General features: G+C 32.5%; 1 protein-coding gene, 1 long non-coding RNA gene and 2 other non-coding genes across 4 annotated transcripts; 2 read left to right on the top strand and 2 right to left on the bottom strand.

Annotated features, from left to right (window-relative positions):
- Positions 1-507: 507 nt before the first annotated feature.
- LOC124532405 (peptidoglycan recognition protein-like) lies at positions 508-7,146 on the bottom strand. Its single transcript, XM_047107307.1, has 4 exons — positions 7,004-7,146; positions 5,694-5,898; positions 1,627-1,742; positions 508-954 (listed from the first exon to the last, which is right to left on the bottom strand). The coding sequence occupies exons 1-4, from the start codon at positions 7,062-7,064 to the stop codon at positions 761-763; spliced, it is 576 nt and encodes a 191-aa protein (XP_046963263.1). The 5' UTR covers positions 7,065-7,146; the 3' UTR covers positions 508-760.
- Positions 7,147-32,139: 24,993 nt separating this feature from the next.
- On the bottom strand, positions 32,140-32,212 carry Trnar-ucu. The gene has a single exon. It is a non-coding gene; the product is annotated as a tRNA-Arg (tRNA).
- Positions 32,213-37,594: 5,382 nt separating this feature from the next.
- On the top strand, positions 37,595-37,667 carry Trnar-ucu. Its single transcript has one exon. It is a non-coding gene; the product is annotated as a tRNA-Arg (tRNA).
- Positions 37,668-47,929: 10,262 nt separating this feature from the next.
- Positions 47,930-49,478, top strand: LOC124532378. The gene is made up of 2 exons (XR_006966640.1): positions 47,930-48,593; positions 49,361-49,478. It is a non-coding gene; the product is annotated as an uncharacterized LOC124532378 (long non-coding RNA).
- The last annotated feature ends 11,470 nt before the right edge of the window (positions 49,479-60,948 follow it).

Raw genomic sequence — 60,948 nt, 5'->3', positions numbered from 1 at the left:
CGCAGAAGTATTCTCGATTTTGTTTTAGGAGGACGAACTTTTTATTGAATTCGGATTGTTGGTTAGAGCAAGGGCTGCTCACGATACTGGACAGTATTGGGACATGCATCTATTCATGCTATGGGACATGTATTATCTTATATATAATTCTAAAATAAGACTAAGTTACCCTTTATAAGACTAACTATCTACCACTGAAAGTCCCATCAAAATCGGTCCAGCTGTTCCAGAGATTAGCCTAAACAAACGGGCAGACAAACAAAGATTGTAAAAAAATTTTGGTCAATATACGGTACTTAAATAATATAGTTGCATATGCATTTAGTAACAAGGGGTATTTTAATGTTAAAAACAGACGTTCTAATTTAAATTAAATGTTATGTTTATAGATAAAATAAAAACAAAACAAAATTAATATGTATTGTATATTAAAATTATTTTTGTATAAAAACAACAATAAATAGTAAATCAACTAAAATTAGTTATAAATTTTCAATAAGTTAGGTCTTAAAAATATATTTGGTACAGCCATTTATGAAATAAAGACACAACTATGAAATATTTCAAATATGTTTTACATGATCAATACTTCCAAATTTTAAGACAAAAATACTTCTTTTCTTAATACTTTCTATTAACAATGCAATCATAGTAAAGTCGAACAAGATTAGCCTTAAAAAAACCTTACAATTTATTTAGAAACATTTTTATTTATGACAAATGTCAAAGGAAGTAAAAAGTTTGGACTGTCCTCTCCATATTAAACTTGGCTAGCGTCCTTCACCCAATGAGGCCAGCTCTGTATTAGATTCTGTAACGCGGCACCAGGGCTTAGAGTGAATGCTACCTGCTGGTGACCAACAAGAGAGTAGTTCATCCCTAAATGATTCTTATAAACTGCACAGTTTAGAAAATCTTGAGCCGCTTGTAAGGCTTGCGGTGTTGGTAACTTATCTGTGAAAAAAACATCAAAATTAAAATGTGATTTTCAGGTTTACTGTCATGGAGACGTCACGGCAAGTGCAAACAATCCCTGCCTCACGGTAGCATGCTTAAGCGATCCCGTGGCGTCCATCGAAAGACGGAGAGGATACCGCTGGTTTTTTACTGGGTAAACCCGGCCTACTTGGGCGCACTCGGCGTCCAGGGCTCCGGGGAGTCCCACACACTCCCCCACTTTCCATCACGTGGGGGAAGCGCGTAATGCGTTTTTCCAGCGAGAACAAAAAGTGCAAACAATCCCGAGAGGAACAGACGAAGTAGAGTACCAAATTGGCCATTTCCCATAGGCACTAAATTATCACCACGGCCAGTAGATATTGATTGATGCTACATAATATATCCATCAATATGCTACCAAACTTGGTAGCAAAGATGGTATGGTTGTCTGTAGTTACACTGGCTCACCCTTTAAACCAGAATACAAAATATGCTATTTGATGATACAATATCTGAGGAGTGGATGGTATCTAACCAGACGTTCTGAGCAAGGTCCTACCACCAAGTAAAGCACTGAAAATGTTTTGCTAGGTTTTAGTGGTCGACACCGCAGTCACACATATCACCTTATATGAACCCGATAATGGTATAAGTGTATGTAATTAAGGTATTAGTTTAGATTCATACCTCTAAAATCGCCCATGAAAGACAAGCCAATGGATCTCTCATTGTATCCCCGTGTGTGCGCTCCGACTCGCCACCCTGCACCCTCGTAAACTTTACCGTTACCACCAATCAGAAACCTGGAAATAAAATATCATTTTTATGACCCTTTAAACAAAACCCTTGATAAAAATTGTCAAATTGTTTTACATACGATATTATACTTAAGCGGTTTTGATTTGTTGTCGGTGATAGAATAAGTATACAACAACAAAAATAGCAACGGTTTGTAAATTTCCCACTGCTGGGCTAAGGCTTTCTTTGAGGAGAATGTTCGGAACATATTCCACTACGCTGTTCCAATGCAGGTTGGTGAATTGGTTAATGTGTAGAATAACTATGCCGGGTCTTAATTCAATTAAGAAATTAACAGTCTATTGTAATCACATCAGCACATAATTTTTATAACTTTATGCCTATTTTAGAAAGGATTCGATATAAATAAATATAATTTGTCCTCAGTAACGATCAAGCTGAAGGTAATGTTTGTCACGATAGAAATTGGATCGGAAAATAATCGGGAACTATCGTTTACCATTACAAGTTAGAAGAATTTGCCCACAATTTGGAACATTCAGACGAAAAGCCTGATAAGCGCTTATAAGCAGATATAGTTTTTCTAAACATTCATCAGTAAAACACATAAACTTCTTAGCTTCACTAATAAGATCATTATTAAAGAGCTTTGACTCCAGATAGATAGACAAACAAGTTTAGGAAACATTTTCTATATGAAGAAGGTAACTTGGGTATATTTGTGTGGTGTCTTATGTGCCTGAGATGTTTGAATATGCTACATTGTAAATGTATTGCATTTTAATCCTCTAAATAAAGGCGCCTGGCATTTCAATACCACTTGAAATATTTTGGTAATTAAACATCCCTTTGTACTCAAATATCTTCTAAAGCCAAGAAATTTTCAATCTCATGCATTTATGTATATATGATGAAGTATAGTAATCAAAGTTAAATATTAATACTTGGTTAGTCGTTTGTGCAAAATTTTACCAATTATTTGATAATTTCTAACCAAACATTGAACAGATTAGTTTTCGGCAAAACCCAAATTAAACCCATTACCGATAAAAACCTGCAAGATGATACTTGTTTCGACTAAAGGTTTAATATTATAGGTCACAATACATTTTGAGTTTTAGTTTTGAACAAATGACCTGCAGCTTTTTTTTTCTTATATGACGATAAAAATATTCCGCAATTAGCGAACAAGCCAAAACATATCAATTATATTCATAAATGAAAAATAATAAATTTATAAAATTACAAACACATTATGAATTAAAAAACATGTGTAAAGTGCAATTTGTAAGCTGTTGTAATATTCCATTGGCATCCAATTTAAATATTCAATAAAAAAAAACTAGTCTCACAGCAAAATAACACATACAATTAATAAACACAAATTTAAGATTCCACAGATTATATTTGGTAAGATTAAAAGTGCAGTACCGTTTCAATTATCTGACTTTGATATAATAATAATTAAGATATTTATTCCAAATTGGAAATCTGTACTTCTGTACGTAGCTTAACGTTTGATATAATTCTGTATTACGACTCAAAAGTGCTTGTAATTTACTTGAATAAAGTAGGTTTATTTGATCTTCATTTTTGGTCAGGCACAAATATACGGACTAGCTTTATTTATGGTTGGTGTTTTTAAGCGTAGCTGTAAACCTCAAGCTCACGAAAATTCAGTGATTTGGTCTTGCTAATATGCTTACAGAAACATGCTCGGATATTTAGTAATCAACCGGTCTCTGAGGGGTTCGCGTTTGGCACGGGTTGAATCTCTAATGGCTCAGTGGTTGGAAGTCGTATTTTACTTGCGGAAGATTGCCGAAGCAAGCACCACTGAATTTTCAAGTGCTGAATTTTTGTTTATTTCGTGCTCAATGAAGGAAAACATGGAAGGATAAACAAAACTAGGCATGTCTCTCATATCGAATGTCGTCGAAAAATCAGATATAATTGATTTTATTATGACGAGTAACCGTTTTCACCGCATCTGACAAAAAACCGACCAAGAGCGTGTCGGACACGCACATGAAAAGGTTACGTGGCAATCGGTGCAGAAACGGCAGAGAACGAGATAGGACAGACAGACGGACAGACATGACAAAACTATAAGGGTTCCGTAGTCTACTAGGAAACCTTAGTCTACTAAAAACGTAGTCTACTAAAAACTATGAATATAGTTTTTATACGTCAAAGCATGATGTGAAATATTCGCCCTATCTCTCTTTAACTTTACAGTAACCCATCCGTGTGAAAGAGATGAAGCGATGTTAAACCGATTTCGATATCGCATCCGTTTCTTCCTTTCTCACACCGTAGAATGTTAAGTTAAACAAAGACTTTACAAGGTATCCTAACACATGTCGGCTGGCTTGTTTACACTACTTTAACATCCATAACGACACGTTAATACAATTATATTTAAACGTGATCAATCACTGTCAAAATCATCGGCGTGATCAATTCCCTTCCGTAATTACTAAATGGATTATTATAGCAGCCTTACTAATAATATAAATTAGAAAGTGACTTTGTTTAGCTGACCTTATCAAACGATCTCCATAAAATTTTGCATAAACGTTATAACAGCTTATCTATACATATAATATGATTGGAGTGTTTGTTTGTATTAAAATAGCCCTTTTTTACTCAATGCATATGTATGTATACACGGTACATATACCAAAATAACATTTCTTACAATTTTTGTATGTCTTTCTGTTTGTTCCGAATAATTTCTGGAACGGCTAGACCGATTTTGACGGGACTTTCACTGGCATATAACTGATATAATGAGGAGCAACTTAGGCTACAGTATTAGCGTGAACACAGGTAGTAATCTATTAAAAAGGTAATAGTTCACAATGATAACAAAAATCAATATCTAGGTATCAATTAGTTCAATTTAACTGTTTTGCTTATACGTGAAAATCTTAACAATCCTTTTTGTTTTGAACAAATGCGAAAGCAACTCTGTCTATCCGTCTTTAAAATTTTCGCAGGGAAACCACAAAACCGAATTTGATGAAATTAGATACGAAACTATCTTGGAACCAGAAGGACATAAGTTAGTTTTTTTTCGACCGACTCTGAATCACAAGTAAAACGGTAACTAGAAATGGTAACTAATTTTGTATATGTATAATATTTTAATTTGAACTTTACTGTTAACAATCAAACCTTTTCGCCCCTTAAAAGCGAGCATGCCGCCGGCGACAACTACTTTAAAATAATTGTTTACGTATAATTATTTCGAAGCGCTTGTGACATCACAATGTTCGTACAACTGATTCACATTTTGTAATACACTAACGACAAGCCCCGGCTTCGCACGTCTAAACTGTCAGTGTATCTTTATTATGTTTTGCATGTATTATAACATATAAACCTTCCTCTTGATTAAATTTATCTATAAAAAAACCGCATCAAAATCTGTTGTGTAATTTTAAAGATCTAAGTACACATAGAGACAGACAGCGGAGACATTTTTTTAGACTTTGTAATGATAATGATCATGATAATATATTAAAATTATCATAATGACATTATGACCACAAATATTCATCAATTATTTTGTAAATTTTAGTTTTCAACAAATTATATTAAAAGGAACATATCATATTTTTACTCAGCTTCCCAATTGGCTGATAATAATTCGAAATTCAAATCATACTGAGCCGAGATGGCCCAGTGGTTAGAACGCATGAATCTTATCCGGATGATTTCCGGTTCAAACCCGGGCAAGCACCACTATATATATGTACTTAATTTGTATTATAATTCATTTCGCGCTTGGCAGTGAAAGAAAACATCGTGATCAAACCTGCGTGTGTCAAATTTCATCGAAATTCAGCCACGTTGCCACATTTCATCAACTGACATTGGAACAGCGTGGTGGAATATGTTCCAAACCCTCTCCTTAATGGGAGAGGAGGCCTTCACCCAGCAATGACAAATTTACAGGCTGTTACTTTTTATTTACAAATCATACTTACGATTGACCAATATCGTCGTAATTCAAGAATTCCATCAGGTAATTTCTGATTCCATTGGCTATCCTCTCACAGTCTTCGTCAGTGTAGCATTCTTGGCTGACCGTGTGTTGTATTATGACTAGATTTACAGGTTTTGGGAGGTCTATTTTCCGATTTGATTCGGAACCGCTCCACTGCGCTATGGGGACAACATTGCATTCAGGAACTGAAAACAAAGTTTAATTTAACTTATTTATCAAATAGTTTTCTCATTGAAAATTCATCGGTCTAGTCCGGTTTAGAACTCGCTAACTAATTATCGGACTCAAGTCTTTTAGCAGCCATTTTGCGATACTTATTTCGTTCAAATATATAGCTCAGTTAGTCCAGGTTCTACTATGGAAAAAGTTCATTTATTTACTAAAAGAATAGCAATATTTTTTTTCAATTGATCCATTTTTTTTTCTTTTAATATACTATTTTGAGGTTGGATTAAGATTAAATGCAATGTAAATAGCGATCGCTTTAAAAATAAAAATTAATTTAAAAAAAAACTGAAGCAATCAAGTATAATACTTTTCTTTTATTTCAGAAAATATAAGGAAACCAAAATTAAGTGATAATCTTCAGATCGTTGATACGAATGTTTTGTCAGATATACTTAATTAATTTATATGTCCGAATCAAATTGACTTAAGCTAGAGAAATATATTTCAATATCGTGATTGAGCTCAGTGCATATTAAAATCTATCGACATAAAGTAGTAAGATGAAACGTGAAAGTACATTCTATTCATTCTTAATACCTTAATTAGTATCTTTGTTAAGTTTGCTTTCATAAGACGGATTAAATACTGTTAAAATTTGATCACACTGGATTGTTTAAGCGTTCTGAAATGGTAATTGTCGAAACGTCAAAACAAACACAATCGAGGATTATAATTTTGTTATATAATGAAATGCTTGTTTCTATTAGGAACAATTCGCTACTAGTGATCCCAATGTAAGTAACTAAAGTACTTGTGTTGTGGAAAATCAGAAGTAACGACAGTACAAACACCCAAACCCAGAAAACATAGAAAAGTAATGAAATTTTTCGATATCGACTTTTCCGGGAATCGAATTTGTGACCTCAGAGTGGCGTACCACAGGTCAGCAACAATAAGCATTGACCCACTAAAATTATACTTAGAAAAACAAGGGTCGCAAAGGTCAATGAAATGTTTACAATTTTTAGGGCGCATATGTCTAACAAAAATTTCTTAAACCGTGATGACCACTCACCATCAGAGTTTGACCGTCCGCCTATATATATTACAAAATAAACTTACCCGTAGCGGCTTTTGTTGAAGATATCACAAATAATAAAAACATTAAATTAAGTACTGCCATTTTCGAATTATTAAGCACTATTGTCTCTAATCCAAACACACACGCTTACTTGGAGTGTTGTAATAAAAATGATAAACAGAATATGATAACGCTCGTATTTGTACAGGGTTAGTGGGATTCGGTGCGGCCCCTATCACTCCTAGCTTAGTTACGAGAGCATATTTCCAATGACGATGATCGCCCAACCAAACGATTGTGACGTCACAAAAGCTTATACAACCAGTTGAAACCTGTTGTATTCGTAACGTCATATCTGCAAAGACGACCACGAAAACGAAATCCAAAATCACCTCGCGTATCACAATTCACTTGTTTATTTTTCACATTCAAATTTTTATCTTAATTCGAAAATGTACGTATAAAACCAATGCAGTATTGTTAGGTTACTACAATACAAGTTACGGCCATAACAAGCACTAGTTGTAAAATAAAAACTGCAATTGTAATTGTAACGGTATAACATACCTACATACATACATTTAACGTTTCATAGTTATAACATTTAAGTGTTAACAATTAAGTGTTAATGGCAACAATACATATGTATGTCGTGGCGCGAAAGACCGACAGTCGATTATGTATTGTAATTATATAGGGCTGTCACAAATATTTATTTAACTAAATTGTAAACTATATTAGACAAGGAGAAGCAAAATATGACCAGAACTTTAAGATTTCTAGCGATTTCTACCAGAAAAACTGCCAATAAGTGGGTATTTATTTAAAACATGTTTTGTATATAATTTTTTTTAAATATGAGACAACATCACATACATTACTTTGATCCCAATGTAAGTAGCTATAGCACTTGTGTTATGGAAATCAGAAGTAACGACGGTACCACAAATACCCAGACCCAAGACAACATAGAAAACTAATAATAATCTACATTGACTCGGCCGGGTATCGAACCCGGGACCTCGGAGTGGCGTACCCATGAAAACCGGTGTACACTCCACTCGACCACGGAGGTCGTCAAATTTTTATTTATTTATTTTTTATTATTTATTTGAATGGCACATCAACAGTACATACATTAAACACTTAAAACTAAACATATAAAATTGACACTTATCTGATGTATGTACTATTTACACGACGTACACAGCACTGCTGAAGATTACTGTCTAGCTGCTTATTTTTAAACTTATTTTTTAACTTTATGTTTAAATTTTTAAACATATCTACCTACCTACCTTTCTACATTTAACATTATTGTCTTGAGTAAATTAAATATAATATTATTATATATTTCATTACAAAATACATATAGTTGGAAATTGGAAATTAGGAGAAATTCTAATACTCCTGCTGGGACACACTTCAATTTAAAGTATTGACATATAGTAACAAATACAATGAAATTTTTTTTGCCGTCTTTATTCTAACATTAGTTATTTCACGCACACTAAAATATGTTGTATTTATGATTCACACATACTAATGCACGCCTAAAAATTTTCCGCGAAGAGGCGAGCTGTTAGTGAATACATACATAACAGGATCGCTTAAATTTAGCATGACATTTACTTGATAATTATTAATATATTTTTTAAATTAAAGTCAACTACAATTATGGTTTCAGACTTATTTATTAAAAATATATTGATTCTGATTTCAGTGGATATTTTCGATATTCAAAAATCTTTCATAAAGGGATCTCGCTATTTGTGCTGTTTCATTGAAAGTATCCTGACCGATATAAGCTAGCTACGAACATACAACAACAGCCTGTAAATTCCCACTGCTGGGCTAGAGGCGTCCTCTCCCTTTAAGGAGAAGGTTTAAAACATATTCCACCACGCTGTTCCAATACGGGTTGTTGGAATACACATGTGGCAGAATTTCTATGAAATTTGTCACATGCAGGTTTCCTCACGATGTTTTCCTTCACCGCTGAGCACGAGATGAATTATAAAGACATATTAAGCACATGAAACAGCGGTGCTTGCCTGGGTTTGAACCCGCAATCATCGGTTAAGATGCACGCGTTCTAACCACTGGGCCGTCTCGACACATAATATCTCGTTAAATTTACATTGAAGAATCTATATAGCTTACTTTAGCGTGATAGTTCTGCATATTTCGTAGCATTAATTTATAAATAAATCAAATACATATTATCTGTGGTTTGCGTAAACATTATGAATTGTATTATTAAACCTATTTGTACTAGAAGCTTCATTGTTAACGTACACCGCCAGTGATAATAACTTCAGCGTCAAGGTTTTCTATTAGTACTAGTTAATGCCCGCGGCTTCACTCGTGTTTTTAGTGGTATAGATGATAAAAAAGCGTGGAATTAATACCTGTTGACTTTCAAGCAGGATATATTCATTTAAATAATTGTATTTAACTAACATGATTTTGTATTTTTTAAATGTTAAAAAAGAGTAACTTCTGAATTTCTTGCCGGTTCTTCTCGGTAGAATCTACTTTCCGAACCGGTGGTAGCTTCACTTAATTGTAAAGTGACGATTCAAAAGTGCTTGTAAAAGCTTACTTGAATAAAGTTTATTTTGATTTGATTTGATTTGTGTGAGACAAAAATCTTAGCCTATGTCCTTCTTTGAAGTTCATGTTTGTTTCACAACAAATTTCATCAAATTCGGTTCATTGTTTGGTCGTGAAAGATCGACAGACAGACAGGGTTACTTTCACATTTATAATATTAAATATAGATTTATACTGTTGAATAGTTTCATTGACAGGGTGCTACTTTAAAAATATCAAACAGCCATTAATAATGCAACGGAGCTTTGAACCCTCTCTCGGGAATTTACACCTTTCTCGAAATAATAAATCTGATATATAGAGCTGGGGTATAAAATAACACTCTGTATAATAATACGATAAAGATGCTCTACATCAAGGTAAGTCTAAAATCGATTATGGGAGTGACATTTGGGTAAGATTTACACGATTTTGATACCAAAAAACGTTCTAGAAGATACTTAACATTGAGTTCATTTGCTTTGTACAATAAATATGTGTTAGTTGTTTTGGATTATGCAATACATCAGAGTGTCAGTCCGTTAATGTTCTTATACTGGTCAAATGAATCCACCCCAATATCGGAGAATTTAATTTTATTCCACTATGTATACATATTAAGCACAAGTTTATTCTCAACGGATTTCCTTTGGACGTTTTCAAATCAACACAAAAACTTTTTACTTGGTACGGCTTTGTACAAGCCCGCCAAAATAGACTTATTTATTATATATTCTACTTCCAAGCAGTATAAGTAAGCCAGTATAAATAAAGATAAGGGATAAAACAAATTAATTCTTAATGCGCCACGTTAATAATATGAGTCATGATTAATATTTCCAAGCACTTATCATTAAATTGTTAATGTGTCATACAGTTTGGTGGATGAGAATACACCATATGACATGTAAAAAAATTAACGCCAAAAACCAACATTTTTAAAAAGGAATTAAACACATAACAACAACAGCCTGTAATTCCCACTGCTGGGCTAAAGACCTTCTCTCCCTTTGAGGAGAAGGTTTGGAACATATTCCACCACGCTGTTCCAATGCGGGTTGGTGGAATACACATGTGGCAGAATTTCTATGCAATTTGTCACATGTAGGTTTCCTCACGATGTTTTCCTTCACCGCTGAGCACGAGATGAATTATAAAGACAAATTAAGCACATGAATCAGCGGTGCTTGCCTGGGTTTGAACCCACAATCATCGGTTAAGATGCACGCGTTCTAACCACTGGGCCATCTCGACTCAAAAAATATAGGTCGAACTTCAAGAGTAACTACTGAGTTTCTTGCCGGTTCTTCTCGGTAGAAATAGCTATTTTCCGAACCGGTGGTAACTTAACTTAATTGTTAAATGACGATTCAAAAGTGCTTGTGAAGGCCCACTTCAATAAAGTTTGTTTTAATTTAGATTTTGATTTTGATTAAACAAAATAGGCACCCTAAGTTAAATTTGTTCAGTAAAACAAAAGTGACGCCTTTTATGATACACTACAAGTATATATGTATTCTTCTAACTTAGACTTTGTCAACACATAATAACGATCACAGGACCTTGGAACTTGGAACCTTTTAACTAAAAATCCGTTCGTGACGCCATCTTGAATATTACGATCTTATTATTTTATTTTCATTACAAAGTTCCACGAGCGACAATCTGGCGCTGCTTTTACATCACGCTTTTTCAATTTGCTTATAGATCATATAGTATTAAACTAGCTTTTCTCCGTGACTACATGTGCTTCCATTTTCTTATCTCTTACACCTCGAGACTGTATTCAAATTACGATCAGGAGAGTCGTGATGCGATGAAAAACAGATCGAGTAACTTTCGCATTTATAACTTCAGGCTGATAAGAAGCGTCTGATCTGAAGGATCTAAGTCAGTCTATCCAGTAAAAGATGCTAATAACATGAAGGAATTAAGTACTTGAGACGTAGCTGTACGTATAAGACATTTTAGTTAATGATATGTTACGGAAAGTAAGTCGTCTGATCTTTTGGGGGGGGGGGGGTGATCAAAATAAATGTTTCGTCTGGCTGTGAGTCTGGGCGACGTGAGCTCGTCATTGCAAACATACATATATGTATGCGCAGTGTCATATCTACCTATTGCGTGGTTAAATATTAATTATATATATTAATTACTTCACTTAGAACGATCATTGTGATTGAATTAATTTGCAAGGACATTATCACCATCATATTTTTCTGATCATCTAAAAAAACCTTTATAAATATTTTTAAATAAAATTAATATTCTTTAAAACTTTAATGTGGAAATGTAATATTCAACATAATCTCATTCCAAACGTCGTTGACTTATTAATAACTACTATCGATTCAAAAAAAAACCTAGAATTGAAAGGAAACAGCGGAAGAAAGTCAATTATGAATAAAAATATCTCGGAGGCGACAATTTCAATGCAATCATGATATAACCTATAAAGGTTATAAAGTAAACATAACTCGACAATTTTATTAAATTTATCAACAGGATGGACGCTTTCTGTGATTCTATTATAATACTTTTGTTAATAGAGTTGTGATGATATGATTTGGCTCAAGATTTTTCTTTTATTCCAAAATATTTGACGACCTCCATCGTCAAGTAGTGTGTACACCAATATTCATACGCCACTCCGATTTCGGACTCGATGAAGTAAAAGTTCATTACTTTTCTTTGTTGTCTTAGGTGTGGGTTATGTGGTACTGTCGTCACTTCTGATTTTCCACAACACAAATGCTTTAGTTACTTACGTTGGGATCAGTCGCTCTGATGAACCATGAACATCACAATGTTGTCCAATATATTTTTGTCAAAATTTACCTAATACGTAGTCTGTTCCTGTGGTTTCTGATTTGTTAAAATTGTCTAAACTATGTTAAATGGGTATTACATTGAGTGTGATGGCAGCATGTAGATCTTCAGTGATGGAAGAGTTCAAGTTAAGTAGTTCAAATATATCTTTATTTGATATTACGTATATAGAAAATTTGGTAAAACTAGTTAGGCTCGTGCAAACTTAGTTCTACAGATTCGCTTGTAATGCTTTTATGAAGGTAGACGAACTAATAAGTATTAATTATGTATTAGTTGCTTATATTCAATTAAGAATTTGCGTTAATGGTAAGGTGATTATAATGAAATTCTGAATTGAAGAATTGCTCCTTAAAAATATTTATAATTTTGTCCAGGTTTTACACCGCATATAATGTTAAATACTTTGTATTACTTTCTCAGAATATTTAACCAGTTTATTTTATTATTGTAATCTCAATAACATATTATTTCAATTCCATTTTTATTTACAAAATCATTTATCGAGTACCTTATTTTTCTTTCTTTATTTTAAATTGAAATCTAATGAAAATGTTTCCATTTCAGAGGTTATGTTACCAAGCAGATTTAAACTAACTTTCTTTTCAGTATCAGAGTCCTCTTCAGGATAGAAAACCGATTTCACAGAAACCGATTCATTTCTGTTATAATGCGGGTTGGTGGAAAGCACATGTGGCAGAATTTCGATGAAATTAGACACATGCAGGTTTCCTCACGATGTTTTTCTTCACCGCCGAACACGAGATGAATTATAAACAAAAATTAAGCACATATATACTATTTTTAGTATATTGTTTGATATATTTATATTATTTCGTCTTGTAATGTAAAATAATGCATTTTGTTTCAAGATAAATCCTATACAATAACAATTAGGAATAAATGATAAAATACAGACCGAAAACATTCTTATCTAAATCCAAAAATACATTAAGCCGCGTTATTATATGTGCAATTTCCACAAATACAGTATCAAATCAATTATAAGAATCAAAATAACATACAAATTCAATTGAAATCGATTTATTTCTAATCTAGCCTACATAAAGACTAAAGCAGATTGATAAACAATTCTAGATAAAAACAATATTGCATCGATTTCTACAATAAGTAAAATCTAAATTATTATAAATGCAATAGTGTATTGTATGTTTGTCCATCGATTCCCCAGCATCAAAGGAAATACTCCATGCACGTTAAAGTAAAGAAAAGCATGTAAAATCCTTACGACTTGACTAAGGTTCCTCCTGAGGTTTCCTTCACCGCCGAGCATGAGATGAATTAGGAACACAAATTTACCTTGAAAGGGTTTGAATCCGCAATCATCGACTAATATACATACGTTCTAGCCACTGGACCCCGGCGCAACTGCAGCTCAGCTGTTTGTTTTTTTAATATGAGACAAAGAATAGCTCAGCGTAGAAGCGTCAATGTATGTATCGTGTTTTTATCAAATCATGGCAGTACGGATTCTTAATAAATATAGCACAAAAATCGAATGTCTTGAATAAAATTTATGGTATCTTTTACTTAAAGCGACAAAGGCAACAAATAATGCACTAGAAGTGATAATTAAACCAGTTTAATATATAGCTGTAGCTATCACAGGTCTGGCTGCAGTTTCCACAGGAACAAATTCTCAAGTAGCTCAATAAGACTCGTCTACATCTTGACATATATTTCTTATCTTTTACATTATCTAAATCGACAACATTATCAGCTAAATAATCTTTCACATAAATCAATTCTTTTATTTCATATTAAATGGTACTTCTTCGTAGTAATTCCCCTTTGCATCGGAAATTTATTTTCCTTTACGTAACCGTTAAACAACAGGATAGTCATGAGTAATACAAAATTACCCTTTGCCATGTTTTGTTATGCAAATATTAAACGTTACGTATTCCGACGAATTTTATAACATTCTAAGCAATAACTTTATTTTATCTGGAAAAGTGCATGGATTAATGAATGCTTGGAATTAAACAGAATTAGACTAGTAGCTAGTTCATATAAACAAGAGTATTTACTGAGATTCTTCAGACATGCGTCTGTTCTTAGCACGGCTAAGCTTGACGAATATAAGTCGTAGAATTCAAATAATATATGATCTGATTTCATTGATACCAACTGATTAATTTGGATTAAGTTATGCACCAAATATTTGTTTCGCGTTTAATGTACTATTGTTATTGGATTTTAATGGATTGGGTTTTAAAAAAGGCCATGCTAAATTTTATAAAAATTCATAAAAAGGACTAAAGCCGCCGGCTTTACATCCGAGCAGAATTTTCGTGTGTTCATTTTTTTAAGATAACGTCGTGAGGATATCTTTGCAAACGAGCAGGAGGCTCACCTGATGGAAAGTGACTACCACCACCCATTGGGGCTTGAAAGTGCGTTGCCAGCCTTTAAGGAAGGAGTACGCTCTTTTCTTTAAGGGTCCCATGTCGTATCGGTTCGGAAAAACCACCGGCGAAAGCTGGCTCCACAAAGTGATTGTGCGATGCAGAAAATGTCTTAAAAATATCGCGGTTTTGGATTTTCGGATATCTACGTTGTGCGGGTGTAACTTAGAATGTTCACGAGAAAAGGTGATATTCAACCGCCGGAATTAATCCAAATAATTCCTCGGAACCTGCTCCGTGAAAATTTGGGTAGAAGATGCATACGACTATGAGTGATTGTAGCCACTTACCATCAGGTGCTTGCCCGTTCGATTTTATATATCATAAAAAAAATCTTGAGACGCGGATATCAGTCGGAATAAACTCCAAATTGTAATTCTAAGCTATTGAGGTATTTGAATAAAAATAATATATTTTGTATTTGAATTTAATTCAAAATTAACGGTTCGAAACAACAAAACCATAACGAAACACTTTAAAATGGCATTCTTTTTTGGATAATGTCTTGAATAAGTATAAAACTGCTTATAAAGCCTTTGTTAGCAGCATTGGAATGTTTACAAGCCTAACTTTTAAACTAAAATTTTTAACCAAAATTTTCTATGCTTAGAGCTTTTACGAGGGTTTTTTTTAATTTGCTCTTTTCGTAATAAATATATTACGTTGTATTTTTATCATCTTCATATCACCTAATTTTGTATCTCATTATAATGTATAAAAAAATAAATATGACATAAATATGAAATAACTATCACATATTAATAACTCATGTGTCTTATATTAATATATAATAATTAACCATATGTTAATCTAAACTACTAACTTTTGAATACGCCTAAATCACGCATAATAGCAAAATACATTTAAGGCGTTATTGTAATTAATTTATATCAGGTAAATTTATTTATTAATTATATGTATCACTAGTAATCGCCCGCGGTTCCGCTCGTTTTAGGGTGTTGGTTTTCATGTTATAGGCAAAAAAGTAGCCTATGTCCTTTCATGGAGTTCAAGTTTGTTTCATACCAAATTACATTAGTCGGTTCAACGGTTCGGTCGTGAAAGAGCGATAGACAGACAGACTGAGTTACTCTCACATTTATAACATTAATATAGAACATTAAGCTCATCAACGATTTTTTTAATCGATATATAAATTTCTGCTCTTTCGATACAATCAAAATCAAAATATACTTTATTCAAGTAGACTTTTACAAGCACTTTTGAATCATTTACAACTATTTTAAGTGAAGCTACCACCGGTTCGAAAAGTAGGGTCTACCGAAAAGAACCGGCAAGAAACTAGTTACTTTTTTCACCATTTTAAATACAGTCATGAATCTATCAGATTAAGGAATTACAATCTTATAGCATTCGGACTTGAAATTTTGAAGTTTACAACTTTCAACAATCCTGTGAAAGACACATATTTTAATATGAAAGCTTCATTTTAATCTTATTAAGGTGAAAGTAGAGAAGTGCGATATTATTAAATAGTATATTCGTCCGGGCAAGTTCTACGGAATTTTAGTTAATAATTCATATCATCCTCGGTTTGACAAAATTAATACACATTTAACCTCCTTTCATTGAATTACTATGGTGGAATAATGTGTAAACTTTCCTCGATAACGTAGACGACTTAAGCTCATTTGTGGGATATTTACAGACTCTTCCACACACTGTTGCTGGAGTTAAAAATAAAGTTATGAATGCGCTATCACGATAACTTTTATTTATTTAAGTGTATACCTAAACGCGAGGCCTATAAATAGATCACAAAACATCTATATTGCGCTGTTATAACTCTTTGCTATTTTTCAGTATTAAAATATAAATTCAATAGATCTTTTTGTGGTAATAACTATGCATTTTTTTAACAAATATCACGATGTTTGTTTTAATATTGTGAAGCGTAACAGTTTCTAGAGAAATCTTTTGTGTTCTAACGATCATGCATTTTGAAGAAGGTTGGAAGTGACAGTCGATATTATGATTATGTCTTATGTGAACTCTCTCGAAGTATTAGGATCACATTAGGAGTGACTATATTGTATCAAAGAAAAATATTATTGGACATAATCATTTAAAAAACGAGATGTCCCATGGAAAGTCCACTTAGAACTAAGTCGCTTTCTATGTTTTTGAGCAGTTTGAAGAAATTGATAACTCTTTATAATAATTAAAAAACAATAAATAGCATTAATAACTCCGTGCATTTGAAACAAAACCAAATATTAGTTTCAGCAATATTATATACAAACATCAGTTATTGCCATTTTACTCTTTTATAAGCCGCCTAAAAGAAACTCGTTCCAAAAACAAAAAAATATTTGAGAACTGTGATGAGAAAAATAGTTGAAATATAGAGTCCGGCAGCAATAATAATCTTGTTATTTGCGGGACTGCTTTTATCCCGCGGGATCTAGAGCATGAGCTTTAAATGTATTCCCTGTCGTATCCTCATAGTTCACAACTTGCCACATTTGCCCAATTGTCACATACACTTATAAATTTGGACCATTTATAAGGCTATTTTTTTTATAGCTCAGACCATCTGGAGGTAAATAGTTAACTGCCCATTTATTTCAAACATTTCTTATATAGCCCATGCACCACTAACTTTGGTTATAAGATATCAATGGGTCATCTCAACAATACTTGGTGGTAGAGCTTTGTGCAAGCCCGCCTGGGTAGGTACCACCCACTCATCAGTTATTCTACCGCTAAACAACAGTACGCAGTATTGATGTGTTCCGGTGAGAAGGTGATTGAGCTAGTGTAAACAGGCACAAGGGACAGAGCATCTTAGGTCCCAATGTTGGTAGCGCATTGACGATGTAAGGAATAGTTAATGTTTCTTACAGCGTCATTGTCTATGGGTGGTGGTGTCCACTTACCATCAGGTGGCCCATATGCTCGTCCGCCAACATATTCCATAAAAAAAAACGAATTAACGCGGTTCGGAAAGAATATCTGATGACTGGTTGTTGGAGTTCTACCATCTAAGTAAAGAAATTTAGCATCTTTATGCTTATTTTGGGAAATATCAATATCAGAACACGATTGTCAAATATCATTGAAAGCTATGCGACTTTGACTGTATAATTATTAATTATATATTTCAAAACTTTATACAATATTAAAATATGCAGCTAAAAACAAAACCAGACTTAAGCTAATTTCAAATTCACATTATATAGTTAGCAGAAATAGTAAACTACGTTACAAATACCAAGAAAAAAATACCATTGTCCAAAAACAACACTATTGTAATATAACATATAAGAGTATTATAGCGTATGAACGTAATTCAGCATTTGAGAATTCGTGACTGAGTTACGTAAAGTAATAAGTGAGATTCTTTTGTTGACTGGCTTAATGATTTAGTTGCTAAGATAGTTAGATGGCTGGAATTATGAATTAAATAATTAATAACTTGGTCCTGCCTTTGAACTCTTTCCTGACTGACCATTTGAGTTTCAGATGTGTTCCAGTCCTTTACATTTAAAAATATATACTTTACGATTTCTTTCTTCTCATTCCAAAAACTTTCTGTTTACTTTAAGGCGATTTCCTACCTTTATGTGCCTCTGTCGCGTGTTCGCGATTGCAAAAAATCTATACTTAAATCCCCGGCACTACGTGTAGTATAAATTACGCAGCTAGACAAATACATAATAACTTTTTAATATTACAAGAATAAATTATAAATTTAAAACGTTTGATTGTTTGTGATTTGATTTTATCGATGGCATAGCATTTAAATATTTGATCTATAAAAATAATACCAAGAGAGGGATAAGGATTCACCGACGTTTCAACCATTTAACACACCTCTTTTTTCAACCGACTTCAAAAAGGAGGAGGTTATCAATTCGACTGTATTTTTTTTTTCTTTTTTTTTTTTTTTTTTTAATGTTTGTTACCTCATAACTTTTTACTGGGTGTACCGATTTTGATAATTTTTTTTTGTTTGAAAGGTAGTGCTTCCCGTGGGGTCCCATTTTTTTTTATTTTTTTCCGATGATGGTATCCGTATGAAAACGACATAAGTCTTAAATTTGCATTATGTATATGCGCGACAACAGGTGAATAACTCAAAATCACGTTAACCAATTTTGATGATTCTTTTTTTATTATAAAGGATATACTTTAAGGGTAGTTTGGTGAAAGTTTGGTAAGGTTTTGAGCACAGGATCTATGACAAATTAAGGGAACGGGAGGGAACGGAACAATTCTGAGGAGCACGTTAGCAATACTCGGTCGAATCTTTTATTTATGGGTTACTTGGATATTTGAATCACCTTCCGGAACATGTAATTGTCATAATCGAATATTATAATCAACTAGCGACCCGCCCCGACTTCTCACGGATGCAATACTGATACTAAATATACTAAAGAATTTGTTTATTTACGAAATCACATTGCAAACTTCTAAAATTGTCAGTGTTTCTTTATTATATTGTTCATTTATTATGTACACAAACCTTCCTCTTGAATTACACTATCTATTAAAAAAAACCTCATCAACATCCGTTGCGTAGTTTTAAAGATATAGGGACAGAGAAAGCGACTTTGTTTTATACTATGTATTGACGGAACTCCTAAACGGCTTACAGTTAGGGTGCGATTTGGGGCAGAATTTCTTTCTGTCTTTAATCAAATTTTGTGTATATGATGTGATGTCATATGATGTACGACATAGCATACGAATAGCTCTTTTGCAAAGTTTTTTTACTGAGGTCGATTACAGCTTATTCGAGGGTGGTACCTCGTGTCACGGTAGCATGCGTAAGCGATCCCGTGGCGCCCGCCGAAAGACGGAGAGGGTACCGCTGGTTTTTTAGTGGGTAAACCCGGTGGTCCTGGGTGCACTCGGCGTCCAGGAAACTGGGGAGTCCCACACACCCCCCACTTCCATCTCGTGGGGGAAGCGCGTAAAGCGTTTTTCCAGTGAAAAAAAAAAGGGTGGTACCTCGAAGTTTATGCCGAATGACATATTAAAGCCGCATTTTCGAAAGTCTATTTTGCTTTATTCGAAAGTTTCTTTTGAAATTGTCTCTGAAGTAGTTTCTGATTCATATAAACGGCACGCTTAATCTATCCATATTAAGAAAAAAATGTTAGTCTACATCAGCTTCACTTAACATAAAAAAATAAATAAAATTTTAACAAAAAGAAAAACTGACTTCAAACAAAACAGTATTTTAAAACAAATTAAAATGCACTAAAAAGTAATAAAAATAATTGCATATTTAACACATTTTTGAGAGTCCTCCTAGGTAAAATGAAATGAAAAATATTAGACTACTTAAAAGTCGATTTACGATTATATAATGTAGTTATAATTATTGCTATATTTGGAGTCGGTGTCAGCCAACCCTATACTATACCTATAAAAAACAATACCAGAATACTTTAAGAAATGTTTCTTACAAATTACCTTTTATACGATATTATACTGGGTCAATCAAGAGGCTCGTATCGCTTCTTTCTTTTGATTGTTGAAGCGTGTGCCTGTGTCTGACACCCGCCCCAAATATAACAATAACTATAACTACGTTATATAATCGTAAAACGACTTTTAAGTAGTCTAATATTTTTCATTTCATTTTACCTAGGAGGACTCTCAAAACTGTGTTAAATATGCAATTATTTTTATTACTTTTTAATGCATTTTAATTTGTTTTAAAATACTGTTTTGTTTGAAGTCGGTTTTTCTTTTTGTTAAAATTTTATTTATTGAGTCTTAAAATCACGCGAACGGAGTCGCTTGCACCAGCTAGTATAAAATAAAATCATATAAGTATAGTTTAACTTTTGATAGTATAAAAGTAATCTTACATTAAATTAATTATATTAATTTGAATGGTGTAATGTAACAAATCATGAAAATGAAATTTACTGAATAAAATTTGTACTGTTCTCGTGATGGAAGCTTGAATGCACTTCATTAAAATCAAACCAAGACTGGTTTAACGAGTTTAAATTAAAGCTACAAGCAGAGCGATAAACTCCGCACGTTTTAGTAATTAAATTAAACAATAGATGGATAATTTTCAAACATGTATTTTATATTTAATCCGTTGACACAAATTTGTCATTCTGGGCTCTCAATATCCATTTATTTAAACATACTTGTCAATCTGGGTTTTCCATCCATTTATATATTACACGCAAACACTCCTTCAATCCCAACAGTGTGTGATTTTAAAGTAAATATTTGAATAGTCGAGGTGAGAACTACCGCTGGTAAGTAAAAGAAAACACTCAGGCTTAGTTACAAGCGAAAAAATATTTTTTTATGATCTAGGTAAGTCGATGAACATATGTGCCAACCGAGCGTTACTATTTCTTGAATTGCCAATGTGATTGGGAACTAAGATGGTATGCCCTTTGTACTGTTAATTATACTGGCTTGCTTACAACTGGAACAATAATACTGAATGAGTACTGGATTTGGCAGTAGAATATCCGATGAATGCGAGTTATATCTAGACGGGCTGGGATATAAGGAAGAGTAAATATTGCAAAGCCAATGACAATAGACGGTGAAGTTAGGTTAGGTTAGTTATTAATGATAATAATTTTAAAAGGTTAATAATATAATGAGATCTCACAGTGAGAAAACTGTAGGTATCAATTTATTCGTAATTTTTTTTACAAGTAGCAAATATTTTATCTTAAAACTTAACACGAAGTGTCAAAGCCACGTAGGCTAGTTAGGCTTGTACGTACTGCCGAAGGCGCGAACTAGCTATGGACAAAAAAAAAGATCTTGGAAAACGAGCAATTTTGTAACAATAAACCCCTAATAATTGAGAATTGTAATTCAATTGAAATCCAAATAAGCAATATATATTGTATATATTTTCTTTTAATGATATAATCATATTAGTATTTATTCAAAAAAATCAAAATCAAAATAAACTTTATTCAAGTGGGCTTTTACAGGCACTTTTGAATCGTCATTTAACAATTAAGTGAAGCTATCACCGGTTCGGAAAGTAGATTCTACCGAGAAGAACCGACACGAAATTCAGTAGTTACTCTTTTTTAATATTTAAAAAAATACAGTCATGTTAGTTAATACAATTATTTAAATTAATATATCCTGCCTGGAAGTCAACAGATATTAATTCCACGCCTTTTTATCATCTACAAAATCTTGTATCGAATAATACGCCTTTTTAAGGTTCCTCGTTAGGTTCCAAGTACAAAAATATAGCGCATGTCCTTCCTTAGGGTTCAAGCAAAGTCAAAGTCAAAGTCAAAAATCTTTATTCATCATGGAAGTGTTACACTTACTTATTAATAGCCAAAAAATTCTTCATAACACCAAAAATCATTTTTTTTTATTTTATAATGAAAATAAAAAAATTTGAAAATAATGAAGTTTTTTTTTATAATTAAACTAACTGTAATATACTTAACATTTGTTTATAATATTATCTTGGTTTAGGTTAGGTATACGTAAGCCGAACATCTGTACATTATCTTCTTTAAAAATTGTAATTATTTATCATGTAAGTGTTTTTTTCTTTGGACTTTTTGCACACTTTTCTTTTAGCGTACATTTAATAAAGGCTAGGACGTAAAAAACCAACATATTTGTAGAAGACAAAGAGACGTGCGACGTCAAATCGTGACCTCGCTGATCTTAGACGGAGTGTTTTCAGCAAACAAACAGGTGTGTAAAGTAATTATAATAAAAGCAAATATCATTAATGACATTTTCATTCACGAGTGCTTCCAATTGTCTAATAAATAATTGACTATTTTCGACACTTGAGCTCTAATTAAATTCTCCTCTTAGAATAATACTAATAGTTTGTAATTTTTAGGTTTTACATTTGCACACTTGTCTTTCAAAGATAAATAAATTAAAAATTTTACATTTACACATTTTTCTTTAATTGCAAGATATATTTGGGCTGTTCTCCTGTATTTGAAACTGCATTCCTACAAATCGTTTCCAATCACTGAACCATCCGATGACAACGACCGCACAAAAGAGATTAAATTACACCACACACATAATGTATCTAGGCAATTAATGACTTGGAGCCTCTGTACCTTTTCTAACACTTTAAATATATTTTTTTTGTGTCATAAAGCTATTATTTTCATTTACTACACATTTTTTTGCAACTTACACATGTTATTCTAATGAAAAAAAATATTACGCTTCAAAAACTAAAATTGAATTTCACAACCTTATTTGGTTAACCAATTTTTGGTCGTCTATAGGAAGGTCGCCCCTGAGACAGTTGTCTGTACTGTGTAATGGATAATCAGCCCCTAAGTTTAAATTTTCAAGAAATGATAGTGCTGTCTTACTATAAGCACATTGACCACTTAATGGTAAGTACCGCTGCCCACATAAATTGGCTCTTTGCGATACAATAACCTCATTATTGTACACTGCTAATGCATTGTCAAGCGTCCTAGTTCGATCTTCATAGAGGTTTAAAATAACGCAAAGCACTTCCACATCCCACTCGAATATATTAGTCAATTTACATGCTTTTAAATATTTGATGCAATTGGACCTTACCTCGCAATGATATAAATAATAATTGTAATTTCAGCAGCGATATCTGACGGTAAAACAAGGTAAGATTGTCCCGATAATTAAATCAGGATGTACATCAAATCCTAATAATTATAAACTCATCTCATAATTACTAACTACCTAGTCTAGTAAGATTAAAAAAAGAAGAAAAATTTTCCTATTATTTGACACAAAACTCTCGACATGTGACAGCTGAAAGACACATATGGGCTTAATTTGTGACTTATCTGTAAAATAATTTACTGTTAAATAGTGCTATAGCTTGACTTATTTATTTTAGTTACTTCCACAGCACAATGTCCCATGATATTCTGCTTATAACGCGGCCAATATGAATACATTTGTGTTCCAGAACACGGTTAATCAAGGAATATATAACTGTAAAATGTGATGCTACTTATTTATCATTACTATCACTGCTCAACTGTATAGACTCACTCTTTTGTGTGGCAACGTATTAAGGTTTTATTACAAGCCTCAGAAAAGGTTAAACTGCCTCTGCTTCTAAATTAGAAAAAAAACATGGAATCCTTGGTCATAAAATAAAAATAAGCCTGTCTGGGTAAGTCCCTCAAAGTCTTCACCTATCCTCCCTCTAAACAGCTATACATGGTTTGATTTAGTATGTATGACCATTGGTGACCACTTGCCCTTATTTACCATCGATACCATCCAAAGGACTATTACATAAAAAAAGAAAGACAAAGAACACAATATGAGTGAAAACGCCTCTTGTACATTTCTTTATTATATTAAAAATTGTACACAACAACACAAAATTAGGAAAAAAACCCGTTGAATTTGAACAAAGAAATGACGTGCGACAAACGAAAGTTTAACTAATTCGTAAACGCTTTGGATTTAAATTTACCATACAGACGTCATAACAGCCACAGTTATTGACGATCATAAATAAATATCGAAAGCTTGAATATTTATTTATGTTGCAAAATAATTTAGAAAAACGTAATATTCAACAGATTGTTATGTGACAAAACAATATTTATTAGGAATAGTTTGAGAGTTCTTTACCTGTTTCCTGACTTCGCGTTCCAGGACCGAGTTTGGTAAACAATAAATAATTATTGGACAACATCACATACATAACTCTGAGCCCAATGTAGCTAATACACTTGTGTTATGGAAAATCAGAAGTAGCGACGGTACCACAAACACCCAGACCCAAGACAACATAGAAAACTAATGAACTTTACTACATCGAACCCGGAACCACGGAACAGCGTACCCGTGAAAACCGGTGTACACACTACTCGACTACGGATGTCGTGAAGTTTGATGCCTGAGAAATTTTCGAATTTAAAATAATTCTGTTAAATTTTATTGGGCCTGAAATCCAGATTGAGGATGTTATGAAACAATCCCGATCTTGTCCCAATCTTGAGGAAGACATGCTATTGGTTCTGTATCTGTTTTGTGATTGGTCATGTTTAATTACCAAAAGTTGTGTTCCTTGTAACTGCAAATATGATTACTTTTCAGCGGTTTCATAGATATTAGAAAGTTACTGAGCGGTACTTATCCAGACGAGTCTGTAACTTTACTACTACTTATACTAAACTTTAATAAATTAGTTCATTTTCCAGTCCCAAAAGAAATTTTGTAAATTATTTAAAAATTATACATCACGAAACGAAAGGTTTTTTAAAAGTTAAAATATATATAATTTTATACATCTTTGAACAGCATAATTAACGAAATGATATAGTTGAAATAATAAGTTTTACGTCAAAGGAATCCATACCGATCCACCGCGGAAAATGCTGCAGCGAATAAACGATGCAAATATTCGTCTCTTATTTTAAATTAAATCTTTGTTTCATTTGCAGTTGGCAACTTGAAGAAGTATCCTTTTTGATAATAAAGTTGGGAATCTTATTGCTTTCAGTTGTAACAACAGATCGGGTAATGAAGATCCAACTTCAAGTAAACAGGAAAAACAAATAGTTAACATTTATAATTCCAGTTATTGTTACAATCGTCCAATAAAATTATTGACATACCAACCAGATTAACAATTCAAATAAAATTCAAAAATATATTTTTTCTAGTTTATAAAGATGTCAAACCAAAAGTATTCATTACATGTACATAATTCTGTGATTGAATAAAACTTAATAGATACTTAATAGCACTTAATAGATTTACGTGGTGGTAGGGCTTTGTGCAAACCCGTCTGAGTAGGTACCACCCACTCATCAGTTATTCTACCGCCAAATAACAGTACTCAGTATTGTTGTGTTCCAATTTGAAGGGTGAGTGAGCCAGTGTAACTACAGGCACAAGGGACATAACATCTTAGTTCCCAAGGTTGGTGGCACATTGATGATGTAAAGAATAGTTAATATTTCTTACAGCTTCATTGTCTATGGGTGATGGTGACCACTTTCCATTATGTGGCCCATATGCTCGTCCACCAACCTATACCATAAAAAAAATGATAGATACAAACTATACAAGCTATTTATAAATATCTTATTTACAGAAATTTACTTAATATTAGTTACATTAAGTAATTTAAAGAGTCAATGTCACCTGAAACCAGCCTTAGCTTGTTTAGTTATAAATTGACATCATTATATTGTTTCGTTGACCTTACTTTGACTGAAACAAAAATAAAGAAGTTAGGTATCACAAATGTCTAAATAAAAACATTCTTGCTGTTATTACTACTACAATACAGACTATATTGGCGAATACGTCAATAGATGGTCCATATGCCATTACGATATTAACCAAAAAATTCCATAAATAACCGAATTCTCCTGGGGTGGGTATCAATTAGTCAATCGAATGTATTTAATTCAAGTATGCTTTACAATATCATTTTTGAGTCGTCTTCGGAAAGCAGTCTCCAGCTGGAAGAAACGGCAATAAACTCGCATACCTTCTCCTGTCAAATATGTTTTCAGAATTCAAAGTTTATGGTCAATCAGTCCTGAGAAGAAACAAAAACCCAGAAATATTTATCAATGAAGTATTATGTTAATGAATAATAAGAACAATTTGATTAAATTTGTTTTTCGTTTTTTTTTATTTGTTAATTGATTAAATGTTCCTTCTAACTTCCCTTCTAACTTCTAAAGTTCTGTTTTATAAGTAATTTCCGGTGAAACAAAGGACACTGAATTCTTACTTCTAGTTAATTAACAAGTTTGGTAAATTGTTATCTCATTCATTAGCCAATCGACTGGTCCGAGAGAATCGAAGCGATGAAAGGCGCAAAAGATTTCGCGCATGGGCGCGCTTTCTCCAATTTGACGCGCTTGCTCGCTAAAACCCGGAAACCGATCCTACTAATAATTTGTCATTTTGTCGTCATCGATTGGATCACTTGTCGTTTAGACACTTGACGTCATATATTTTGTGTATAAATTGATCATTTGGTAGATGTTTATCACAACACATTTAGACATTAGTATACATATACTATCTTCGGAACTAAGAAGTCATGACATTTGTTTTTTTTTTATGGTATAGGTTGGCGGACGTGTACATGGGTCACCTGATGGTAATTGGTCACCATCACCCAAAGACAATGACGCTGTAAGAAATATTAACTATTCCTTACATTGTCGATGTGCCACCAACTTAACCTAACCTAAGGAACTAGCATGTTATGTCCCTTTGTGCCTGTAGTTACACTGGCTCACTGACCCTTCAAACCGGAACACAACAATTCTGAGTACTGTTGTTTGGCGGTAGTTTGTTTTCATAATTAAACTGGAACAATTCATTACTAAGAATTGTTTTTTGGCAGTAGAACATGTGAAACGTGGGTGAATATAACACGTTAGTTACCAAGGTTGGTGATGTATTGGAGATGTTAGGAATGTTCAAAGTTTCTTCTTCTATAGAAAGGTCAGATTTTCTTGCGTTTTTCGGGTAGTACCGACAACATCCGCATACCATTTGCCTGTTCTACTACCGTCTATCACCTTTTTTGGCTTGTTTCCTCGACACCTTTGTTTCATAAAAACAATCTCAATTTTCAGTATTCATATCTATGGTGATGGATGTATAAATAGTTACGATGTCAAGAATTTATAAAAAAGAAATTCAATTTGTGACTTTTGTCTGCATTAGATTTTTATTCGGTCGAATACATATAGAGATTTCTTCACTGTATACTCACATATAATACGTGGAGGGGAGAATTATTTACCAAAAACTGCGAAATAATTTTTTATTCAATTTAATCTAGTCAATATTTAAATTCCTTTATAATATATTAATTTCCAATTGCCTGCCCGTAATCAGCTATACTTAATACCGTTACTTTAGTTTTAGAATTCCGTCAATCCAATAGAAAATATTTAAGTTTAATAGATCACTCATATCTGTAGATCTAGGATATTTTTACAAGAAAACCAGAAATATACAAATATTTAAACGAGTCATTTCATATCTTAATATTAAAATTATAAACGTGAAAGTTTAGGATGGATGTTTGTTACGTCAAAAAGGTTGAACGGATTTGTATGAAATTTGCAACAGATTATAGCCTGGAATAGCACATACTCAATACGCCACAATTTACAAACGGTTAATATTGAGACTCTTTTTGCATTGTAAAATGTATAACGAAATGACAGCACAAAATAAACAATAAATAAAAATTTTAACAAAAAGAAAAACCGACTTCAAACAAAACACTATTTTAAAACAAATGAATATGCACGAAAAAGTAATAAAAATAATTGCGTATTCAACATATTTTTTAGAGTCTTCCTAAGTTAAATGAAATGAAAAATATTAGACTACTTAAAAGTCGATTAACGATTATATCATGTAGTTATAATTATTGGTATATTTGGAGACGGTGTCAGCCACGGTGCCCTTGCCCCAACAATCAAAAGAAAGAAGCGATACGAGCCCCTTGATTGATCCAGTATATTATTGTGTAAAAGGTAATTTGTAAAAAACATATTTGTTAAAGTATTCTCGTATTGATTTTTGATAGAAATACTGTAGGGTTTTATTGGCTGACACCGACTCCATCCGAAAAATAAAAGACTCCTCAGAATTGTTCCGTTCCCTTCCGTTCCGTTACTTTGTCATGGATCCTGTGCTCAGAACCTTACCAAACTTTCACCAAGTTACCCTTGAAGTATATATTTTATAATAAAAAAAGAATTATCAAAATTGGTTAACGTGATTTTCAGTTATTCACCTATTTGTCGCGCATATACATAATGCAAATTTAAGACTTATATCGTTTTCATATGGATACCATCATCGGAAAAAAATAAAAAATAAATGGGACCCCACGGGAAGCACTACCTTTCAAACAAAAAAAAATTATCAAAATCGGTCCACCCAGTGAAAAGTTATGAGATAACAAACATAAAAAAAAATACAGACGAATTGATAACCTCCTCCTTTTGGAAGTCGGTTGAAAATGAGACACATCCCTTCCCAGCATTATCCTTACAAACAACTGAGACAATTTTATATACGGAACCCAAGTAGACATTTGTCTACACACAGGGATAGCACTAGTCCCTGAAAAAAAAAACTAAAGTATATAAATGTCAGAGAAAACGAAATACGGAACCATTTCTTTACTTGAGCATTTTTACAATGCATACCGACTTTATATCTGCTAATAAAGAGTTTATTAGGAGGCTGGCTATTTATCAATTTGGACAATCAAACGATTTTAATTATAAAAGTGCGTGCGTCATTCTAATCAATGATATTAAGTGAGTCCTTCGTCATAAAACGAAATATTCGTTTAAGAACACGTCGCTAAATGAATCTATTTTATTGACTACAAAGGAGTACCCATCAAAATTTGTGTTATTAACGTTACTTGATTCAATTAATTAGTTCACAAGCACTAACCTTCGCACTATGAATTTTATTAAGCCTCGTTTTCTATTTACAGCTGCACATCGTAAGGTTCTGAATTCAAACGAAGAGCCGTACCATCGCATAACAAGGGTAATAGAAAGATAATAATATGTATGTAAAACTTTACAGTTTCATTATATAGTAATCTAAATTTAAGTCTAAAAAGTATGTATATATTTTTTAGAGTCAAAATAAGAAAATAAATGAAGTTATGAGTACAAGACGCATCATTTGTATATACAATCCTGTAATTAGGTACAGCGACCATGCTCTCTGAATAACATATGGAACTTTTTTCAAGTACATATATAATAAGCAGTCAAGTTTATATTTTTATTTATATATATAATACAATTAAATTAAATATAAATCTTTAATAAGGTAGAGAATTCATTTTCACTAGCGCAAAAACATGGGCACTCTATAATGTCCTGCGTTGATACCTAGTCTTTCTATCAAACTATTTTTTTTAACTCTGGCTGTTAAAAAGTTGAAATCTAGATTCGAACATAGTCTGCAGCCATTTACAGAACACAACTTAGATGTAGCATCGGTAAAATTCGTAAAACCGATCACATCCGAATTGAGTAAGCTATCCCAAATTATCAATATTTATTCATATTCATATTTTTTATGTGAATATGATCTTTACACAAACGTAATAACTTGTAACATCATATGACCTAAAATATTCGTTAATTTGACACGTGCTTTCTCGGGTTGAACTGACGCAGAAATCTATATCAACGAATATCGTTGAATGGCGCGATTGGAAGCTATTTCTATTGGTTGCTTAAATCGGCAGTAATCGGTGTTATTGAATTTGCCGATGCTACATCTAAGTTGTGTCGTACTATAACCAACTACACCAACATTGTAGCACAAATAATAGAATGCGCTTAAAAATAACTTCAGTTCATTGTTAGTTAGATTTACATTGAATTGTGTTTAACTCTTTTCTAAATAAATCTCTTTGATACGATATTTTACAGAACAATTACAATGTAATTTTATCATCAGAACACAACTCATATTATGCAAGGTCAATAAGAAATTCGGTCATACTTTCATTGGTCTATTTTTATGTAAAATAAATAAATTGTTATTCTAATTTTAGTACAATATAAAATGTAATCTTTATATCAGAAAACAAAGACTATCAAGACTATCTACGTCAGGCGCGTTGATAACATCAAATCTTTTTGTAAATATAACAACTATAATCAAACATTATTAAGCTACTAAATGCGTAATACAACTGTTTGTAATAATTTATTTGAATGATACAGAGCTATCTATATTAATAATTTCGTGCAGGCTTACGATAGACTCGATCAAGACCAAGACCAAATTTATAGGTCGTTAAAAAATAATCATTTTTAGTCGATAACATCCGCAAAATAGGCTATTTGACAATGCGAAAAATAAATTGTGAATTATTGTAATCAGTGTATATTATGAGTTTAAAAATGGTTATTTACTAACGAAACTTTAAAATAATACTTAATTTATTCAAAAAACAATTAATAAAAATGCATTTTTTCAAACGTTTGTCACGTGACGCTCCTGATTGGCCGGGCTTATGATAAAGTAACTTTCTTGTAAACCTTGCTTTTCTACTGTATGTACCACAGATTAAAATACAGCAAAGTGACGTCACCGACCCCATTGCAGCGCCATATTGTCCAAGTAGCGTTTTCGCGTGTTATTTAAATATGGAATTTTAATATGATATTTTTTGGCAAATATGTACTAGAAATAAAAAAGTCAATTTTTACTGGGTTCCTTAACCTTTACTTAATAATATAAAATGGATTTTAAAAACCAGTCAAATAGCCTATTCGTATATGAAGTTTAAACGAGTTAAGTTGTAACAGCGGCCATGTTTGCTTTTTACGGATGCGTTCATAAAGTGTTCCAAATAATAATTTCGTTCAGGGGTACGGTAGTTAGTATATGTTAATTTTTATTTGATTAGTTTTATTTATTAACTAGCGAAACCGGGTTTTCATCTAGTTAAAGTTTGATTGCCTAGCAGTCTCGCTTCAATTAAAAATATACCAAGATTTGAAATGTAATACGATCACGAATTAGTAACTTTCTAATAAGAAAACAATATTTGTGAGATAATGTTATATATGAATACACATAGAATAACATATGAATATATATATATAAAATTGCAACCAAAGATTTTCCTCAAGAATAAATTTTTGCAAAAGGTGAATGTAACGTACAACGAATCATAATAAATTATTTTCACTAAAATAAAAACTTAAACTTTTTAGTTCTATTTCAGAGAAAGTCATTTTAGAATTAATAACAATAATAATTTGGTAAGTGTGTAGTGAAACCTACTCGGAGTTAGCAGACTAGCCAGTGAAGATGATCCATCTAACAGTGTAAGAATAACTGAATAAAGGTTCAACTAACTTGGTGGATATAAAGAAGTCAAAACTAGCATTAATTCCTATATATAACATAAATTATACTATTTATCATTCTCGCAACTGTTGACTTACGATTTCAACCAAAAACGAGTTATTGATTTAAATATTTCTTATATATTTAATGTTATGTTAGATTTATCATAGTCTCGATATTTTGTTTACAAAATGAAACCAAATAACTAAATCAGAGAGTCATTATTATTTATGCGATAGTTTGTTGGCAAGCTTGATACTTTAATTTTATTACACAATCATGATTAATAGGTTAGACAGATTCTACACAAATTTAATATATAATATATTAAATTTGTGTAGAATATAATAAATCAGTTAAATTTTGAAAAATAAATTTTTTGTTGAATATAAAAATAAGAAAAAAGGCGTATTAATTATGAATGATTTAATTAACTATTCAATGTGCATCCCTGGTGGGGATCGAACCCACGACCTTTGGATTAGAAGTCCAACGCGCTATCCTCTGCGCCACAGGGACTATGTGTAGGTTACTCTTAATTTACATCTCAACGGAGAATAATAATTATAAAATTGAATATAACTTCTGTGCAAATCATGACCGTAGAAGACTAAACTTTTGCCCATTTAATCGCAAACCAATTCTGGGCAAAAAGTTAATTAGCCAAATCCAAGGGAGGCGATAAGATCTGGTCTATATCGATACACATAATAAAATTGGAGTGTGGGTTTGTAATATTAAAATAACCGCTTTTTCTTAATGCATATGTATGTACCTACGTACACCAAAATAACATTATTTTTTTCTGTTTTTTTCTGTCTGTCTGTTTGTTCCGAGACTCTGAAACAGTCCGATTTTGGCGGGACTGAGCTAAGCGATAGGGAGCTATTTCTATTGATTGCGTAAATCGACAGTATTCGTTTTTATTGATTTTGCCGATGCTACATCTAAGTTGTGTCGTACCTACTATATTTACAACAAAGTATTGTGTATCTTTCGTTTCCGAATAAAATTATGTACACGATAAAAAAAAACGTGAAGTTTATCTTGCAAGTCATATAAATTAAACTGTACGCAATAACTATATGACATATTATTAATTAAAAAGATTAATTGAGTTACCGGTTTAGTGTCAAACCGGTTCTCTCTTATCACAAATATGATCAAATAATATGATAATTTTAAACTTTTTCTAAGAGCATATTTCAAAAAAGAATTCAAAATATAGCTAGCCGTCCCGACTTTATTCGACTAAAATGAATATAAAGTCGTCTCCCTTCTCCGCCTTCAAAGTGTAAATTTTCAAAAATACTATGTATCAATAAATAAATTAACATATATTGGATTCTGACTCCAATGTAAGCACCTAAAGCACTTTTGTTATCGAAAATAAGAAGTAAAGACGGTACCACAAACACAGACCCAAGACAACATAGGAAACCAATGAACTTTTCTACATCGATTCGGCCGGGAAACAAACCTGGGACCACGGAGCAGCGTACCCATGAAAACCACGGAGGTATCAAGTTTGATGCCTGAGCAGATTCCGTATTCGAATTTAGAATAATGCCATTAAATTTTATTGGGATTGCATTCCAGATTGAAGATGCTGACTATGCAACCATCCCGATCTTGTCTCAGTATCGGAACTCGGGTCCCCGGAGTGTACCCATGAGAACAGATGTTCACACAACTCGAACACAGAGGTCGTCAATGGATAACCTTACAACAACAAACAACAACAACAGCAGCCTGTTAATTCCCACTGCTGGGCTAAAGGCTACCTCTCCCTTTGAAGAGAAGGTTTGGAACATATTCCACCACGCTGTTCCAATGCGGATTGGTGGAATACACATGTGGCAGAATTTATATGAAATTTGTCACATGCAGGTTTCCTCACGATGTTTTCCTTCACCGCTGAGCACGAGATGAATTTGAAAGACAAATTAAGCACATGAATCAGCGGTGCTTGCCTAGGTTTGAACCCGCAAACCCGGTTAAGATGCACGCGTTCTTACCATTGGGCCATCTCCGCTTCATCAACCTTACCTTACCTTAATATGTGTTCCAAATTTAAACATTTTCGTTAATAGCCACTAAGACGATGTTATAAGTATAGATTTTTTATTAGTTTTTTAATGATTAGCGAAACCAGAGGTTAACGCCAAACTTACGATATTTTTTATAACTAATTTGTAATATTGATTGCGCACGAAATTTTTTGCTTACATACGCTCAACCAATACATACTACATTAATATTTCATACGCTATTAATTATCTACAATCAATGTTAAATGTGAGGTTATTTTTTACATAATCACACATGTATTATTATACTTATATGTTATTTAATTTTAAATTGAAATTCCTTTAACTAATCTTACAATAAAAGTATTTTTGTTTGTTTGTTTGTAACGCTTTGAAGTCCGAATTACTGAAATTTCTTGGTAGGTATTGTTGGTCTGAGACATGAAACGCCAATGTATCTCTAAGGCAATTACTTAGCACTAGACTGACACCACCTCCGAGATCGTCAGAGTCAGAAATGTAAGCAATACATTAATTAATTAAAACACACTATTCTTGTTGCACTAAATGACGTGTTAGTGAAAATAAAAAGTGCCTCAAACATAAATGATGTCAGGCTCTGTCTGATGATGGATGGCGTTAGCCTAGAAGATGAAGGTCTTAAGATACACGGACTGTAATCCTCAAGAAATACAGAAGTCAGAAGAAATCCTAATGTCATCTGGTAGTGCGATGTGCGAAAGATTGAAAGCTGTATTCAATCATCTCACTCCTGTGCGCACGCTCCGAACTTACAATTTCTCAAGATAGATTATCATCTAACGGAATGTTGCTACTTATAAAAGGTTAATTACAAAGTATTTGTAAATATTTGTGATTGTTTATAGTGTACATTACATACATACATACATTTTGGACATCTATTGACTTATTGAACTCTCAAATCAAATGAAATCCCGTATTGAATTTTAGAATCATTATACTTACTTACTAATTATTATTGAATAGACATGAGAAGAACTGACGAAAAAAATAAAGCGGATTTAGTTTTTTATAAATCTTGTTTTTTGGATAGATATTCAGTACTAGCTGTCGCCCGCCGCTTGCTTCATACCAAATTAGAATTCGATTGTTTGACTGTAAAAGACAGGCAGACAGATTTTTTTTATGGTATAGGTTGGCGGACGAGCATATGGGCCACCTGATGGTAAGTGGTCACCATCACCCATAGACAATGACGCTGTAAGAAATATTAACTATTCCTTATATCGTCAATGTGCCACCAACCTTGGGAACTAAGATGTTATGTCCCTTGTGCCTGTAGTTACACTGGCTCACTTACCCTTCAAACCGGAACATAACAATACTGAGTACTGTTATTTGGTGGTAGAATAACTGGTGAGTAGGTGGTACCTACCCAGACGGGCTTGCACAAAGCCCTACTACCAAGTAACTTTAATATCTAATTCAAATTATTAGTATAGCTTACAAAGAAATAGACAGGAGACGTTTTCATTCGTTTTCGTTTCATTTCAATGTGTGCTGTCAACGGTAGACTAATAAGTCTTAATAAGTCTTAATAAATTGTAATATACACACATACACGCACACATAGTACTTTTTTAATTTTTGAAAATTTTGCAACAGAAGCATATTGAACGCTTTCTGGTATCCTGTTTTAAAATTGTATTACATGACCCCGCAAAAGAGTTACTGACACTATGCAGTCGAGTAACAGGAGTAAATAGCGATCTAGATAGCTTTAAATTTCGGGTGGGATCAATAAGTAAGTAGGACTATACCCTACAACTTTTGTTACGCTTTTGTTAGAGAATTTATACGCTTTTCAAAAGGATCTATGATGTGATTATCATAACATTCTGTGGATCAAGGCTGAAATCGTTGAGTTCGGGTTGCTCTATTCAACTATATCAGAACTAAATCAAACATAAATATACTGTTACAAATAATACATTCATCATTTTATAAAGATTGAGCCAAAAGGGCCTAGTGATTAGAGCGCGTTCATCTTAACCGATGATTGCGAGTTCAAACTCAGGCAAACATCACTGAATATTCATTTGCTTAATTTGTGTTTATAATTCTTTTCGTGCGAAGTAACAAATCGTGAGGAAACCTCGATGTGTCTAATTTCAAAGAAATTCAACCAAACGTGTATTCCACCAATCCGCATTGGAACAGCGTGGTGGAATATGTTTCGAACCCTCTCCTCAAAGGAGGAGGAGGTTGTAGCCCAGCATTGGAAAATTAACAGGCTGTTGATGTTGCACCTCGGATACGCAAATGCAATGCTGTCAATAAATATACTACAGAATTTGCCTATTTACGACATCATATTAGAAACTCTTAAAATTATCCGGGTTATTTTATTATATTCTCCACATATTATATACAAAAACCTTCCTCTCGAATCAATCTATCTATTAAAAAAACCGCATCTAAATCCTTTGCGTAATTTTAAAGATCTAAGAATACATAGGGATAGACAGCGGTAAGCGACTTTGTTTTATTCTATGTAATGATAAAAGATTTTATCAATAAATAGCCTTTCTTTACACTCTCATATACTATATGTATATATAATATACACAAAATTCAAGTAAATTTTCTTAGTTTTTCTCTTGTATTAGATTAGTTTAAGTTATCACTTCGTCTGGCGTACAGAGACGTACGCGTTTATTTTTTATAGCCATTTATTAAAATGAAATTAAGCTATAACGTTATGATAGGTATCATTATTTGAAATAAAAAATACACAATCTAACCAGTGATCTGACGTCAATGAAACTCGTTGTAAGGCATTTCGAATATCGAGTTTGTTCGATGCGGGTATTTTTTTTTTACATTTTTTACACACTTCTTTTATTATATTTTATAAAAAAAGGTTTTATATAAAACATATCGTAAATGCGTCGTTGGTTTATTGTTTTAGATTCTAAATTTAAATTATAAACTGGACGTAAAATAAATATGAAACACGCTAAAGTTAGGAAATAGGATGTATTAAAATCTTATTCCATGATTTTTTTTTAATTCATCCATTGAGGTAGTGAAAGGTAGACTGACGGTTTAGTTATAGGTGAAGTTATACAAATATCTCGCGAGTAAATCAGCAGTTTTAGCTAGTGAATAATAAAATAAGTTATTGTACAGATCATGACTGCGTGGAATGCTAACAGTATAGGTATGCTGTTACCGTTTGTTGTGAATCCGATACTCTGATAATTAGCCAAATATTTTGTGAATAGTTGTGACAATAACAAAATCAAAATAAACTCTAATCAAGTGGTCTTTTACAAGCACTTTTGAATCGTCAATTAGCAATTAAGTGAAGCTACCACCGGTTCGGAAAGTAGATTCTACTGAGAAGAACCGGCAAGAAACTCAGTAGTTACTCTTTTTCAACATTTATGATTTTATGGTATGTGAATATACATAATATTGTTGTATATGTATATTCAATGTTACTGTGAATATACATTATATTGTTGTAAATATATTGCGACGCAACAGTGAGTATTCCCACTTTGTTAAAAACATCCCGAAGAGAGTCTCTAGCTAACACGAAGTGCATTACTGAATCAAATCGAAATATACTTTAATAGGCTTTTTACAAGCATTATTTATCGTCATCTAATGTTATAATAATTTTGTATTAAATAAATAGTTATCACTGATTTATTGTTCTCCCGTACCCAAACTATCTCCGTACTAAAATTCATCTAAATCGGTTGAACACAGTCACTTATACATATGTGATATTAGTAAAGATTTTTTATTTTATTTTATTTTAAGTTCACATTGTAAATAATTGTACGTTGGAATCAAAATTAAAAGTTTCATGCATATAGTCCCTGTGGCGCAGAGGATAGCGCGTTGGACTTCTAATCCAAAGGTCGTGGGTTCGATCCCCACCAGGGATGACTTCATCACATATGACTTAACATTTTGCTGTTACATACATACTTTTATCAATGTATTATTTATATATAAATCAAACGATACATATATGCAATAATTATTTTTAATCATTTATTATTTAACACCCGAACGACTTGGGAAAATAATTTATATAATTATATATTAATATTTTATACAAAACATTTTATGTGTGTGCAAAAATAAAAATACAGTAAGTTAAATAACAAAAGCGATAGGAAGAATTATTACTGCAAGTATATGAGTTAAAAAAAAGTTAATTAAATTAAATGTAAATAATATTATGTGTGTGTGGCCTGTGCTTCAATATATTGCCTAGCTGAAATTAAAAAAATGTATTTAGCATTGCGTTCCAAATTTGAAATGCCAATTGAATTATAATATCATTGCTTATACATATAATTGTTAAACTTGAAATAACTTGTTTACAGATATTACTAGGAGATGAAAAGCGCATGCGCATGCTGACGGTGACCTAAAATAATGTGCTCACCTCCAGATCACTTTAATTACATACACAACAACAATCATTATCTCGAGTATTTCTAGGAAATTTAGAAAACATACGTAATATTTATGGCGTATGCCTTCAAGTTAATTTTATTTTACGTCATATATATTATGTAGAGTTCTGTGTAAATATATGTGTTAGTCGAGTATTAACGATTATTAACGACCGGCCTTGGCTTAGGGTGCATTTTCTTGATATATAAAGTTTCACTTACCCTTTGAACCGGAACACAACAATACTGGGTACCTACTGTTGTTGGGATAAAATTAAATTCATCCTGTGTATTATTAATAACATATTAAGATGACCCAGAGGTTAGAACGCATACATCTTAACCGATGATTGCGGTTTCAAGCCCAGGCACCACTGAATAATCATGTGCTTAATTTTACAACAAAACAATTCATCTCGTGCTCGGCGGTGAAGGAAAACATCATGAGGAAACCTGCATCTGTCTAATTTCATAAAAATTCTGCCACATGTGTTTTCCGCCAATCCGCATTGGAACAGCATGGTGGAATATGTTCTGAATTTTCTCCTCAAAGAGAGAGAAGGCCTTAGCCCAGCAGTGGGAAATTTACAGGCTGTTGTTGTAGATAGATAAGCCATACTTTTTGGGAATGGCCTTGAATCTTCCCCCTTTTTACTTCGGATAAGAGAAATTGAGAAATAAGAAAAATGTCCAAATTATTTTATATGTTTCTGTTGCTTGAAATCATTTCACAAATGACTAAATATAACAGTCATCAATCAAAGTGGGATAATTTGTTTGTATGGTGATTGTTATCTTGCAAGGAGTTTTTTCGTTCGGTGATTTTTTGAGTTTATCGCCTTAAGACACACAGATAGATTATGCGAGGGACTTTCTTTCTAATCACATAATGATAAGGAAATTCAATTGAATTCATATTAATATATCTCATATTTGAAGTGTTTTTTCGTTACCGGTATTCGATTTATATCTAGCGAAACGCCCTGGTTTCTGGTGATACTGAAGGTCCTCTTAGATAAGGATTAAGCCTGTGTTGCTTGAAATTGTTTCATAAAATTAGTCATTACATCTCGAAAGTATAAGTTAAATGGTTCATGTGGGCTATCCCTAAGTATACGATCGCGAACTTTTTTATATCTTTGTAAGATGTACCTACAATACTGTTCCAGCCAAGAAAACGCTACACTATATCTGGCAAAAAATAATACGAGAATATTTTAACAAAATTTTTTGTTACAAATTAACTGTTATACGACAAATGACAATAAGGAATTCGTATCGCTTCTCTCTTTTGATTAGAGAAGCGCGTGCCCGTGGCTGACACCGGCTCCAAATATAACAGTAGTTGCAACTACATTACATAAACTCGTAAATCGACTTTTAAGTAGTCTAATTATTTTCATTTAATTTTACTTAGGAGAACACTTTTACTCAACTACTTTTTAGTGCATATTAATTAGTTTTTTTTTTTTTGTTAAATGTTTCTTAATTAATAATAATTTGTAATATACTCTGTATTTAATGAAGATTAGACAATAACACAGCGCCCATAGTTATACAATGCTCAATTCCATCAAACCCTGCGGTAGGCACTAACCTACGACAATCACTCTTAACCCGAGGACATCTTATCTCTCGTACCACCGGTAATAAACTTAGCGCTTAATCGGACTTTAACCACTAATTACAGGTTAAGATTCACGTGCTTCTCTTTATGTATTCGAGCTACAGTACATAATATTATACATATATTTTATGGCACGTGTAGTAGAAGAATTATTACCTTAATAATGGCCATGACCAAAACGACCTAAGCGACGTTTTAAATGAAATATATTTAAAACAAACCGACAATCATACTTAGAACTCTAACTTCGTTTTTATATTCTAATAACACCACTATTTTCTATATCGTATTTTTTTTTTCTTAATTATGGAAATGTAACATCATTCTGCTGTTATAATTAGAAATTAGAAAAAAAATTATAATTATCTCCTGTTAGTTATCAGAAAAAAAATAATAGTCTATTGTTTTTAGGGGTCAATTATAAATGGTTATTGACGAAGCGATACAGCATATAATATTTATATAGACTATGATATACATACAAACAATGAGTAGACATTTATGGCACAATAATATATGTACAATATATAATATTAGCTAAGTTTCCACTGATACTAATGACACAATTATTAAAATTAAACAAAGTATAACATAATGAATCAATAAACATATAGTAACGGAGAGCTTATAGGTACAATTATTAATAAGGATAAATATATAAAAAAGAAACAAAATTAAAATTAAAACAAAAAGTACATTGGCAAATTGATAAGAGGCTAAATATTTATAAATGTCAGTAATTATTTTTATAAATTGGTACATATCTTATTGACTTTATTATTATTTTTGTCCATAACTAGTTTTTAATCTAAAATATAATATTATATTTATTAATTACAAGGTTAATGATATTAATAAAAACATTGCATTATTTTCGTATATGTTAAAATTATTAAATACATTTAGGATATAAATTCCTATAATTAATAATAAATAGATTTTGGGCTAAAAATTAGTGCTATAAATCGTGATATTACTAAATGATAAAGTTGTTTATTTTATAAGCTATACATAGTATAAAACTAAGTCGCTTACCGCTGTCTGTTCCTATGTATACTTCAATTTTTAAAATTACTCAACAGAATTTGCTGCGGTTTTTTTAAGAGGAAGGTTTTTGTACATAAAACATTGACAATATAGTAAAGAAACACTGATAATTATAGATGTTTCTAATGTGATGTCGTATATTTAATTTCAGCATTGTACCCGTGAGAAGCCAGGGCTAATGGAGTTTTGCTAGTTTTTTAATATTATAAGTATGAGGGAAAACATGCGTTTGAAAGCCTCCAACCATTCGTTCAACTATTCCATTTATAATAATAAAATAAGATTATTATGGAGCAAGAATAATAATATTTCAGTACACTTCAATTTTCTTTTTCGATTTTCATATTTGTATTTATCAAATCAAATCAAAATAAACTTTTAAATCGTCATTTAACAATTAAGTGAAGCTACCACCGGTTCGGAAAGTAGATTCTACCGAAAAGAACCGGCAAGAAACTCATTATTTACTCTTTTTCAACATTTAAAAAATACAATCATATTAGTTAAATACAATTATATTTAAATGTAATTAATGTATCCTGCCTGGAAGTCAACATGTATTTATTCCACGCTTTTTTATCATCTGCAAAATCTTGTATCGAATAATATGCCTTTTTACCAATGTATTTTTTTATAAATGATACACTACATTTCACACAAAAATGTCTGCATTTAATGTTATTAATTCTTATGTTAATTAATATGGAATCTTCTTTCGTTTACTATTAATACGAAAAAAGTTGTTACATTTCCGACTTTCTTAATCCACAAATAAATTGTTACCCAAAATATTTTTTATATTATACCCATACACTATTAATTAGTTCCATACTTTTATAAAGTAATCGACAAACAAACGTCATAACATAAATAAATACAGGTACCTCCTTATTGTTATATTACTAATCCTACATTTAATTTACTTCATTAATAAATTTCACTTGTGTAGGGGCGGTTCGCTAGTAAAATGTTACAATTTTTAAAGCAATTTATTTTAAGAGAAACGTGCAGGCTTCCTTGTATTGTTTTACGTCACCGAACACGAGATGTATCACAACCACAACACGCTAGCCTGGATTTGACCCTGTGACCTTCGATTAAAATCAACGTGATCGTATTTCATAGATATATGTTAATTAATAGATAATATATAACTTAAATTAGAACAAGGTTTTATTTTGTAACAATTACAGTATAATGTTTAAGTGATAAATAGTCGTTATCAATGGACTGTGATTCCGTTGCCATGACACCCAGTCCTTGGAAATTATATGTTCATCTACGTGACCAAATACACATCAAACACATCACTGGTTATAATTATAAAATAGATTTTAAACTTTAAATAATTGTCCTAGATAAATTTACTAGTCTAACAAACCCTTTGATTAATTATCGCTCGATCCTGTTTGAGAAACCTTTTACTTTTTTACTTTACTGTTTGAGAAGAGGGTAGTTCTTGTAAGACTAGCTTATAAATTAAGAGACCTGGTACCAGGAGGTGCAAGGCTACCATCTTGAGACACTAAAAAAAATTAAGTTCGTCAAAGTGCGAAGTACGCCAGGAAATTGGCATTGCTCTCTTCGGAAGTAACGTGAATTCGTCCTGCGTCCTAAAGTTCCAGTCGTGTCCGATATCATGAGCACCTAATCCATTTATTAATGAGTATTTTATTTTTATTATAAGGTAGGTAGATTGGCAAATGAATAGACGTTAGCACTGTAAGCAATATTAACAATCCCAGTAATTCACCACCAACCTTGGAAACTAAGATGCAATATCCTTGTAGTAACACTGGCTCGCTTTCCTTTCAAACTGGGAAACGAAAATTCTGAGTACTGCTGTTTAGCGATAGAATATCTGAGGATGAGGTGGTACCCAGGTGGTAACCAATAAGTAAATGCAAAACGTTACTTAGATGACATTCTAAGAAACATATTTTTTCCCGAGATTTGCTGACTTAGATACTTAGTGACGTGTTTTTTCCATTAATCATATCCAATTAATCGAAAACAGCTAAATCAAATTGGATAAATACTTAAATGGACAATCTAACGATAAATACCCTGATTATATGATTACATAGCACTATAAAGCATATAACTTCTTTTAAAACAATAATCGATCTATTTACCTTTAAGAATATATTATTCAACTTGAGATTGAAGGCATATTTATAAATTTGAAGACCAGATATCCAGTGTAGTTAGATGTCAATGGACCGTTCGATCCACACGCTAACCAGTCAACTGAAATTGCTGTAAAACCGCAATACGGTGGAAGCAAACGCTTAAATAGATCTCGATGCATCTCATGCGAGGTTGAATGCATTAAATAGCAACGGAATTTCAGTGTTAAGTGGAATTAATCTGCAGTGATCTGTTTAGTCTATATATTCATACCTGTACTCACCTTCTTTGGGATATGGTGTGAGATCCACAGGTATCTGCAATTATGTTAAGTTGTAATTGGGAATTCTTTCAAACAATCAAATATATCGTCATTCATTTAAAATTATTTTAAGACTTTAAGGGTAATGTCTGATCCTGTCGGTTTAAAACAGTGACAGGTAAAAATCATCAACAGCCCATATTTGTCCACTGCTCTCCAAATGCACGCCACTGTGGTCTTTCTTCGGCTACTCGCATCTAGCTCCTGCTCCTCTAGAGTGAAGAACACACGCAATCAAAATCAAAATATACTTTATCAAGTAGACTTTTACAAGCACTGTTGAATCGTCATGTTATAGAACTACATCAAAATTAAAGCGATCTTACTAAGAATCAAAATGAAACTATATCTTATTCAAATAGGCAATTAAAAAAACTCAAATTCATAAGCACTTTTGAATCGCAACAGCAGCTTCTACAGCAGGTGAAGCTACAAAAGTTTCGGAATGAAGATTCTACCGAGCAAAACCGGCAAAATACTCAAAATTTAAAAATACAAAGTAAAGTTAGTTACATACAATTATATATGTATGTAATACATCCTGACAGGAAGTCAACAAATATTAGCTTTACGCTTTTTTCTCATCTATATAATCTCGTATTGAATAATATGCCTTCTTCGCCAGTGTGTTTTTTTTAAATAATCAGATTTTATGAAATTTGCCGTTTCATAAATTCAGTTAAAATATCTGTGGATTTTTTCTTTACACACACATAGAAAAAAGGTACTCTACCTGTGTTTAATTAAAAAAATGTGTATTAAAATATGATAAGTTACTAAGACTTAATTAGCCAGTCTTTATCAATATGCGTTCGATAAAATCGTGTGTGTTTTAATGACTTTTTCTGCAATTGTAGAATACTCTTATCGGTAATTCCCAATCAAGCAAGGTCAAAACTCGCCTATAGTGGAAATAGAAATAGGCTAATAGCTAAGATAAATATATTTAAATAATTCTCTACAAACTCATTCATAATTTTTATTTTAATTCCTGACAACACATGATATTTCTCTTGAAACAAAAAAATTCCTTAACTCTGTCTAAATCTTTGAGCACCCACCACAGATGGGAGACACACATGTGGCAGAATTTCATTGAATACAAAATACGTAAAGATTTCCATAAGACGTTTCATTCAATAAGCACTTGAAAAATTAATATTGCTTGCAGAATTTGAATCTGTTATATTTAGTTAAGCACACCTCTAATCACTTGGACATCTGAATGAAATGAGCGATATTTTGGTCAACATGTAATTTTGGAGAAATTTTCTCAGCTTTACTTTTTATAATGATAATAAAAATGATAGTACTTATATAGAAGTATGTATCCTATACCTGTCTGTTTGTATGTACGGTTATATGCAACTAATAATCCAATTCTAATATTTTATTCACTGCGAGTAAGCTATAATAGTCCAGAGTAATTAATTATATCTATACCATATCCTCTTAATTAATAAATTTCGGGAAGCAGATAATGATCGCTCGTTTTCAATAAATTATGTTATAATTTTCTAAATGATTATCAGTTCCGTCGGGACTTTGGTTTTACTTTATTGAAATGAATATATTGCGGTATCGGATGTTGATAAAGTTGCTCTTAACATATGCACATACATATATCTTCGTATTATGTCGTTCGATATACAAATGTATCCGTTGAAAATTGTTATCATTATTTGTTTATTGTGATAACGCTATAACGTTAAAGTGGGGAAGAACACGGTAAATGTTCCACGTCTGGAAATTCTACTCCTTATGAGAAGGAAGAGAATGTCAAATACTTATCTCAATTTCTCTTCTCTTCTCAATTTTCCTCCACTGTTTTCCTATAGTAGAAAGCATTTTTTCGCATAGTTAGCTGGCTGTGGACCACCTGATTGTAGGTTGTTATGAATGCACTGGTGTTTTGTATACATGTATGAGCCAGTGTACAAACACAGCTGATGTTAGATTGGCGTTTGGCGGCCAAGGTTGGCGACGAATTGGCGATATAAAGTATGCTGAAAATTTACTATCAGGTGATAGTACGCTACCAGTTAAAAAACATTTTAAAAAATGAACGAGATGTAAGTTAATTAGACTATGAGCATAATATGATAGAAGGAGGTTGTATATAACTTCATATACTAAAATAATAATATATCTACGTTAATTATATAAATCGTAATTCTTTATTACCATGACTTAACATATATACGATTTAGGTATTATTATATTATGATTAGTGTTCTAAGCTTTAGTCGCGTGGAGGGGTTAAGGGTGAGCTGAGATGGCTCAGTGGCTAGAACGCTTGCATCTTAACCCATGATTTCGGGTTCAAACCCAGGCAAGCATCACTATATATATATGCTTAATTGTGTTTATAATTCATCTCGTGCTCGGCGGTGAAGGAAAACATCGTGAGGAAACCTGCATGTGTCTAATTTCATCGAAATTCTGCCACATGTGCAGTCCACCAACCCGCATTGGAACAGCGTGGTGGAATATGATTCAAACTCTCTCCTCAATAGGAGATAGCCTTCGCCCAACAGTGGGGAAATTACGGGCTGTTACTTTTTTTTGTATTTTGTCAAATTATGAGCAAAATGATGATCGGTTAATGAGTTCAGTATGTTAGGAACGTGCTCAACTTTCCTGTTTATAATATGACTAAGTATATTTTATAATACAACTTAAACAACATTACAATTCGTCTTGATACAAAATGCAGTTCGAGTTTGTGTAGCTTCTTAAAAATTCGATAATTTATTGAATATTCTATATGGATAAGTTATAAGTTCTTAAGTACAGTTGTATTGTGTTAAAGAAGAAGAAACAATGGTATCGGGGGGCATGCAGTTGCAACGAAGTTGACATTAACACGAGTACTTATATGTTTCTTATATATTTAAACTAGTGACCCGTCCCCGTTTCGCACGGATACAATACTGATACTAAATAACAATATAAACAAAATTCATACCTTGGTGTCATTACAAACAATAGACAATCCGACACAGATACATTACTTTGATATATCTTGTAGGCTTAGAAACTTCTATAATTATCAGAGTTTCTTTACTATATTTTGCATGTTTAATACCTAAACCTTCGAATCACTCTTATTTCGAATGATTTAAAAAAAACCGCATCAAAATCCATTGCGTAATTTTAAAGGTCTAAGCATACCTGGACAGACAGCGATGCTAATGATAATGATGAAAAACGTTTAATTATAAGTAAAAAAAAAGTAAAAGTAAAGTAGCAGCCCGTAAATTTCCAACTGCTGGGTTAAGGCCTCCTCTCCTATTAAGGAAAGGGCTTGGAACATATTCCACCAAGCAGGTTCTCACGATGTTTTCCTTCATCGCCGAGCACGAGATGAATTATAAATACAAATTAAGCACATACGTGGTTGCCTGGGCTTGAATCCGAAATCATCGCTTAAGATGCAGGCGTTCTAACCACTGGGCCATCTCTGCTCTTAGAGCAGAGAAGTAAAGACAATAACAAATTTGTTATTAAAAATCCCGTGTGAATTAAAACACTAAAAATAAGAAAGAGACAGAAAGAAATAGAAAGAGAGGGAACGATAACGGAAGGTATAACGGTTTCTCCTAACGTGGCATTTGTGCCTGTTCACGGAACTGTAAGCCGCGTAAAGAACTTCATTGCAATAAGGACATGTTCATCAAGAAATATATTCATGACGAACAAGTTTCTTTACTAACCTTTCTAAGATTGGAATAAGCTGTAGGGGTACAGGTTGACAAATATTACATAACAACTAATACCACGCGATACTTTCAGACAGTATTCAGCTGGTGATAACTCCACAAAGGAAGCTAGTTATCAATATGTACATATGTATGTGTAAATTCATTGGTACCTTCGGCAATTGTAAACCTTTTTTAGTTACGCTTTGTTTAAAGTTATACTACATTTCAAGACTAGTTTTCAATTAATTTTCAGAAGAAAATTCTTAAGTGGAACTACAAGATTTGTAAATTGAGATAATCGCACTGTAAGAAATATTAGCTATTCCTTACATCACCAATGCGCCACTAACAAACACTTGCTCACTCATTCTTCAAACCGAAACTCAACAATACTAAGCATTACTGTTTGCCGGAATATCTGATAAGTTGGTGGTACCTTCCCAGTCCTAATACCAAGAAATATCGTTGACATATTTAAATTTAAACGTAGATAGTAATGAGTCGAGATGGCCCAGTGGTTAGAACGCAGGCATCTTAACCGATGATTGCGGGTTTAAACCCAGGCAAGCACCGCTGATTCATGTGCTTAATTTATCTTTATCATTCATCTCGTACTCGGCGGTGAAGGAAAACATCGTGAGGAAACCTGCATGTGACAAATTTCATAGAAATTCGGCATTGGAACAGCGTGGTGGAATATGTTCCAAAACCTTCTCCTCTAAGGGAGAGGAGACCTTTAGCCCAGCAGCGGGAATTTTTCAGGTTGTTGTTATAGTAATGTGTAAATTAAAGGAAAAAATTGTTGTACGAGAAGCAGTGCATGTATAAGAGGCAGGCTCTTCTAAGAGCCAACAAGATATACTATCGAACAAAAAAAAAAACTATAAAGCGTCTTCACCAGAAGAAAATGACGTAACATTGGTATCAATAATATTATTCAATCAGTTATCGATGAATGAGTTATTAATCTTATTTCATTTACGTCGAAATCTCGATTATCATCAATTAACACAGCGCGTAATTCACCGGTGAATTACGCGCCATCAAAAAACAACTCACTGAAAATTTTCCCACACGACAAAGTTATTTGTTTCATTAATTTGACCAATTTCCGAAGTATCGTTTATTTTTCGTTAAACTCATATATTAACTGACACCGATTTACGACAGGTATAAACAATAAACCCGCAAAAAACTCTGACGCAGATAGTCCACATATTTGACCTGCGCAGCGACATATGTCACTTATATTAACGGCGAGAGGTGCCGGCGTTCACCATACTGTAGCTAGCACTCCAAGCGTTCAGACGTGTTTGAAATTATAATTTGTGAAAATGTATACAAATCCATTTGAAAGGAAACACTCAGTGTTGAGGCAGGCCCTTGATAAATTCATCAAGGGTGAAACGAGACTGAGTTTCAGGAAGAAGACTTTGTCGAAGAGGATAAGCAGTGATTCTTCTATGTCATCGAACAGTACCACGGATAGTTCCCAGAAGTTCAGCTTGAAGAGATGAACGGTTACATTGTGAAGTTTTTTGTGAATAAAAATTTTGCTAAGGTCTACTCGAGAAAAGGTTGGTATTTTTCTTATTATTTATAGTTCCTTATCTTTAATCGGCCTTAATTTATACAAGACCTACAAGCACTAAAATTTCATAGTTCCAAAAGCTGATCAAACCTTCCCTGAAATTGACTGCCTATATTCATTATTCACTTTTTCAAGACGCAGTCACATTTATTAGTATAGATAAATTTTATAAAAACAAACAATTTCACTTCGAAGGAGGTCTTTATCATTATAATTAAAATATAAGATCTTGGACTTGAAACTCTCAATAAAACATTTTTGACCAATCAACTAAATTGTCAAGTCAAGAAATTGTTGTTGATTGAAGCCTATTTATAAAAACAAACTTCAGGTCAAATTAATCACATCCAATAGACGGACAATTATTAATCTATATTGATAATGTACTTTTGAATAAACCTATAAAATGTAAATTAGGTTAAATTATGTAATATAATTTTATTATTTTGTTTACATCTATTAGTGATTGAATTGTAACCTAAATTCAATTAATTGATAATTTAAGCATTTATGTTTTATCCCTTTGCCTTTGAATATATTAAGATTAAATAAAATGTAACTTTATAAATAAAACATCACAACATTGTAATACATAAGTTTTTGATTAAATGTCATATATGTTTTGAATAATGAAAATTATAACAAAAAAATTCTTAATCTTATCTTAGCTTAAAAAGATATTTAGAAACTTGTTGTTCCAAAAAGGTTGTATTATTTGAGGTTTTAATAACGTTTCTCTTATTTTGTTCTCAGGTTGAGTCGGGTCATACTTCGGAACTGGTTTCTTGACGTCAGAACATCAGGTCATTATCATTAGTTGGTGGAAATGTATGCAACATAATGGTACTATAAAATAAAGATTTATATATATATTAATATTGTGTTTTTATTGCAAGTAAAAGACCTTTTGTCATTTGTTTTCATGTTTACATATTTACCATCTTAGATAATTATTATATCATATAGATAGTGTCAGTACTTAAAGAATCGAGGCAATTATTATATTAGTGTGAGTGACGGCTACGCTTCGCTGACGTCATAATTATTTTCTAGTGTGCGTGTACTTAGTGCTCAACTGTTAAACACTATTTTGTTCGATTTAAAAAAACGCAGCAGGTTCTTAATTCCTGTACATCATCATGGTAGTTTAGATCTGATTGACTTAAAATAAAAAACTAACCAAAAAAAAAACAATTATAAACAAAACACTGTTTCAAAGCAAATTAATATGCACTAAAAAGCAAAAATATAATTGCGCATTTAACAACTCAATAGTATATCATAATCATAATAGTCAACTTACTTTTTCTACTCATCAATATGTTAAGCCGCTTTAAATCACTCACTCAACACATCGATCAATAACAATGATCAAAATATTTATTAGAGTTCTCCTAAGTAAAATGAAATAAAAAATATTAGAGTACTTAAAAGTCGATTTCCATCTTTATAATGTCGTTAAAATTATTGTTATATAACGCGTTTTTTTTTGTTTATTTTTTTAAGGTCGCGGAAAAACAAATCATATAGGTACATATTATACCTATAATGAATTTTAAACATATTTAAGTTATATATATGACTAGCGACCCGCCCCGGAATCGCACTGCTGCAATCATATGACATTACAGTGGATTCTGTAATTATCAGTGTTTCTTTACTATATTGTCCATGTATTATATATAAAAACCTTCCTCTCGAATCACTCTGTCTATTAAAAAAAACCGCATCAAAATCTATTAGTTTATGCGTTGTTTTAAAGATTTAAGCATACATAAGGATATAGGGACAGAGAAAGCGACTTTGTTTTATACTATGTAGTGATAAAGATTTAAAATGTATTATTTTACTGTGCTTACATTTATTGACTTATATAATACGAAAAATTATACCAATCGCACGACGGCTTTCTAATGAACAATTATAACGAATTACTTATGTAGACTACCTAATAATTAATAGTAATTTAATATAATCTACCATTTTTATACATTACATATGTATGTACTAATTTAACTTGATTTAATTAACAATAAATAGGCCGTACTCTTATAAAAAAAAAATTTAAATTTGCTCATATTACAAATATACATACTTAAAATATACTTACTGAAAATCCAAATATAAGAGTACCATAAGGAATCTAATCTCCGTTTCAATTTCCTTCCTTCTATTGGCATAATATAAATGACAATATAATGTATGTTTAGAACACAAAGGTTCTAAGAGGTTTACAAAATGAGCATGCTCTTTCATTCGCACTTATCAGTATTTCAAATTTGCTATCTCCCTCTGTTGTTTTAACTGATATCAATATGGACTCCGATAGTGCAGGAAAGTAATAATTGATACGTTTATCCAATTAATCTGTTATTTTTTTAGTGACTTTTTTATTCAACATTCCAAAATTTTTAAAGTCTCCTAAACAATTACGTAATCTGCGTTGGTGCGTTTATTTTGTAGACCCTTAATGCATCAATCAAAAGAGCCGAGATGGCCCAGTGGTTAGAACGCGTGTATCTTACCCGATGATTGCGGGTTCAAACACAGGCAAGTACTGCTGAATATTCATGTGCTTAATTTGAGTTAAAATTCATCTAGTGAACATGCACGTGTCTAATTCTATAAAAACTCTGCAGCATGTCTATCCCACCAGCCCGCATTAGATCAGCGTGGTGGAATATGTCCTCAAGTGGAGAGGAGGCCTTAGCCCAGCAGTGGGAAATTTACAGGCTGTTATTGTAATGCATCAATCATCATCTAATAAAACTTCATTTATCAAAATAAATGGATTCAATGCTCATTGACTGTATTTCTTATTGAATGTCATCAAACCACCGGTTCGGAAAGAAACACTTCTAATTTGGAAGAATCGCAAAGATACTCCACGGATTTCGTTTTTATTACCTATATTTATAATGATGTTTACAAATAACTGTTCAGTGTTTTCGAGGCGATCATTATCTAACGAAACCTAGTTAAAATAATTGGAAAATAGATGTGCTATTTGTTATCGTATAGAGCCCTCGTTTTATCTCAAAATAATATTTTTGTTGGTTCATTCAGACTTGTATGTGTAATGTACTAGAGACTTTTTTATGTTTTCATTTTATGTGTACTATTTTAAGCTCAATCGTGGAAATTGAAACATATCACACATATCGACGTTGGAAAAATGAAAAACAGACACTGCTTCACTTTTTTCGGTGTTTAATCTATTCAGGACTATCTTAAAATAACATAATTTACTTTCTTTTTAGCTTTTTACACAATACTACAACTATTATTCACAATTATGATTATCTTACCCTCTCGGTGGTAGTGCAGTAGTAGGTTAGAAATATAAAACGCTACGCTACGCTAATACCTGGGATGACCACCTACCATCAGATGGCCTTTTTGGCCGTCCATCTTATCGTTTATTGAAAACAAGTACAATATGTCGTTGAAATTTTGTTCAAGAAAGCAACGTAGATTAAAATAAACGCAAAACTGCTGGTCCGAAATTTAAATTTGCAGATTTTGCTAAAAATACATAAGTATTTCTAGCAAAATCGTACTATCGATGTATTCATTTTTCATTCTAGTCTAGTGTTAATATACCCTAAAAAAATGTGTGGACCTTGTGGATTGTTGCGTGGGTTGCTGCCCATGCCTTTTCCACTGTTTACACGAACTGTACTATCTGTTAGTTTTTCGTCCAAGTCTACGGCAATATAGAATGATATGCTTAGAACTTAACATTGGCTACTGGTTACCACTGGTATGCACCTGTTACTCAATTCTCGATACTATAAATCGATCAAAAATCTGAATCAAAATAAACTTTATTGTAGTGGGCTTTTGAATCGTCATTTTACAATTAAGTGAAGCTACCACCGGTATCGAAAGTAGATTCAAGTTCCGAGAAGAACCGGCAAGAAATTCAGTAGTTACTCTTTTTCAACGTTTAAAAAATACAAAGTCATGTTAGTTAAATACAATAATTTTAATTAATATTAAATGATCGATAAACATAAAAAAAACAAAGGTACAGGTTATATATTTAGCATCCTCTATTTTTGAATTCGTTTAAAACCTGATTGAAGTTCTGCGAAAACAGAGATGATTCTTATTTATTTACAGGTTGATAAAAAAGCGTGGAGTGAGTATTCGTTTATTTCCTGTCGGGTTTTGATAATTTGATTACATATACGTTACATAATATCATTTGGTTGATGAAAAAGAGATTAGAATCTTCACTTCGTATTGGTACGACGTCAAAATGCTTTAGGTAAAATAATATTGAAAATTATAAAACAAATAACTTGAAGTTTTGAGCCAAGCTATACACACCGAGTGAAGTGATTACCACTTGAAATCTGTGCTAACGAAGGGAGTTTAATTGCAGGTGCAAGACTTTATGCTACTTGAGCTTTTCTACTTCATTATGTCTTATCATATTTATTCTACTGTCAAGCAATAGTCTTTTGATATATGGTGACCCAGTGTAATTATAAGCACAAGGAAAATAACAAATTGGTTCCCATAGTCGCCAATATTTTACCACCCACTCAATAGACTTTCTACAGCTAAACAACAGTACTTAGTATTATTGCGTTCCGGTGTAACGATAGGCATAGGGGACATAACATCTTAGTTTCTAAGGTTGGAGCGCACTGGCAATGTAAAGAACGGTTAATATTTCTTACAGCGCCATTGTATATGGTCGGTGGTAAACACTTACCATTAGGTGACCCATATGCTCGTCAGTCAACCTTCACCATAAAAAAAAACTTTGACCAGATGGTACTCTTTTAAATGCTATAAAAATAATGTTTTTCATTTGTATTTCTATTTAATTTTGTGAAAGGTGCTTTAAAAGAACAGAAGCCCTAAAACTAACAGTGTAAACTAACAGGCTTTTACTTCATGAAAAGGATGCGGTAGATTCGAAAAATGTAAACACAACATCTTATAAAAGAAAAAAGAAAATATAACGTTTTGGGATTAAATTTCTTAGTAAGATGAAACTAATTCCTGAGTGACTCTAGCAACTTGATAAGAATACAAATCGCTTATGAAAGTAAATGAAGGTCGAGATAAAATACCCTTACGAAACTATTATTATATTTAACTAGTTTCCCGCGGCTTCGCCCGCTTTCACTCCCATTGTTAATGTTAGATAATTTGGGCATTACTCTATGCTGATTTTATTTCAGATATATTCAACACTCGTTCCCTGAATATTTGCATTGATAATATTAGTAAGTAGAAAAATAATTATTTTAGATCTGTTTTAATAATAAACTTCATAAAATCATTACTATCATCATTTGGTTGTCTGGAAGAGATGCCTAATTAGCCATAAGTCCGCCCATTGTACAACACTTTTAATCAACATTTTTTTTTATATTCTATTTTACGTTTTGGTGTTATTAATTTTGTGTTACTTTCTTTTTTTTTTGTTTTTGTTAGTGGTGTACAATAAAGTATAATTCATTCATTAATATTTTAATTTTATAATTACATTTTCAATTAAATTCATCAAATTAAGTTTTCCTTATTTTTAATATGTTAGTTAAATTGTATTATTATATACTTGTGTGTATATGTAACTTTTAACGATAATTTTATGCTTTTTTATTTAAAAATATTTTTTGTCTGTGATATAATTGTACAGTCAGAGTAAGAAAACCATCGTCAGTTTTCAAATTAATTCCTTTATCAAGTCTTAAACTCTTAATACCTTCTGAATCTAAACACCAAATCATTGCGACGCAATATGTCATTCTCGATAAAGCAGATTATCGCTCATACTGAGCACACGAAAATAGATCTTAAGGTGACGAACCTTTTCTTACCCCTACTGTACACAAAGAAACGCACACAAACATTTATAAACGAATAACTTTCAAAATAGAAATTTATAATTGATAATCTCCACTATGAATACCAATCAACAACATATTAATTTTCGCTTTCGTCAGAATTAGCATTTTTTTTTACAACACGAAGCATGGCAAAATTTTAGCCAAACCAGTGTGCCAGATTAGCGCTAATGTATAAGCCAGTATCTCAAATCGTTGTAAATCCCCGTAGGAGATTTATTAGTTGGAAATTTTGCTGATTGAATGCTACACGCTGTAGATGACTGCACATTAGTGATGACCATACACTGCTGATGCGAGTAATGATACGATAACTGTTCTAAGATTCCACGTTCCACTCTTAAATAAATCTTTTGGAATAATAATCTGACACCACTAGTAAAACTAGAACCTACGGCTTTCAGTATGCTTTTATAGTGTAAGCAAAACAGCAATTGTCTTTAAAAGTACAAGTGCTGGGCTAAGGGCTGCTCTCTTCTGATGAGAAGATTGCATCTGCAAATGATCAAACTCCACAGTGTGACACATAACCCGAGATCTGCAGTCTGCCAAAACAAAACCTCAAATATGAGATGAGATGGCCCAGTGGTTAGAACGCGTGCATCTTAACCAAACACAGGCAAGAACCACTATATATATGTGCTTAATTTGTGTTTATAATACATCTCATGCTCGGCGGTGAAGGAAAACATCGTGAGGAAACCTGCATGTGTCTAATTTCATCGAAATTCTGCCACATGTGTATTCCACCCACCCGCATTGGAACAGCGTGGTGCAATATGTTCCAAACCCTCTCCTTAATGGAAGAGAAGGCCTTATCTCAGCAATGGGAAATGTACAGACTGTTACTTTACTTTTACTTTAGATTGAAAAAGCTAAATATTTATAAAAATGACTTAAGAACTCTGTTTATGATAATGAAAAATTCACATATAGATTGAATAATTCATGTGAACGTAAAGATCCAAATCGCCTGATGAACTACATCAACGTTTCATTTAATCTACTTCAAATAAAACAATACTATGATACTCGATATAGGTTAAGGCTCTCATATATACGAAGTCCTTATGATTACCATATTCGGATCTGAATTATCCGCGACGACTTTGATAAATTATCTAGCAAAGGCATGACCTTAGTTAAATATGTTCTACTGCCTCGAAATCAATAGCAAACATCGATTAGAAGCGCTGCTTACTTCATTGCATAAGAAAACTGTTTCATGACCTAATTATGCATATGACATATTGTTTGGTAACAACAACAACAACAGCCTGTAAATTCCCACTACTGGACTAAAGGCCTCCTCTCCTTTTGAGGAGAAAGTTTGAAAAATATTCCACCACGCTGTTCCAATGCGGGTTGGTGGAATACACATGTGGCTGAATTTCTATGAAATTTGTCACATGCAACATGCATGTGCAGGTCTGCATCCTCACGTTTTTTTCCTTCACCACTGAGCACGAGATGAATTATAAAAACAAATTAAGGACATGAATCAGCGGTGCTTGCCTGGGTTTGAACCAGCACTCATCGGTTAAAATGCACGTGTTCTAGCCACTGGGCCATCTCGACTCGTTGTTTGGTTAAGTATTTTTCAATTGTGACTAAGAATGAAAGAAAAACATTGCCAAGTCTACGTATTCTAGCTTTCTAAACTATGATCGCATGAATTTGGCAAAAACGGAAGTTTTTACCAGCACCAGTACTACCTTCCTCTTATAACCTGTAATCCTTTAAACGAAGCGTGTGGTGACATCTTGTGGGCCAGCACGCCAAAGGTAGCTAGTGCAATTCATTCTTTCTGAATGACGCGAAGATGCCATTTCGTCTTCGCGTTTGGACTCCACTACCACTTACCACCAGAAGAAGCGTAGTTATTTGGTTGCCTGGTAAACATAACTAAATTCATAGAAAGAGAAGTTATTTTTTAACAACACAAATTCTACCTAGAAATAGTAGGCTTCATGTGCAAAAACGTCCTCCTGAATGATTTCGGACACGATGCCTTATCTCGAAGAAATATAGTACATAAGTGTGTCTGAAAACAAAATAACATTATCTTATGTTACTGATAACTTTCAGTAAAGATGCTAATATATTATTAATCATCGTATTGATAACTTGACCAAGCCAATTCTATTATACAGGAAACCGAAATTATTATCAAATACAAGTATCTCATTTGAAGAAAGCGTAGAGTTTATTCCACGTCGCCCCAATGCGGGTTGATGGACTATATTAAGAATATGGATTGATATACATACATTAAAAGTAATTCATTGACCTTTAAGGTCGTTATTTCTATTACAACGATAAGGACAGTACATTCTATCTATAATTATTTTTAGATTTAATAAGCTCGAGTATTTCTATTTCAAATATCTCTGAAATATTAAATGTGGATTCATCTCAAGTTTTGAGCAATAAAGTTAAGCTTTCAAAGTTTTACCTCCAAGACTCATAAGCTGGGAAGTTCGTTATTTCATACTCTTAGCTGTTTAGGGGTGTTTACTTAAAAGTTTACAAAATAAATCAATGTGAAATATCAAATCATTGAATAAGTCAGTGAATTTTAATCGAAATATACGAAGTGTAATTCATTTGGTGATTGGGTGAATTTTATTTTTAAGGTAAAATAAATAATGCGTACTGAACATCACAAACTTTCCACCTGATATTCAGTGGTGAACACTGCATTTGATACATGTAATTAACATTCACTATTTTTATATACAATACGCCACCATCCACAGAAATAATTATTAATTATAATATTTATAATCACATGTATGTAGGTATTGTTTTTTAATCCGAGGTACTTGGGGACATACTTTATTAACAAATAATTTATTTACCGGCGACCCGGCCAATACCGATACTAAATATTCTACAAAATGTCTTTATATATAATTACAACGTTCACAGCTTTTTTGTCATTAGTCTGCATTTTCAATCCAAAATTTTTTAAGAGATAGAAATTACTATTGTAAACTTTTTCGTGGATCTTTTTAAGGTGTAGAATACTGTAGTACATGATTTTGATCAATCACGTATTCAGCCAGCATTTACAATGTAAGCGCAAAAAAACTGTGTTTATTTATGACATCGCATTAGAAACTCTAAAATTAGCAGTATTTCTCTACTGTATTATGCATGTATTATACACCTAAACTTTACTCTTGAATCAATCTATCTATTTAAAAAAAAGCATCAAAATCAGACCGAGGTAGGCGACTTCGTTTTATACTATGTAATGATAATAATAGCATTGTTGTTTTAACCCGAGGTCAGTGACACATTGACGTTATAAATAATGGTAAATACAGCGCCAATTTCTATGAACGGTGGTGACCACGCATCAGGTGGTGTAATTGCCCGTCTACACAGACTATAAAGAAAAACACCAAATATATCAATATCATAGTACTGAGAAATATTTCTCGATATCAATTCAATATATTTTCAAATAACTGGTTTTATTATTAAATAATCTACTTTATCTAATCTTGTTTATATGGAATAAAAACAAATCCAAATATTCCTTATCTTTATCAATACAAGTAGGTTTATTGAAACACTTATAATCATTGGCTCATACTCGTGTTAAGAATATGTATAGATATATGTATATTAATAGTAATTAATTAACCTTTGAGGTCGTTATTTCTATTACATAAGGATAGTGCTAATCTATAATTATTTTGATATGATTGTAGTTTTTTATGAAATTTATTAACTTTTTTTGTTCTATATCTTTAATACCTGTTAATCAAAGTAAACAACTCATACAATCGATGAATCTCTTTCAACGCAGTATAGTACGACACAACTTAGATGTAGCATCGGCAAATTCAATAAAACCGATTACGAAATACTGCCGATTTATACAACCAATGGAAATAGCTCCATATTGCGCCATTTGACGGTATATACATTCTCGCGTCAGAGAAAGCAAGTGCATGTAAATCGACGTGTCAAATTGACGAATATATTAGGTCATATGATATTACAAGTTATTAAGTTTGTTTGATTATATTCACATAAGAAATAAATATTGATAATTTTGGATAGCGTACTTAATTCGGATGTGATCGGTTTTGCGAATTTTGCCGATGCTACATCTAAGTTGTGTCTATAGATTATTACGGATGCCCTAATCAAATTCTCGATAAAAAATAAATCTGTGGCGCAAGGTCTGGTGATCATGGTGGATGAAGAAGCTTACAACCTCAGCTGGTGTAACTTGGAGATTTTCTACTCTGCTGTATGACATCGCACATACTCATACATAAACAGCAGAACCAGCAATTGATAGAAGCTGGTTGGAGTAGTGCAAGTTTGTTCATCATTGTGTTATTAACAGTAAACATCTAAAGTATTGCTTACCCAGTTTGTTAAGAACCACACATATCACCTCTTTTCTAGGGATATGTTTTCGTCTAGGACCTTGTTTATCGATAATCCATGAGTCGAGATGGCCCAGTGGTTAGAACGCGTGCATCTTAACCGATAATTGCGGGTTCAAACCCAGGCAAGCACCGCTGATTCATGTGCTTAATTTTTCTTTTTAATTCATCTCCTGCTCAGCGGTGAAGGAAAGCATCGTGAGGAAACCTGCATGTGACAAATTTCATAGAAATTCTGCCACATGTGTATTCCACCAACCCGCATTGGAACAGCGTGGTGAAATATGTTTCAAACCTTCTCCTCAAAGGAAGAGGAGGTCTTTAGCCCAGCAGTGGGAATTTACAAATTGTTGTTGTTATCGATGATCCAGGATACAACCAATTTGCAACGCTTACATTTGTCAAATAAGACCCATTTTTCCTCGCAGGGATGAATGTTTGTCAAAATGACTTCCTTTGTCCTGCTGTTGACTAACTACCTGGTGACCCTGGCCACGGAAGTCTCGACGCGTTCGTGGGACAGTCATTTGTTTTTTTACCTCATCAGTTTTACGCTAATCGAAAAATATTGTTTTAATGTTAATTTTGAATGCGTATTATCTTTGGTAATTATAGATAAACACAAATCGCCTAGAAATTCGAAAGTCGTATATTATCCTGACCCCTTGAATTAAGGTTGACCCCTTATTCTAAAATAATTTCCTATGTTTGAATTTGCCTAACGGTTTGTAGGTGAGTAATGTCTTTCATGCAAACTTATTTCAATAAACAGAATGATAAGCGTTCCGTTAATATTATTTTAACACTTTCACTTTTATAGACATACAAACAGCTCTTGGCTCCAATTAATACAAATATAAAAGACTAGTAAATAGATATACAACACAATTGCATCGGTTTTTAATAATTATTAATAAATATAACTAAACGACACTGATTTCGATTCGTCATTTGATAGGTAACAAATATATTAAAAAGAAAATAATTTGATTTATTTTTTGATAATTTCTTTTTTATATTTTCAATGGTGACTTGATTAATGGAAAAAGTTTTTGGACTATGTTGATGTTATGTTACTTTTCTATCACAATAAAATAATAATATAAATAGTTTCTCAAATGAGATACATTTTTTTTTCAATCGAAATCCACTTCCTAATCCTTCCAGACATTTTCAACGTTACCGTTTCGTAAATTCAAATCGTTTATAAAAAATACATTGGTAAAAAAGGCATATTATTCGATACAAGATTTTGTAGACGAAAAAAAGCATGGAATTAATACCTGTTGACTTCCAGGCAAGATACATTACATACATATATAATTGTATTTAACTAATATGATTGTATTTTTAAATGTTGAATAAGAGTAAGTACTGAGTTTCTTGCCGGTTCTTCTCGGTAGAATCTACTTTCCGAACCGGTGGTACTTAATTGTTAACGCATCGCATTGCAAAATTGCGCCAAAGCATATAGCAGACGCATCGGGCCGCACCGCAACCCAATATCTTATAATCAGTCAGGTTTTGGCAATCGAAGAAGATGGATAGTTCTGACGAAGAGCTTTTTTTATTCAATATGTTGTTTTTTGATTCCGCCTTTCTCTTCCCATATTATACCTTCTCTGTACATCATCATATTTGGGATGTTGTAGGTCGTACAATTCCTTGTACTGTTCTACTAAAGTAAATAATAAACTTTAGTACTATAAAAAAATACCTGAATAAATATTGTTGATGATTCGGTTTCTGTTTTATTAATTAATTTTATTAATTAATTATGGTAATTCGCGAACTAATTTCGTCGAATTGTTGCGTCTGCTAACGCACACTGAGAGACACACGCCTTGGTGTGCGCCTATCTTTAAATGACGATTCAAAAGTGCTTGTAAAAGCCCACTTGAATAAAGTTTATTTTGATTTTGATTTTTTTTATTTTATGTCGTGTGAAATAAATGGCGACCAATTTAAATGGCGTAGAAGTTGTATATCTTTATTCAATTACTTTCATAGTTCAATGACATGGCATCTCGATAAATCAGGGAAGAGATCAGAAAAAACT

The sequence above is a fragment of the Vanessa cardui genome, chromosome 9 (genome assembly GCF_905220365.1).
Source record: "Vanessa cardui chromosome 9, ilVanCard2.1, whole genome shotgun sequence".
Classification (NCBI taxonomy): domain Eukaryota; kingdom Metazoa; phylum Arthropoda; class Insecta; order Lepidoptera; family Nymphalidae; genus Vanessa; species Vanessa cardui.
This window is presented reverse-complemented; position numbering and strand designations above follow the sequence as displayed.

Bases quoted from the DNA above. Each gene is read 5' to 3' on its own strand.
- LOC124532405 (XM_047107307.1), bottom strand. From the start codon at position 7,064: ATGGCAGTACTTAATTTAATGTTTTTATTATTTGTGATATCTTCAACA. The intron at 5,899-7,003 runs GTAAGTTTATTT...CTTTGTTTTCAG, and splicing joins TTCAACAAAAGCCGCTACGG to TTCCTGAATGCAATGTTGTC. The intron at 1,743-5,693 runs GTAAGTATGATT...TTTTATTTCCAG, and splicing joins TACGACGATATTGGTCAATC to GTTTCTGATTGGTGGTAACG.